Genomic DNA, 62,819 nt, shown 5'->3' on the forward strand with positions numbered 1-62,819 from the left:
GGTGATATTATACGGTGATATTATAGGGATGATATTATAGGGTGATATTATAGGGATGATATTATAGGGTGATATTATAGGGTGATATTATAGAGTGATATTATAGGATGATATTATAGGGTGATATTATAGGGTGATATTATAGGGATGATATTATAGGGGTGATATTATAGGGTGATATTATAGGGATGATATTATAGGGTGATATTATAGTGATGATATTATAGGATGATATTATAGGGTGATATTATAGGGATGATATTATAGGATGATATTATAGGATGATATTATAGGGTGATATTAGGGATGATATTATAGGGGTGATATTATAGGATGATATTATAGGGGTGATATTATAGGGTGATATTATAGGGGTGATATTATAGGATGATATTATAGGGATGATATTATAGGGGTGATATTATAGGGGTGATATTATAGGGATGATATTATAGGGTGATATTATAGGATGATATTATAGGATGATATTATAGGGTGATATTATAGAGTGATATTATAGGGGTGATATTATAGGGTGATATTATAGGGATGATATTATAGGGGTGATATTATAGGGGTGATATTATAGGGTAGTATTATAGGGTGATATTATAGGATGATATTATAGGATGATATTATAGGGTGATATTATAGGATGATATTATAGGGTGATATTATAGGGTGATATTATAGGGTGATATTATAGGATGATATTATAGGGTGATATTATAGGGATGATATTATAGGGTGATATTATAGGGTGATATTATAGAGTGATATTATAGGGGTGATATTATAGGGTGATATTATAGGGATGATATTATAGGGGTGATATTATAGGGGTGATATTATAGGGTTGTATTATAGGGTGATATTATAGGGATGATATTATAGGGTGATATTATAGGATGATATTATAGGGTGATATTATAGGGTGATATTATAGGGTGATATTATAGGGTGATATTATAGGGGTGATATTATAGGGGTGATATTATAGGGTGATATTATAGGGTGATATTATAGGGGTGATATTATAGGATGATATTATAGGATGATATTATAGGGTGATATTATGGATGATATTATAGGATGATATTATAGGGGTGATATTATAGGGTGATATTATAGAGATGATATTATAGGGTCATATTATAGGATGATATTATAGGGTGATATTATAGGGTGATATTATAGGATGATATTATAGGGTGATATTATAGGATGATATTATAGGGTGATATTATAGGGGTGATATTATAGGGTGATATTATAGGATGATATTATAGGATGATATTATAGGGTGATATTATAGGGTGATATTATAGGGTGATATTAGGGATGATATTATAGGATGATATTATAGGGGTGATATTATAGGGTGATATTTATAGAGATGATATTATAGGGTCATATTATAGGATGATATTATAGGGTGATATTATAGGGTGATATTATAGAATGATATTATAGGGTGATATTATAGGGATGATATTATAGGGTGATATTATAGGGGTGATATTATAGGGGTGATATTATAGGGTGAATTATAGGGTGATATTATAGGATGATATTATAGATGATATTATAGTGTGATATTATAGGGTGATATTATAGGGATGATATTATAGGGTGATATTAGGGATGATATTATAGGGTGATATTATAGTGTGATATTATAGGGTGATATTTATAGGGATGATATATAGGATGATATTATAGGGATGATATTATAGGATGATATTATAGGTGATATTATAGAATGATATTATAGGGTGATATTATAGAGATGATATTATAGGGTGATATATAGGTGATATTATAGGGTGATATTATAGAATGATATTATAGGGTGATATTATAGGGATGATATTATAGGGTGATATTATAGGGGTGATATTATAGGGTGATATTATAGGGATGATATTATAGGGTGATATTATAGGATGATATTACAGGGTGATATTATAGGGATGATATTATAGTGTGATATTATAGTGATGATATTATAGGGTGATATTATAGGGTGAATATTATAGGGTGATATTATAGGATGATATTATAGTGTGATATTATAGGGTGATATTATAGGGTGATATTATAGGATGATATTATAGGGTGATATTATAGGGTGATATTATAGGGTGATATTATAGGGGTGATATTATAGGATGATATTATAGGGGTGATATTATAGGGTGATATTATAGGGATGATATTATAGGATGATATTATAGGGGTGATATTATAGGGGTGATATTATAGGGGTGATATTATAGGGTGATATTATAGGGTGATATTTAGGGTGATATTATAGGGTGATATTATAGGGGTGATATTATAGGATGATATTATAGGGGTGATATTATAGGATGATATTATAGGGTGATATTATAGGATGATATTATAGGATGATATTATATGGTGATATTATAAGGGTGATATTATAGGGTGATATTATAGGGTGATATTATAGGGTGATATTATAGGGTGATATTATAGGGATGATATTATAGGGTGATATTATAGGATGATATTATAGGGTGATATTATAGAGGTGATATTATAGAGTGATATTATAGGGTGATATTATAGAGGTGATATTATAGGGATGATATTATAGGGGTGATATTATAGGATGATATTATAGGGTGATATTATAGGGGTGATATTATAGGATGATATTACAGGGTGATATTATAGGGATGATATTATAGTGTGATATTATAGTGATGATATTATAGGGGTGATATTATAGGGTGATATTATAGGATGATATTATAGGGGTGATATTATAGGGTGATATTATAGGATGATATTATAGGGGTGATATTATAGGGTGATATTATAGGGTGATATTATAGAATGATATTATAGGGTGATATTATAGAGATGATATTATAGGGTGATATTATAGGGTGATATTATAGGGTGATATTATAGGGTGATGATATTATAGGGATGATATTATAGGGTGATATTATAGGATGATATTATATGGTGATATTATAGGATGATATTATATGGTGATATTATAGGGTGATATTATAGGGATGATATTATAGGATGATATTATAGGGTGATATTATAGGATGATATTATAGGGTGATATTAGGGATGATATTATAGAGGTGATATTATAGGGTGATATTATAGGGTGATATTATAGGGGTGATATTATAGGGTGATATTATAGGGGTGATATTATAGGGGTGATATTATAGGGGTGATATTATAGGGTGATATTATAGGGTGATATTATAGGATGATATTAGGGATGATATTATAGAGGTGATATTATAGGGTGATATTATAGGGGTGATATTATAGGGTGATATTATAGGGGTGATATTATAGGGTGATATTATAGGGATGATATTATAGGGTGATATTATAGGGGTGATATTATAGGGTGATATTATAGGGATGATATTATAGGGATGATATTATAGGATGATATTATAGAATGATATTATAGGGTGATATTATAGAGATGATATTATAGGGGTGATATTATAGGGTGATATTATAGGGTGATATTATAGGGTGATATTATAGGGTGATATTATAGGGGTGATATTATAGGGTGATATTATAGGGATGATATTATAGGGTGATATTATAGGATGATATTATAGGGTGATATTATAGGGTGATATTATAGGGTGATATTATAGGGGTGATATTATAGGATGATATTATAGGATGATATTATAGGGTGATATTATAGGATGATATTATAGGGTGATATTATAGGATGATATTGTAGGGTGATATTATAGGGTGATATTATAGGGTGATATTATAGGGTGATATTATAGGGGTGATATTATAGGATGATATTATAGGATGATATTATAGGGTGATATTATAGGGGTGATATTATAGGGTGAGATTATAGGGTGATTATATTGGGCCCCCGTTTTCTATGTCAGGGTGCAGGCCCCCCGCCGTGTAAGTGAAGAACGCGGTCTCTAGGGGCGACGTTTCCAAGGAAATGACGTTGCACGTCACGTGTCCCCATGGTCTTGCCGCTATCGCCATCTTTGTTTAGGTTATTGGAGCATTTCAGGTCACAAGAGCCTGATTCGGGTGTAAGGTTGCCCGTTAGGGTGTGGTGTAAGCTGCTGCTGTCCCGGTGAGAGGCTGCTCGACGCCCGGGCTCAGATATCAGGTGCCCAGAGCCCGACAATCTGCCCATATCCAGCATGGCGGCCGGGTTAGTCTCTTCCGGTCACATGATACTCCGGCTCCTCTTGTCTCTGCCGCCACTTCCTTTTCCGTTCCGCTGGATTTTCCGGAGCCGCTGAGAGGCCGCACGTGTCCTGACATGGGAGCCTATCTGTCCCAGCCAAACACCGGCAAGAGCTCCGGCCGGGGCGGCAACCGCAGCCTCAACTATGGCTACTCCGCCATGCAGGGCTGGAGGGTGTCCATGGAGGTTAGTGGCCGCTGGTATCCGACGTACCCATAACTATACCTCCCCCCTCATCCCTGCACCCCATAACTATACCTCATCCCTGCACCCCATAACTATACCTCATCCCTGCACCCCATAACTATACCTCATCCCTGCACCCCATAACTATACCTCATCACTGCACCCCATAACTATACCTCATCCCTGCACCCCATAGCTATACCTCATCACTGCTCCCCATAACTATATAGCACCACTGCACCCCATAACTATACCTCATCACTGCACCCCATAACTATACCTCATCCCTGCACCCCATAACTATACCTCACCACTGCACCCCATAACTATACCTCATCCCTGCACCCCATAACTATACCTCATCACTGCACCCCATAACTATACCTCATCCCTGCACCCCATAGCTATACCTCATCACTGCTCCCCATAACTATATAGCACCACTGCACCCCATAACTATACCTCATCACTGCACCCCATAACTATACCTCATCCCTGCACCCCATAACTATACCTCACCACTGCACCCCATAACTATACCTCATCCCTGCACCCCATAACTATACCTCATCCCTGCACCCCATAACTATACCTCATCCCTGCACCCCATAACTATACCTCATCCCTGCACCCCATAACTATACCTCATCCCTGCACCCCATAACTATACCTCATCCCTGCACCCCATAACTATACCTCATCCCTGCACCCCATAACTATACCTCATCCCTGCACCCCATAACTATACCTCATCCCTGCACCCCATAACTATACCTCATCCCTGCACCCCATAACTATACCTCATCCCTGCACCCCATAACTATACCTCATCACTGCACCCCATAACTATACTGCACCCCTCATCCCTGCACCCCATAACTATACCTCATCCCTGCACCCCATAACTATACCTCATCCCTGCACCCCATAACTATACCTCATCCCTGCACCCCATAACTATACCTCATCACTGCACCCCATAACTATACCACACCCCATAACTATACCTCATCACTGCACCCCGTAACTATACCTCATCACTGCTCCCCGTAACTATACCTCATCACTGCACCCCATAACTATACCTCATCCCTGCACCCCATAACTATACCTCATCCCTGCACCCCATAACTATACCTCATCCCTGCACCCCGTAACTATACCTCATCCCTGCTCCCCGTAACTATACCTCATCACTGCACCCCATAACTATACCTCATCCCTGCTCCCCGTAACTATACCTCATCCCTGCACCCCATAACTATACCTCATCACTGCACCCCGTAACTATACCTCATCCCTGCACCCCATAACTATACCTCATCCCTGCACCCCATAACTATACCTCATCCCTGCACCCCATAACTATACCTCATCCCTGCTCCCCATAACTATACCTCATCCCTGCACCCCATAACTATACCTCATCCCTGCACCCCATAACTATACCTCATCCCTGCTCCCCGTAACTATACCTCATCCCTGCTCCCCGTAACTATACCTCATCACTGCACCCCATAGCTATACCTCCCCCTCATCCCTGCACCCCATAACTATACCTCATCACTGCTCCCCGTAACTATACCTCATCCCTGCACCCCGTAACTATACCTCATCCCTGCACCCCATAACTATACCTCATCACTGCACCCCGTAACTATACCTCATCACTGCACCCCATAACTATACCTCATCACTGCTCCCCATAACTATACCTCATCCCTGCTCCCCATAACTATACCTCATCACTGCTCCCCATAACTATACCTCATCCCTGCTCCCCATAACTATACCTCATCACTGCTCCCCATAACTATACCTCATCACTGCTCCCCATAACTATACCTCATCCCTGCTCCCCATAACTATACCTCATCCCTGCTCCCCATAACTATACCTCATCCCTGCTCCCCATAACTATACCTCATCCCTGCACCCCATAACTATACCTTATCCCTGCACCCCATAACTATACCTCCCCCTCATCCCTGCACCCCATAACTATACCTCATCCCTGCACCCCATAACTATACCTCATCCCTGCACCCCATAACTATACCTCATCCCTGCACCCCATAACTATACCTCATCCCTGCACCCCATAACTATACCTCATCCCTGCACCCCATAACTATACCTCATCCCTGCACCCCATAACTATACCTCATCCCTGCTCCCCATAACTATACCTCATCCCTGCACCCCATAACTATACCTTATCCCTGCACCCCATAACTATACCTCATCCCTGCACCCCATAACTATACCTCATCACTGCTCCCCATAACTATACCTCATCCCTGCTCCCCATAACTATACCTCATCACTGCTCCCCATAACTATACCTCATCACTGCTCCCCATAACTATACCTCATCACTGCTCCCCATAACTATACCGCATCACTGCACCCCATAACTATACCTCATCCCTGCTCCCCATAACTATACCTCATCCCTGCTCCCCATAACTATACCTCATCCCTGCACCCCATAACTATACCTTATCCCTGCACCCCATAACTATACCTCCCCCTCATCCCTGCACCCCATAACTATACCTCATCCCTGCACCCCATAACTATACCTCATCACTGCACCCCATAACTATACCTCATCACTGCTCCCCATAACTATACCTCATCCCTGCACCCCATAACTATACCTCATCCCTGCACCCCATAACTATACCTCATCCCTGCACCCCATAACTATACCTCATCCCTGCACCCCATAACTATACCGCATCACTGCTCCCCGTAACTATACCTCATCCCTGCACCCCATAACTATACCTCATCCCTGCACCCCATAACTATACCGCATCACTGCTCCCCGTAACTATACCTCATCCCTGCACCCCATAACTATACCTCATCCCTGCACCCCATAACTATACCTCATCCCTGCACCCCATAACTACACCTCATCACTGCACCCCATAACTACACCTCATCCCTGCACCCCGTAACTATACCTCATCACTGCTCCCCGTAACTATACCTCATCCCTGCACCCCGTAACTATACCTCATCACTGCACCCCATAACTATACCTCATCACTGCACCCCATAACTATACCTCATCACTGCTCCCCATAACTATACCTCATCACTGCTCCCCATAACTATACCTCATCACTGCTCCCCATAACTATACCTCATCACTGCTCCCCGTAACTATACCTCATCACTGCTCCCCGTAACTATACCTCATCACTGCACCCCATAACTATACCTCATCCCTGCACCCCGTAACTATACCTCATCCCTGCACCCCATAACTATACCTCATCCCTGCACCCCTCATCCCTGCACCCCATAACTATACCGCATCACTGCACCCCATAACTATACCTCATCACTGCACCCCATAACTATACCTCATCACTGCTCCCCGTAACTATACCTCATCCCTGCACCCCATAACTATACCTCATCCCTGCACCCCTCATCCCTGCACCCCATAACTATACCGCATCACTGCACCCCATAACTATACCTCATCACTGCTCCCCATAACTATACCTCATCACTGCACCCCATAACTATACCTCATCACTGCTCCCCGTAACTATACCTCATCCCTGCACCCCATAACTATACCTCATCCCTGCACCCCTCATCCCTGCACCCCATAACTATACCGCATCACTGCACCCCATAACTATACCTCATCCCTGCTCCCCATAACTATACCGCATCACTGCTCCCCATAACTATACCTCATCCCTGCACCCCATAACTATACCTCATCACTGCACCCCATAACTATACCTCATCACTGCTCCCCGTAACTATACCTCATCACTGCACCCCGTAACTATACCTCATCACTGCTCCCCGTAACTATACCTCATCCCTGCACCCCATAACTATACCTCATCCCTGCACCCCATAACTATACCGCATCACTGCACCCCATAACTATACCTCATCACTGCACCCCATAACTATACCTCATCCCTGCTCCCCATAACTATACCGCATCACTGCTCCCCATAACTATATAGCACCACTGCACCCCATAACTATACCTCATCCCTGCACCCCGTAACTATACCTCATCCCTGCACCCCATAACTATACCTCATCCCTGCACCCCATAACTATACCTCATCCCTGCACCCCATAACTATACCTCATCCCTGCACCCCATAACTATACCTCATCCCTGCACCCCATAACTATACCTCATCCCTGCACCCCATAACTATACCTCATCCCTGCACCCCATAACTATACCTCACCACTGCACCCCATAACTATACCTCATCTCTGCACCCCGTAACTATACCTCATCTCTGCACCCCGTAACTATACCTCATCCCTGCACCCCATAACTATACCTCACCACTGCACCCCATAACTATACCTCACCACTGCTCCCCATAACTATACCTCATCCCTGCACCCCTCATCCCTGCTCCCCGTAACTATACCTCATCCCTGCACCCCATAACTATACCTCATCCCTGCACCCCTCATCACTGCACCCCATAACTATACCTCATCACTGCACCCCATAACTATACCTCATCACTGCTCCCCATAACTATACCTCATCACTGCACCCCATAACTATACCTCATCACTGCTCCCCATAACTATACCTCATCACTGCTCCCCGTAACTATACCTCATCACTGCACCCCATAACTATACCTCATCACTGCTCCCCGTAACTATACCTCATCCCTGCACCCCATAACTATACCTCATCCCTGCACCCCTCATCCCTGCACCCCATAACTATACCGCATCACTGCACCCCATAACTATACCTCATCACTGCTCCCCATAACTATACCTCATCACTGCACCCCATAACTATACCTCATCACTGCTCCCCGTAACTATACCTCATCCCTGCACCCCATAACTATACCTCATCCCTGCACCCCTCATCCCTGCACCCCATAACTATACCTCATCACTGCACCCCATAACTATACCTCATCACTGCTCCCCATAACTATACCGCATCACTGCTCCCCATAACTATACCTCATCCCTGCACCCCATAACTATACCTCATCACTGCACCCCATAACTATACCTCATCACTGCTCCCCGTAACTATACCTCATCACTGCACCCCGTAACTATACCTCATCACTGCTCCCCGTAACTATACCTCATCCCTGCACCCCATAACTATACCTCATCCCTGCACCCCATAACTATACCGCATCACTGCACCCCATAACTATACCTCATCACTGCACCCCATAACTATACCTCATCCCTGCTCCCCATAACTATACCGCATCACTGCTCCCCATAACTATATAGCACCACTGCACCCCATAACTATACCTCATCCCTGCACCCCGTAACTATACCTCATCACTGCACCCCGTAACTATACCGCATCCCTGCACCCCATAACTATACCTCACCACTGCACCCCATAACTATACCTCATCTCTGCACCCCGTAACTATACCTCATCCCTGCACCCCGTAACTATACCTCATCCCTGCACCCCATAACTATACCTCACCACTGCACCCCATAACTATACCTCACCACTGCTCCCCATAACTATACCTCATCCCTGCACCCCTCATCCCTGCTCCCCGTAACTATACCTCATCCCTGCACCCCATAACTATACCTCATCCCTGCACCCCTCATCCCTGCACCCCATAACTATACCTCATCACTGCACCCCATAACTACCTCATCACTGCTCCCCATAACTATACCTCATCCCTGCACCCCTCATCCCTGCTCCCCATAACTATACCTCATCCCTGCACCCCATAACTATACCTCATCCCTGCACCCCTCATCCCTGCACCCCATAACTATACCTCATCCCTGCACCCCATAACTATACCTCATCCCTGCACCCTTCATCCCTGCACCCCATAACTATACCTCATCCCTGCACCCCATAACTATACCTCATCACTGCTCCCCATAACTATACCGCATCACTGCACCCCATAACTATACCGCATCACTGCACCCCATAACTATACCTCATCACTGCACCCCATAACTATACCTCATCACTGCTCCCCATAACTATACCTCATCACTGCTCCCCGTAACTATACCGCATCACTGCTCCCCATAACTATACCTCATCCCTGCACCCCATAACTACACCTCATCACTGCACCCCATAACTATACCGCATCACTGCTCCCCATAACTATACCTCATCCCTGCACCCCATAACTATACCTCACCACTGCACCCCATAACTATACCTCACCACTGCTCCCCATAACTATACCTCATCCCTGCACCCCATAACTATACCTCATCCCTGCACCCCATAACTATACCTCATCCCTGCACCCCATAACTATACCTCATCCCTGCACCCCATAACTATACCTCATCCCTGCACCCCATAACTATACTTCATCCCTGCACCCCATAACTATACCTCATCCCTGCACCCCATAACTATACCTCATCCCTGCACCCCATAACTATACCTCATCCCTGCACCCCGTAACTATACCTCATCCCTGCACCCCGTAACTATACCTCATCCCTGCACCCCTCATCCCTGCACCCCATAACTATACCTCATCACTGCACCCCATAACTATACCTCATCACTGCTCCCCATAACTATACCTCATCCCTGCACCCCATAACTATACCTCCCCCTCATCCCTGCACCCCACAACTATACCTCATCCCTGCACCCCTCATCCCTGCTCCCCATAACTATACCTCATCCCTGCTCCCCATAACTATACCTCATCCCTGCACCCCATAACTATACCTCATCCCTGCACCCCTCATCCCTGCACCCCATAACTATACCTCATCCCTGCACCCCATAACTATACCTCATCCCTGCACCCTTCATCCCTGCACCCCATAACTATACCTCATCCCTGCACCCCATAACTATACCTCATCCCTGCACCCTTCATCCCTGCACCCCATAACTATACCTCATCCCTGCACCCCATAACTATACCTCATCACTGCTCCCCATAACTATACCTCATCCCTGCACCCCGTAACTATACCTCATCCCTGCACCCCATAACTATACCTCATCCCTGCACCCCATAACTATACCTCATCACTGCTCCCCATAACTATACCTCATCACTGCACCCCATAACTATACCTCATCACTGCTCCCCATAACTATACCTCATCACTGCTCCCCATAACTATACCTCATCACTGCTCCCCATAACTATACCTCATCACTGCACCCCATAACTATACCTCATCCCTGCACCCCATAACTATACCTCCCCCTCATCCCTGCACCCCATAACTATACCTCATCCCTGCACCCCATAACTATACCTCATCCCTGCACCCCATAACTATACCTCATCCCTGCACCCCATAACTATACCTCATCCCTGCACCCCATAACTATACCTCATCCCTGCACCCCATAACTATACCTCATCCCTGCACCCCATAACTATACCTCATCCCTGCACCCCTCATCCCTGCACCCCATAACTATACCTCATCCCTGCACCCCATAACTATACCTCATCCCTGCACCCCTCATCCCTGCACCCCTTAACTATACCTCATCCCTGCTCCCCATAACTATACCTCATCCCTGCACCCCATAACTATACCTCATCCCTGCACCCCATAACTATACCTCATCCCTGCACCCTTCATCCCTGCACCCCATAACTATACCTCATCCCTGCACCCCTCATCCCTGCACCCCATAACTATACCTCATCCCTGCACCCCATAACTATACCTCATCGCTGCTCCCCATAACTATACCTCATCCCTGCACCCCGTAACTATACCTCATCCCTGCACCCCATAACTATACCTCATCCCTGCACCCCATAACTATACCTCATCACTGCTCCCCATAACTATACCTCATCCCTGCACCCTTCATCCCTGCACCCCATAACTATACCTCATCCCTGCACCCCTCATCCCTGCACCCCATAACTATACCTCATCCCTGCTCCCCATAACTATACCTCATCCCTGCACCCCATAACTATACCTCATCACTGCTCCCCATAACTATACCTCATCCCTGCACCCCATAACTATACCTCATCCCTGCACCCCATAACTATACCTCATCACTGCTCCCCATAACTATACCTCATCACTGCTCCCCATAACTATACCGCATCACTGCTCCCCATAACTATACCTCACCACTGCACCCCGTAACTATACCGCATCACTGCACCCCGTAACTATACCTCATCCCTGCACCCCATAACTATACCTCATCACTGCACCCCGTAACTATACCTCATCCCTGCACCCCATAACTATACCTCACCACTGCACCCCATAACTACACCTCATCACTGCACCCCGTAACTATACCTCATCCCTGCACCCCATAACTATACCTCATCACTGCACCCCGTAACTATACCTCATCCCTGCACCCCATAACTATACCTCACCACTGCACCCCATAACTATACCTCATCCCTGCTCCCCATAACTATACCTCATCACTGCTCCCCATAACTATACCTCATCACTGCTCCCCATAACTATACCTCATCACTGCTCCCCATAACTATACCTCATCCCTGCACCCCGTAACTATACCTCATCCCTGCACCCCGTAACTATACCTCATCACTGCTCTCCATAACTATACCTCATCACTGCACCCCATAACTATACCTCATCCCTGCACCCCATAACTATACCTCATCACTGCACCCCGTAACTATACCTCATCACTGCTCTCCATAACTATACCTCATCACTGCACCCCATAACTATACCTCATCACTGCTCCCCATAACTATACCTCATCCCTGCACCCCATAACTATACCTCATCCCTGCACCCCATAACTATACCTCATCCCTGCACCCCATAACTATACCTCATCACTGCACCCCGTAACTATACCTCATCACTGCTCTCCATAACTATACCTCATCACTGCACCCCATAACTATACCTCATCCCTGCACCCCGTAACTATACCGCATCACTGCACCCCGTAACTATACCTCATCACTGCTCCCCGTAACTATACCTCATCACTGCTCCCCGTAACTATACCTCATCACTGCACCCCGTAACTATACCTCATCACTGCACCCCGTAACTATACCTCATCCCTGCACCCCATAACTATACCTCATCACTGCACCCCATAACTATACCTCATCCCTGCACCCCATAACTATATAGCACCACTGCACCCCGTAACTATACCTCATCACTGCACCCCGTGACTATACCTCATCACTGCACCCCGTAACTATACCTCATCACTGCACCCCGTAACTATACCTCATCACTGCACCCCGTAACTATACCGCATCACTGCTCCCCATAACTATACCGCATCCCTGCTCCCCATAACTATACCTCACCACTGCTCCCCATAACTATACCTCATCCCTGCACCCCGTAACTATACCTCATCCCTGCACCCCGTAACTATACCTCATCCCTGCACCCCGTAACTATACCTCATCCCTGCACCCCATAACTATACCTCATCCCTGCACCCCTCATCCCTGCACCCCATAACTATACCTCATCACTGCTCCCCATAACTATACCTCATCCCTGCACCCCATAACTATACCTCCCCCTCATCCCTGCACCCCACAACTATACCTCATCCCTGCACCCCTCATCCCTGCTCCCCATAACTATACCTCATCCCTGCACCCCATAACTATACCTCATCCCTGCACCCCTCATCCCTGCACCCCATAACTATACCTCATCCCTGCACCCCATAACTATACCTCATCCCTGCACCCTTCATCCCTGCACCCCATAACTATACCTCATCCCTGCACCCCATAACTATACCTCATCCCTGCACCCTTCATCCCTGCACCCCATAACTATACCTCATCCCTGCACCCCTCATCCCTGCACCCCATAACTATACCTCATCACTGCTCCCCATAACTATACCTCATCACTGCTCCCCGTAACTATACCTCATCCCTGCACCCCGTAACTATACCTCATCCCTGCACCCCGTAACTATACCTCATCCCTGCACCCCATAACTATACCTCATCCCTGCACCCCATAACTATACCTCATCCCTGCACCCCATAACTATACCTCATCACTGCTCCCCATAACTATACCTCATCACTGCACCCCATAACTATACCTCATCACTGCACCCCATAACTATACCTCATCCCTGCACCCCATAACTATACCTCATCCCTGCACCCCATAACTATACCTCATCCCTGCACCCCATAACTATACCTCCCCCTCATCCCTGCACCCCATAACTATACCTCCCCCTCATCCCTGCACCCCATAACTATACCTCCCCCTCATCCCTGCACCCCATAACTATACCTCCCCCTCATCCCTGCACCCCATAACTATACCTCATCCCTGCACCCCATAACTATACCTCCCCCTCATCCCTGCACCCCATAACTATACCTCCCCCTCATCCCTGCACCCCATAACTATACCTCATCCCTGCACCCCATAGCTATACCTCATCCCTGCACCCCATAGCTATACCTCATCACTGCACCCCATAGCTATACCTCATCACTGCACCCCATAGCTATACCTCACCACTGCACCCCATAACTACACCTCATCCCTGCACCCCATAACTATACCTCATCACTGCACCCCATAACAATACCTCATCACTGCTCCCCATAACTATACCGCATCACTGCACCCCATAGCTATACCTCATCACTGCACCCCATAGCTATACCTCACCACTGCACCCCATAGCTATACCTCACCACTGCACCCCATAACTATACCTCCCCCTCATCACTGCACCCCATAACTATACCTCATCCCTGCTCCCCATAACTATACCTCATCACTGCACCCCATAGCTATACCTCATCACTGCTCCCCATAACTATACCTCATCCCTGCACCCCATAACTATACCTCATCACTGCACCCCATAGCTATACCTCATCACTGCACCCCATAGCTATACCTCATCACTGCACCCCGTAGCTATACCTCATCCCTGCACCCCGTAGCTATACCTCATCCCTGCACCCCGTAGCTATACCTCATCCCTGCACCCCGTAGCTATACCTCATCCCTGCACCCCGTAGCTATACCTCATCCCTGCACCCCGTAGCTATACCTCATCACTGCACCCCGTAGCTATACCTCATCACTGCACCCCGTAGCTATACCTCATCACTGCACCCCGTAGCTATACCTCATCACTGCACCCCGTAGCTATACCTCATCACTGCACCCCGTAGCTATACCTCATCACTGCACCCCGTAGCTATACCTCATCACTGCACCCCGTAGCTATACCTCATCACTGCACCCCATAACTATACCTCATCCCTGCACCCCATAACTATACCTCATCACTGCACCCCATAACTATACCTCATCCCTGCACCCCATAACTATACCTCACCACTGCACCCCATAACTACACCTCATCACTGCACCCCATAACTATACCTCATCACTGCACCCCATAACTATACCTCACCACTGCACCTCATAACTATACCTCATCACTGCACCCCGTAACTATACCTCACCACTGCACCCCATAACTACACCTCATCACTGCTCCCCGTAACTATACCTCATCACTGCTCCCCGTAACTATACCTCATCACTGCTCCCCGTAACTATACCTCATCACTGCTCCCCGTAACTATACCTCATCACTGCACCCCATAACTATACCTCATCCCTGCACCCCATAACTATACCGCATCACTGCACCCCATAACTATACCTCATCACTGCACCCCATAACTATACCTTATCCCTGCACCCCATAACTATACCTTATCCCTGCACCCCATAACTATACCTCATCCCTGCACCCCATAACTATACCTCATCCCTGCACCCCATAACTATACCGCATCACTGCACCCCATAACTATACCTCATCACTGCACCCCATAACTATACCTCATCACTGCTCCCCATAACTATATAGCACCACTGCACCCCATAACTATACCTTATCCCTGCACCCCATAACTATACCTTATCCCTGCACCCCATAACTATACCTCATCCCTGCACCCCATAACTATACCTCATCCCTGCACCCCATAACTATACCGCATCACTGCACCCCATAACTATACCTCATCACTGCACCCCATAACTATACCTCATCACTGCTCCCCATAACTATATAGCACCACTGCACCCCATAACTATACCTTATCCCTGCACCCCATAACTATACCTTATCCCTGCACCCCATAACTATACCTCATCCCTGCACCCCATAACTATACCTCATCACTGCACCCCATAACTACACCTCATCACTGCACCCAATAACAATACCTCTTCGCACCTTCTATGATAATGCTCCTCTGGTTCCGGTGGGGGTGATGGCTTCTGAGTCTTCTCCTCGGTAATTTGCCATTTCTCTCCTCCAGGACGCCCATAACTGCCTCCCTGAGCTGGACGGTGAGACGGCCATGTTCTCGGTGTATGACGGTCATGGAGGTGAGTACAAGCCCCATCCTAATGTGATAAGATGCGAATGTAACATAAACCGGCAGCATCGGGGACCCCTCTAATGTAAACCATTCTAGGGACTGTCCAATAGGAGCCCCGATAGATAAAGATGTTATACGTGACCCTCCTAGATAAATATCACCAGAGATACGACGTCCTCAGACATGTCCGGCACATACTGAGGAGATAGATGTTATATGTGACCCTCCTAGATAAATATTACCAGAGATACGACGTCCCCCGACATGTCCGGCACATACTGAGGAGATAGATGTTATATGTGACCCTCCTAGATAAATATTACCAGAGATACGACGTCCCCCGACATGTCCGGCACATACTGAGGAGATAGATGTTATATGTGACCCTCCTAGATAAATATCACCAGAGATACGACGTCCCCCGACATGTCCGGCACATACTGAGGAGATAGATGTTATATGTGACCCTCCTAGATAAATATCACCAGAGATACGACGTCCTCCGACATGTCCGGCACATACTGAGGAGATAGATGTTATATGTGACCCTCCTAGATAAATATCACCAGAGATACGACGTCCCCCGACATGTCCGGCACATACTGAGGAGATAGATGTTATATGTGACCCTCCTAGATAAATATTACCAGAGATACGACGTCCCCCGACATGTCCGGCACATACTGAGGAGATGTTATATGTGACCCTCCTAGATAAATATTACCAGAGATACGACGTCCTCCGACATGTCCGGCACATACTGAGGAGATAGATGTTATATGTGACCCTCCTAGATAAATATCACCAGAGATACGACGTCCCCCGACATGTCCGGCACATACTGAGGAGATAGATGTTATATGTGACCCTCCTAGATAAATATTACCAGAGATACGACGTCCTCCGACATGTCCGGCACATACTGAGGAGATAGATGTTATATGTGACCCTCCTAGATAAATATTACCAGAGATACGACGTCCCCCGACATGTCCGGCACATACTGAGGAGATAGATGTTATATGTGACCCTCCTAGATAAATATCACCAGAGATACGACGTCCCCCGACATGTCCGGCACATACTGAGGAGATGGATGTTATATGTGACCCTCCTAGATAAATATTACCAGAGATACGACGTCCTCCGACATGTCCGGCACATACTGAGGAGATAGTTGTTATATGTGACCCTCCTAGATAAATATTACCAGAGATACGACGTCCCCCGACATGTCCGGCACATACTGAGGAGATAGATGTTATATGTGACCCTCCTAGATAAATATCACCAGAGATACGACGTCCTCCGACATGTCCGGCACATACTGAGGAGATAGATGTTATATGTGACCGTCCTAGATAAATATCACCAGAGATACGACGTCCTCCGACATGTCCGGCACATACTGAGGAGATAGATGTTATATGTGACCCTCCTAGATAAATATTACCAGAGATACGACGTCCCCCGACATGTCCGGCACATACTGAGGAGATAGATGTTATATGTGACCCTCCTAGATAAATATTACCAGAGATACGACGTCCCCCGACATGTCCGGCACATACTGAGGAGATAGATGTTATATGTGACCCTCCTAGATAAATATTACCAGAGATACGACGTCCTCCGACATGTCCGGCACATACTGAGGAGATAGATGTTATATGTGATCCTCCTAGATAAATATTACCAGAGATACGACGTCCTCCGACATGTCCGGCACATACTGAGGAGATAGATGTTATATGTGACCCTCCTAGATAAATATTACCAGAGATACGACGTCCCCCGACATGCCCGGCACATACTGAGGAGATAGATGTTATATGTGACCCTCCTAGATAAATATTACCAGAGATACGACGTCCTCCGACATGTCCGGCACATACTGAGGAGATAGATGTTATATGTGACCCTCCTAGATAAATATTACCAGAGATACGACGTCCCCCGACATGTCCGGCACATACTGAGGAGATAGATGTTATGTGACCCTCCTAGATAAATATTACCAGAGATACGACGTCCTCCGACATGTCCGGCACATACTGAGGAGATGGATGTTATATGTGACCCTCCTAGATAAATATTACCAGAGATACGACGTCCTCCGACATGTCCGGCACATACTGAGGAGATAGATGTTATATGTGACCCTCCTAGATAAATATTACCAGAGATACGAAGTCCCCCGACATGTCCGGCACATACTGAGGAGATAGATGTTATATGTGACCCTCCTAGATAAATATTACCAGAGATACGACGTCCTCCGACATGTCCGGCACATACTGAGGAGATAGATGTTATATGTGACCCTCCTAGATAAATATTACCAGAGATACGACGTCCCCCGACATGTCCGGCACATACTGAGGAGATAGATGTTATGTGACCCTCCTAGATAAATATTACCAGAGATACGACGTCCTCCGACATGTCCGGCACATACTGAGGAGATAGATGTTATATGTGACCCTCCTAGATAAATATTACCAGAGATACGACGTCCCCCGACATGTCCGGCACATACCGAGGAGATAGATGTTATATGTGACCCTCCTAGATAAATATCACCAGAGATACGACGTCCTCCGACATGTCCGGCACATACTGAGGAGATGGATGTTATATGTGACCCTCCTAGATAAATATCACCAGAGATACGACGTCCCCCGACATGCCCGGCACATACTGAGGAGATAGATGTTATATGTGACCCTCCTAGATAAATATCACCAGAGATACGACGTCCTCCGACATGTCCGGCACATACTGAGGAGATAGATGTTATATGTGACCCTCCTAGATAAATATCACCAGAGATACGACGTCCCCCGACATGTCCGGCACATACTGAGGAGATAGATGTTATATGTGACCCTCCTAGATAAATATCACCAGAGATACGACGTCCTCCGACATGTCCGGCACATACTGAGGAGATGGATGTTATATGTGACCCTCCTAGATAAATATTACCAGAGATACGACGTCCCCCGACATGTCCGGCACATACTGAGGAGATAGATGTTATATGTGACCCTCCTAGATAAATAATACCAGAGATACGACGTCCCCCGACATGTCCGGCACATACTGAGGAGATAGATGTTATATGTGACCCTCCTAGATAAATATTACCAGAGATACGACGTCCCCCGACATGTCCGGCACATACTGAGGAGATAGATGTTATATGTGACCCTCCTAGATAAATATCACCAGAGATACGACGTCCCCCGACATGTCCGGCACATACTGAGGAGATAGATGTTATATGTGACCCTCCTAGATAAATATCACCAGAGATACGACGTCCTCCGACATGTCCGGCACATACTGAGGAGATAGATGTTATATGTGACCCTCCTAGATAAATATTACCAGAGATACGACGTCCTCCGACATGTCCGGCACATACTGAGGAGATAGATGTTATATGTGACCCTCCTAGATAAATATTACCAGAGATACGACGTCCCCCGACATGTCCGGCACATACTGAGGAGATGTTATATGTGACCCTCCTAGATAAATATTACCAGAGATACGACGTCCCCCGACATGTCCGGCACATACTGAGGAGATAGATGTTATATGTGACCCTCCTAGATAAATATCACCAGAGATACGACGTCCTCCGACATGTCCGGCACATACTGAGGAGATAGATGTTATATGTGACCGTCCTAGATAAATATCACCAGAGATACGACGTCCCCCGACATGTCCGGCACATACTGAGGAGATAGATGTTATATGTGACCCTCCTAGATAAATATTACCAGAGATACGACGTCCTCCGACATGTCCGGCACATACTGAGGAGATAGATGTTATATGTGACCCTCCTAGATAAATATCACCAGAGATACGACGTCCCCCGACATGTCCGGCACATACTGAGGAGATAGATGTTATATGTGACCCTCCTAGATAAATATTACCAGAGATACGACGTCCTCCGACATGTCCGGCACATACTGAGGAGATAGATGTTATATGTGACCCTCCTAGATAAATATTACCAGAGATACGACGTCCCCCGACATGTCCGGCACATACTGAGGAGATAGATGTTATATGTGACCCTCCTAGATAAATATTACCAGAGATACGACGTCCTCCGACATGTCCGGCACATACTGAGGAGATAGATGTTATATGTGACCCTCCTAGATAAATATTACCAGAGATACGACGTCCTCCGACATGTCCGGCACATACTGAGGAGATAGATGTTATATGTGACCCTCCTAGATAAATATTACCAGAGATACGACGTCCTCCGACATGCCCGGCACATACTGAGGAGATAGATGTTATATGTGACCCTCCTAGATAAATATTACCAGAGATACGCCGTCCCCCGACATGTCCGGCACATACTGAGGAGATAGATGTTATACGTGACCCTCCTAGATAAATATTACCAGAGATACGACGTCCTCCGACATGTCCGGCACATACTGAGGAGATAGATGTTATATGTGACCCTCCTAGATAAATATTACCAGAGATACGACGTCCTCCGACATGTCCGGCACATACTGAGGAGATAGATGTTATATGTGACCCTCCTAGATAAATATTACCAGAGATACCACGTCCTCCGACATGTCCGGCACATACTGAGGAGATGGATGTTATATGTGACCCTCCTAGATAAATATTACCAGAGATACGAGGTCCCCCGACATGTCCGGCACATACTGAGGAGATAGATGTTATATGTGACCCTCCTAGATAAATATTACCAGAGATACGACGTCCTCCGACATGTCCGGCACATACTGAGGAGATAGATGTTATATGTGACCCTCCTAGATAAATATTACCAGAGATACGACGTCCCCCCGACATGTCCGGCACATACTGAGGAGATAGATGTTATATGTGACCCTCCTAGATAAATATTACCAGAGATACGACGTCCCCGACATGTCCGGCACATACTGAGGAGATAGATGTTATATGTGACCCTCCTAGATAAATATTACCAGAGATACGACGTCCTCCGACATGTCCGGCACATACTGAGGAGATAGATGTTATATGTGACCCTCCTAGATAAATATCACCAGAGATACGACGTCCTCCGACATGTCCGGCACATACTGAGGAGATAGATGTTATATGTGACCCTCCTAGATAAATATTACCAGAGATACGACGTCCTCCGACATGTCCGGCACATACTGAGGAGATAGATGTTATCTGTGACCCTCCTAGATAAATATTACCAGAGATACGACGTCCTCCGACATGTCCGGCACATACTGAGGAGATAGATGTTATATGTGACCCTCCTAGATAAATATTACCAGAGATACGACGTCCCCCGACATGTCCGGCACATACTGAGGAGATACATGTTATATGTGACCCTCCTAGATAAATATTACCAGAGATACGACGTCCTCCGACATGTCCGGCACATACTGAGGAGATAGATGTTATATGTGACCCTCCTAGATAAATATCACCAGAGATACGACGTCCTCCGACATGTCCGGCACATACTGAGGAGATAGATGTTATATGTGACCGTCCTAGATAAATATTACCAGAGATACGACGTCCTCTGACATGTCCGGCACATACTGAGGAGATAGATGTTATATGTGACCCTCCTAGATAAATATTACCAGAGATACGACGTCCTCCGACATGTCCGGCACATACTGAGGAGATAGATGTTATATGTGACCCTCCTAGATAAATATTACCAGAGATACGACGTCCTCCGACATGTCCGGCACGTACTGAGGAGATAGATGTTATATGTGACCCTCCTAGATAAATATTACCAGAGATACGACGTCCCCCGACATGTCCGGCAAATACTGAGGAGATAGATGTTATATGTGACCGTCCTAGATAAATATTACCAGAGATACGACGTCCCCCGACATGTCCGGCAAATACTGAGGAGATAGATGTTATATGTGACCCTCCTAGATAAATATCACCAGAGATACGACGTCCTCCGACATGTCCGGCACATACTGAGGAGATAGATGTTATATGTGACCCTCCTAGATAAATATTACCAGAGATACGACGTCCCCCGACATGTCCGGCACATACTGAGGAGATAGATGTTATATGTGACCCTCCTAGATAAATATTACCAGAGATACGACGTCCCCCGACATGTCCGGCACATACTGAGGAGATAGATGTTATATGTGACCCTCCTAGATAAATATTACCAGAGATACGACGTCCTCCGACATGTCCGGCACATACTGAGGAGATAGATGTTATATGTGACCCTCCTAGATAAATATTACCAGAGATACGACGTCCCCCCGACATGTCCGGCACATACTGAGGAGATAGATGTTATATGTGACCCTCCTAGATAAATATCACCAGAGATACGAGGTCCCCCGACATGTCCGGCACATACTGAGGAGATAGATGTTATATGTGACCCTCCTTGATAAATATCACCAGAGATACGACGTCCCCCGACATGTCCGGCACATACTGAGGAGATAGATGTTATATGTGACCCTCCTAGATAAATATTACCAGAGATACGACGTCCTCCGACATGTCCGGCACATACTGAGGAGATAGATGTTATATGTGACCCTCCTAGATAAATATTACCAGAGATACGACGTCCCCCGACATGTCCGGCACATACTGAGGAGATAGATGTTATATGTGACCCTCCTAGATAAATATTACCAGAGATACGACGTCCCCCGACATGTCCGGCACATACTGAGGAGATAGATGTTATATGTGACCCTCCTAGATAAATATTACCAGAGATACGACGTCCCCCGACATGTCCGGCACATACTGAGGAGATAGATGTTATATGTGACCCTCCTAGATAAATATTACCAGAGATACGACGTCCCCCGACATGTCCGGCACATACTGAGGAGATGGATGTTATATGTGACCCTCCTAGATAAATATTACCAGAGATACGAAGTCCCCCGACATGTCCGGCACATACTGAGGAGATAGATGTTATATGTGACCGTCCTAGATAAATATTACCAGAGATACGAAGTCCCCCGACATGTCCGGCACATACTGAGGAGATAGATGTTATATGTGACCCTCCTAGATAAATATTACCAGAGATACGAAGTCCCCCGACATGTCCGGCACATACTGAGGAGATAGATGTTATATGTGACCCTCCTAGATAAATATTACCAGAGATACGACGTCCTCCGACATGTCCGGCACATACTGAGGAGATAGATGTTATATGTGACCCTCCTAGATAAATATCACCAGAGATACGACGTCCCCCGACATGTCCGGCACATACTGAGGAGATGGATGTTATATGTGACCCTCCTAGATAAATATTACCAGAGATACGACGTCCTCCGACATGTCCGGCACATACTGAGGAGATGGATGTTATATGTGACCCTCCTAGATAAATATCACCAGAGATACGACGTCCTCCGACATGTCCGGCACATACTGAGGAGATGGATGTTATATGTGACCCTCCTAGATAAATATTACCAGAGATACGACGTCCTCCGACATGTCCGGCACATACTGAGGAGATAGATGTTATATGTGACCCTCCTAGATAAATATCACCAGAGATACGACGTCCCCCGACATGTCCGGCACATACTGAGGAGATAGATGTTATATGTGACCCTCCTAGATAAATATTACCAGAGATACGACGTCCCCCGACATGTCCGGCACATACTGAGGAGATAGATGTTATATGTGACCCTCCTAGATAAATATTACCAGAGATACGACGTCCCCCGACATGTCCGGCACATACTGAGGAGATAGATGTTATATGTGACCCTCCTAGATAAATATTACCAGAGATACGACGTCCCCCGACATGTCCGGCACATACTGAGGAGATAGATGTTATATGTGACCCTCCTAGATAAATATTACCAGAGATACGATGTCCCCCGACATGTCCGGCACATACTGAGGAGATGGATGTTATATGTGACCCTCCTAGATAAATATTACCAGAGATACGACGTCCTCCGACATGTCCGGCACATACTGAGGAGATGGATGTTATATGTGACCCTCCTAGATAAATATTACCAGAGATACGACGTCCCCCGACATGTCCGGCACATACTGAGGAGATGGATGTTATATGTGACCCTCCTAGATAAATATCACCAGAGATACGACTTCCCCCGACATGTCCGGCACATACTGAGGAGATAGATGTTATATGTGACCGTCCTAGATAAATATTACCAGAGATACGACGTCCCCCGACATGTCCGGCACATACTGAGGAGATAGATGTTATATGTGACCCTCCTAGATAAATATTACCAGAGATACCACGTCCTCCGACATGTCCGGCACATACTGAGGAGATAGATGTTATATGTGACCCTCCTAGATAAATATTACCAGAGATACCACGTCCTCCGACATGTCCGGCACATACTGAGGAGATAGATGTTATATGTGACCCTCCTAGATAAATATCACCAGAGATACGACGTCCCCCGACATGTCCGGCACATACTGAGGAGATGTTATATGTGACCCTCCTAGATAAATATTACCAGAGATACGACGTCCCCCGACATGTCCGGCACATACTGAGGAGATGGATGTTATATGTGACCCTCCTAGATAAATATTACCAGAGATACGACGTCCTCCGACATGTCCGGCACATACTGAGGAGATAGATGTTATATGTGACCCTCCTAGATAAATATTACCAGAGATACGACGTCCCCCGACATGTCCGGCACATACTGAGGAGATAGATGTTATCTGTGACCCTCCTAGATAAATATTACCAGAGATACGCCGTCCCCCGACATGTCCGGCACATACTGAGGAGATAGATGTTATATGTGACCCTCCTAGATAAATATTACCAGAGATACGCCGTCCCCCGACATGTCCGGCACATACTGAGGAGATAGATGTTATATGTGACCCTCCTAGATAAATATTACCAGAGATACGACGTCCCCCGACATGTCCGGCACATACTGAGGAGATAGATGTTATATGTGACCCTCCTAGATAAATATCACCAGAGATACGACGTCCCCCGACATGTCCGGCACATACTGAGGAGATAGATGTTATATGTGACCCTCCTAGATAAATATCACCAGAGATACGACGTCCCCCGACATGTCCGGCACATACTGAGGAGATAGATGTTATATGTGACCCTCCTAGATAAATATTACCAGAGATACGACGTCCTCCGACATGTCCGGCACATACTGAGGAGATAGATGTTATATGTGACCCTCCTAGATAAATATTACCAGAGATACGACGTCCCCCGACATGTCCGGCACATACTGAGGAGATAGATGTTATATGTGACCCTCCTAGATAAATATTACCAGAGATACGACGTCCTCCGACATGTCCGGCACATACTGAGGAGATAGATGTTATATGTGACCCTCCTAGATAAATATCACCAGAGATACCACGTCCCCCGACATGTCCGGCACATACTGAGGAGATAGATGTTATATGTGACCCTCCTAGATAAATATTACCAGAGATACCACGTCCTCCGACATGTCCGGCACATACTGAGGAGATAGATGTTATATGTGACCCTCCTAGATAAATATTACCAGAGATACGACGTCCTCCGACATGTCCGGCACATACTGAGGAGATAGATGTTATATGTGACCCTCCTAGATAAATATCACCAGAGATACGACGTCCCCCGACATGTCCGGCACATACTGAGGAGATAGATGTTATATGTGACCCTCCTAGATAAATATCACCAGAGATACGACGTCCCCCGACATGTCCGGCACATACTGAGGAGATAGATGTTATATGTGACCGTCCTAGATAAATATCACCAGAGATACGACGTCCCCCGACATGTCCGGCACATACTGAGGAGATAGATGTTATATGTGACCCTCCTAGATAAATATTACCAGAGATACGACGTCCTCCGACATGTCCGGCACATACTGAGGAGATAGATGTTATATGTGACCCTCCTAGATAAATATTACCAGAGATACGACGTCCCCCGACATGTCCGGCACATACTGAGGAGATAGATGTTATATGTGACCCTCCTAGATAAATATTACCAGAGATACGCCGTCCCCCGACATGTCCGGCACATACTGAGGAGATAGATGTTATATGTGACCCTCCTAGATAAATATCACCAGAGATACGACGTCCCCCGACATGTCCGGCACATACTGAGGAGATAGATGTTATATGTGACCCTCCTAGATAAATATCACCAGAGATACGACGTCCCCCGACATGTCCGGCACATACTGAGGAGATAGATGTTATATGTGACCCTCCTAGATAAATATTACCAGAGATACGACGTCCTCCGACATGTCCGGCACATACTGAGGAGATGGATGTTATATGTGACCCTCCTAGATAAATATTACCAGAGATACGACGTCCTCCGACATGTCCGGCACATACTGAGGAGATGGATGTTATATGTGACCCTCCTAGATAAATATTACCAGAGATACGACGTCCCCCGACATGTCCGGCACATACTGAGGAGATAGATGTTATATGTGACCCTCCTAGATAAATATTACCAGAGATACGCCGTCCTCCGACATGTCCGGCACATACTGAGGAGATAGATGTTATATGTGACCGTCCTAGATAAATATTACCAGAGATACGACGTCCCCCGACATGTCCGGCACATACTGAGGAGATAGATGTTATATGTGACCGTCCTAGATAAATATTACCAGAGATACGACGTCCCCCGACATGTCCGGCACATACTGAGGAGATGGATGTTATATGTGACCCTCCTAGATAAATATTACCAGAGATACGACGTCCTCCGACATGTCCGGCACATACTGAGGAGATAGATGTTATATGTGACCGTCCTAGATAAATATTACCAGAGGTACGACGTCCCCCGACATGTCCGGCACATACTGAGGAGATAGATGTTATATGTGACCCTCCTAGATAAATATTACCAGAGATACGACGTCCCCCGACATGTCCGGCACATACTGAGGAGATAGATGTTATATGTGACCCTCCTAGATAAATATTACCAGAGATACGACGTCCTCCGACATGTCCGGCACATACTGAGGAGATAGATGTTATATGTGACCCTCCTAGATAAATATCACCAGAGATACGACGTCCCCCGACATGTCCGGCACATACTGAGGAGATAGATGTTATATGTGACCCTCCTAGATAAATATTACCAGAGATACGACGTCCTCCGACATGTCCGGCACATACTGAGGAGATAGATGTTATATGTGACCCTCCTAGATAAATATTACCAGAGATATGACGTCCCCCGACATGTCCGGCCCATACTGAGCAGATAGTGATCACATCACAGTGATCACGAATATCATGTATGACATCACTGCGGCCGCACAGTTTAGTATTGTATTACATGGGCTCAGGATATTGAATGGTCTGAGGGTGCAAGGCCTCTAGACAGTCGATACTTGATTCATGGTGCCAACCAACTCCATAGATGATCCGTCACAATGATTATAATAGTGACGACCTTTCAATGCGTCATGTGAGTGATTAGGAGGTGCAGTAGTTACGGATTCTTTAGTTTTGTGAGTGCAGCTCTGGATTTGTCTGGAAACCTGTTGTAACCGAGGGGTAGTTGTATGACTGGTTGAACGGGGGCGCTGTCGGGTCTGGGTGCATTAGTTATTTTTTACCCGTCTGCCCTGACTTGTTCTCACGTGTCGTCTTTGTTTTAGGTGAAGAAGTAGCTTTATATTGTTCCAAGTACCTGCCGGACGTTATAAAGGAGCAGAAGGCTTACAAGGAGGGCAAGCTGCAGAAGGTGAGAGGGGCGTCCTCTGTATTAAATACCCCGTAGGATTGATGTCAGTGGAGATGCTGCTCTAGTAGTTTCTTTTTGATCTGAGCTTCTCCAGTGTTTGTGTCTGCGGGGGTCGCTCTTGTTACACATGTGAGTGGTTAGAGGCGATCACTGGCAAGGCCCCCATCACTACCACCGACTATGGATCGTGTCCAGTGCAGCCACACGTGTAGAAACCCTTATAGTCTGCAGCTGGGGTAATCAGCCGGTGCCATAGATACCAACCTGTGCTCCACAACCGGCCACATGAGGGGTGATCAGCCGGTGCCACAGATACCAACCTGTGCTCCACAACCGGCCATATGAGGGGTGATCAGCCGGCGCCACAGATGCCAGCCTGGGCTCCACAACCGGCCATATGAGGGGTGATCAGCCGGTGCCACAGATACCAGCCTGGGCTCCACAACCGGCCATATGAGGGTTGATCAGCCGGCATCGCAGATATTAACGACCTTGTGGATGGAATTAATAGCATGGTGTCCGTTTTCGTTGTTACAAAACGCTGTCTGCTTCTTAAAACTCCGCTTGAATATAAAATATCACAGAAAGACCTAGATAAGCTGCAGCATGGCCGAAAACACGGCAGGTGAAATTTAATATACATTGAAAGGAATAAACCTGGGAATAACGGAATAAGAGAAGACCTGGGTATTCTGGTTACAAATAAGTTAAGCAGCACTCAATGTCAGGCAGCAGCTGCAAAAGCAAATAGGATCTTAGGGTGTATTAAAAGAAAACAACCTGTAATTTAAATGTAATATCACCCCCTCTATAATGTAACATCACCCCCTCTATAATGTAACATCACCCCCTCTATAATGTAACATCACCCCCTCTATAATGTAACATCACCTCCTCTATAATGTAATATCACCTCCTCTATAATGTAATATCACCTCCTCTATAATGTAATATCCCCTCCTCTATAATGTAATATCACCTCCTCTATAATGTAACATCACCTCCTCTATAATGTAACATCACCTCCTCTATAATGTAATATCACCTCCTCTATAATGTAATATCACCTCCTCTATAATGTAATATCACCTCCTCTATAATGTAACATCACCTCCTCTATAATGTAACATCACCCCCTCCTCTATAATGTAATATCACCTCCTCTATAATGTAATATCACCACCTCTATAATGTAATATCACCTCCTCTATAATGTAATATCACCTCCTCTATAATGTAATATCACCTCCTGTATAATGTAATATCACCTCCTCTATAATGTAATATCACCTCCTCTATAATGTAATATCACCTCCTCTATAATGTAATATCACCTCCTCTATAATGTAATATCACCTCCTCTATAATGTAATATCACCTCCTCTATAATGTAATATCACCTCCTCTATAATGTAATATCACCCCCTCTATAATGTAATATCTCCTCCTCTATAATGTAATATCACCTCCTCTATAATGTAATATCACCTCCTCTATAATGTAATATCACCTCCTCTATAATGTAATATCTCCTCCTCTATAATGTAATATCACCTCCTCTATAATGTAATATCACCTCCTCTATAATGTAATATCACCTCCTCTATAATGTAATATCTCCTCCTCTATAATGTAATATCACCCCTCTATAATATCACCTCCTCTATAATGTAATATCACCTCCTCTATAATGTAATGTCACCCCCTCTATAATGTAATATCACCTCCTCTATAATGTAATATCACCCCCTCTATAATGTAATATCACCTCCTCTATAATGTAATATCACCTCCTCTATAATGTAATATCACCTCCTCTATAATGTAATATCACCTCCTCTATAATGTAATATCACCTCCTCTATAATGTAATATCACCCCCTCTATAATGTAATATCACCCCCTCTATAATGTAATATCACCTCCTCTATAATGTAATATCACCTCCTCTATAATGTAATATCACCTCCTCTATAATGTAATATCACCTCCTCTATAATGTAATATCACCTCCTCTATAATGTAATATCACCTCCTCTATAATATCACCTCCTCTATAATATCACCTCCTCTATAATGTAATATCACCCCCTCTATAATGTAATATCTCCTCCTCTATAATGTAATATCACCTCCTCTATAATATCACCTCCTCTATAATATCACCTCCTCTATAATGTAATATCCCCCCTCTATAATGTAATATCCCCCCTCTATAATGTAATATCACCCCCTCTATAATGTAATATCACCTCCTCTATAATGTAATATCACCCCCTCTATAATGTAATATCACCTCCTCTATAATGTAATGTCACCTCCTCTATAATGTAATATCACCCCCTCTATAATGTAATATCACCCCCTCTATAATGTAATATCACCTCCTCTATAATGTAATATCCCCCCTCTATAATGTAATATCCCCCCTCTATAATGTAATATCACCCCCTCTATAATGTAATATCACCTCCTCTATAATGTAATATCCCCCCTCTATAATGTAATATCACCCCCTCTATAATGTAATATCACCTCCTCTATAATGTAATATCACCTCCTCTATAATGTAATATCACCCCTCTATAATGTAATATCTCCTCCTCTATAATGTAACATCACCTCCTCTATAATGTAATATCTCCTCCTCTATAATGTAATATCACCCCCTCTATAATGTAATATCTCCTCCTCTATAATGTAATATCACCCCTCTATAATGTAATATCTCCTCCTCTATAATGTAACATCACCTCCTCTATAATGTAATATCTCCTCCTCTATAATGTAATATCACCTCCTCTATAATGTAATATCTCCTCCTCTATAATGTAATATCTCCTCCTCTATAATGTAATATCACCCCCTCTATAATGTAATATCACCCCCTCTATAATGTAATATCACCTCCTCTATAATGTAACATCACCTCCTGTATAATGTAATATCACCCCCTCTATAATGTAATATCACCTCCTCTATAATGTAATATCACCCCCTCTATAATGTAATATCACCTCCTCTATAATGTAATATCACCTCCTCTATAATGTAACATCACCTCCTCCTCTATAATATCACCCCCTCTATAATGTAACATCACCTCCTGTATAATGTAATATCACCCCCTCTATAATGTAATATCACCTCCTCTATAATGTAATATCACCTCCTCTATAATGTAATATCACCTCCTCTATAATGTAATATCACCTCCTCTATAATGTAATATCACCTCCTCTATAATGTAATATCACCCCTCTATAATGTAATATCACCCCCTCTATAATGTAATATCACCCCCTCTATAATGTAATATCACCTCCTCTATAATGTAATATCCCCTCCTCCTCTATAATGTAATATCGCCTCCTCTATAATGTAATATCACCCCCTCTATAATGTAATATCTCCTCCTCTATAATGTAATATCACCTCCTCTATAATGTAATATCTCCTCCTCTATAATGTAATATCACCCCCTCTATAATGTAATATCACCTCCTCTATAATGTAATATCCCCTCCTCCTCTATAATGTAATATCGCCTCCTCTATAATGTAATATCACCCCCTCTATAATGTAATATCGCCTCCTCTATAATGTAATATCACCCCCTCTATAATGTAATATCACCTCCTCTATAATGTAATGTCACCCCCTCTATAATGTAATATCGCCTCCTCTATAATGTAATATCACACCCTCTATAATGTAATATCTCCTCCTCTATAATGTAATATCACCCCTCTATAATGTAATATCTCCTCCTCTATAATGTAACATCACCTCCTCTATAATGTAATATCTCCTCCTCTATAATGTAATATCACCCCCTCTATAATGTAATATCACCTCCTCTATAATGTAATATCCCCTCCTCCTCTATAATGTAATATCGCCTCCTCTATAATGTAATATCGCCTCCTCTATAATGTAATATCGCCTCCTCTATAATGTAATATCGCCTCCTCTATAATGTAACATCACCTCCTCTATAATGTAACATCACCTCCTCTATAATGTAACATCACCTCCTCTATAATGTAACATCACCTCCTCTATAATGTAACATCTCCTCCTCTATAATGTAACGTCACCTCCTCTATAATGTAACGTCACCTCCTCTATAATGTAACGTCACCTCCTCTATAATGTAACATCACCTCCTCTATAATGTAACATCACCTCCTCTATAATGTAATATCACCTCCTCTATAATGTAATATCACCTCCTCTATAATGTAATATCACCTCCTCTATAATGTAATATCACCTCCTCTATAATGTAATATCACCTCCTCTATAATGTAATATCACCCCCTCTATAATGTAATATCACCTCCTCTATAATGTAATATCACCTCCTCTATAATGTAATGTCACCTCCTCTATAATGTAATATCACCCCCTCTATAATGTAATATCACCTCCTCTATAATGTAATATCACCTCCTCTATAATGTAATATCACCTCCTCTATAATGTAATATCACCTCCTCTATAATGTAATATCACCTCCTCTATAATGTAATATCACCTCCTCTATAATGTAATATCACCTCCTCTATAATGTAATATCACCTCCTCTATAATGTAATATCACCTCCTCTATAATGTAATATCACCTCCTCTATAATGTAATATCACCTCCTCTATAATGTAACATCACCCCCTCTATAATGTAATATCACCTCCTCTATAATGTAATATCACCTCCTCTATAATGTAATATCACCTCCTCTATAATGTAATATTACCCCCTCTATAATGTAATATCACCCCCTCTATAATGTAATATCACCTCCTCTATAATGTAATATCCCCTCCTCTATAATGTAATATCACCCCCTCTATAATGTAATATCACCTCCTCTATAATGTAACATCACCTCCTCTATAATGTAACATCACCTCCTCTATAATGTAATATCACCTCCTCTATAATGTAATATCACCTCCTCTATAATGTAATATCACCTCCTCTATAATGTAATATCACCTCCTCTATAATATAATATCACCTCCTCTATAATATAATATCGCCTCCTCTATAATGTAATATCGCCTCCTGTATAATGTAATATCACCTCCTCTATAATGTAATATCTCCTCCTCTATAATGTAATATCTCCTCCTCTATAATATAATATCACCCCCTCTATAATGTAATATCTCCTCCTCTATAATGTAATATCACCCCCTCTATAATGTAATATCTCCTCCTCTATAATGTAATATCACCTCCTCTATAATGTAATATCACCCCCTCTATAATGTAATATCTCCTCCTCTATAATGTAATATCACCTCCTCTATAATGTAATATCACCTCCTCTATAATGTAATATCCCCTCCTCCTCTATAATGTAATATCGCCTCCTCTATAATGTAATATCGCCTCCTCTATAATGTAATATCGCCTCCTCTATAATGTAATATCGCCTCCTCTATAATGTAACATCACCTCCTCTATAATGTAACATCACCTCCTCTATAATGTAACATCACCTCCTCTATAATGTAACATCACCTCCTCTATAATGTAACATCTCCTCCTCTATAATGTAACGTCACCTCCTCTATAATGTAACGTCACCTCCTCTATAATGTAACGTCACCTCCTCTATAATGTAACGTCACCTCCTCTATAATGTAACATCACCTCCTCTATAATGTAACATCACCTCCTCTATAATGTAATATCACCTCCTCTATAATGTAATATCACCTCCTCTATAATGTAATATCACCTCCTCTATAATGTAATATCACCTCCTCTATAATGTAATATCACCTCCTCTATAATGTAATATCACCCCCTCTATAATGTAATATCACCTCCTCTATAATGTAATATCACCTCCTCTATAATGTAATGTCACCTCCTCTATAATGTAATATCACCCCCTCTATAATGTAATATCACCTCCTCTATAATGTAATATCACCTCCTCTATAATGTAATATCACCTCCTCTATAATGTAATATCACCTCCTCTATAATGTAATATCACCTCCTCTATAATGTAATATCACCTCCTCTATAATGTAATATCACCTCCTCTATAATGTAATATCACCTCCTCTATAATGTAATATCACCTCCTCTATAATGTAATATCACCTCCTCTATAATGTAATATCACCTCCTCTATAATGTAACATCACCCCCTCTATAATGTAATATCACCTCCTCTATAATGTAATATCACCTCCTCTATAATGTAATATCACCTCCTCTATAATGTAATATTACCCCCTCTATAATGTAATATCACCCCCTCTATAATGTAATATCACCTCCTCTATAATGTAATATCCCCTCCTCTATAATGTAATATCACCCCCTCTATAATGTAATATCACCTCCTCTATAATGTAACATCACCTCCTCTATAATGTAACATCACCTCCTCTATAATGTAATATCACCTCCTCTATAATGTAATATCACCTCCTCTATAATGTAATATCACCTCCTCTATAATGTAATATCACCTCCTCTATAATATAATATCACCTCCTCTATAATATAATATCGCCTCCTCTATAATGTAATATCGCCTCCTGTATAATGTAATATCACCCCCTCTATAATGTAATATCACCTCCTCTATAATATAATATCACCTCCTCTATAATATAATATCGCCTCCTCTATAATGTAATATCGCCTCCTGTATAATGTAATATTACCCCCTCTATAATGTAATATCACCCCCTCTATAATGTAATATCACCTCCTCTATAATGTAATATCCCCTCCTCTATAATGTAATATCACCCCCTCTATAATGTAATATCACCTCCTCTATAATGTAACATCACCTCCTCTATAATGTAACATCACCTCCTCTATAATGTAATATCACCTCCTCTATAATGTAATATCACCTCCTCTATAATGTAATATCACCTCCTCTATAATGTAATATCACCTCCTCTATAATATAATATCACCTCCTCTATAATGTAATATCACCCCCTCTATAATGTAATATCACCTCCTCTATAATGTAATATCACCTCCTCTATAATGTAATATCTCCTCCTCTATAATGTAATATCTCCTCCTCTATAATATAATATCACCCCCTCTATAATGTAATATCTCCTCCTCTATAATGTAATATCACCCCCTCTATAATGTAATATCTCCTCCTCTATAATGTAATATCACCTCCTCTATAATGTAATGTCACCTCCTCTATAATGTAATGTCACCTCCTCTATAATGTAATATCTCCTCCTCTATAATGTAATATCTCCTCCTCTATAATGTAATATCACCCCCTCTATAATGTAATATCACCTCCTCTATAATGTAACATCACCCCCTCTATAATGTAATATCTCCTCCTCTATAATGTAACATCACCTCCTCTATAATGTAACATCACCCCCTCTATAATGTAATATCACCTCCTCTATAATGTAATATCCCCTCCTCTATAATATCACCTCCTCTATAATGTAATATCACCTCCTCTATAATGTAATATCACCTCCTCTATAATGTAATATCGCCTCCTCTATAATGTAATATCGCCTCCTGTATAATGTAATATCTCCTCCTCTATAATGTAATATCGCCTCCTGTATAATATAATATCACCCCCTCTATAATGTAATATCTCCTCCTCTATAATGTAATATCACCTCCTCTATAATGTAACATCACCTCCTCTATAATGTAATATCACCTCCTCTATAATGTAATATCCCCTCCTCTATAATGTAATATCACCTCCTCTATAATGTAATATCACCTCCTCTATAATGTAACATCCCCTCCTCTATAATGTAATATCACCTCCTCTATAATATCACCTCCTCTATAATGTAATATCACCTCCTCTATAATGTAATATCACCTCCTCTATAATGTAATATCACCTCCTCTATAATGTAATATCACCTCCTCTATAATGTAATATCACCTCCTCTATAATGTAATATCTCCTCCTCTATAATGTAATATCCCCCCTCTATAATGTAATATCACCTCCTCTATAATGTAATATCACCTCCTCTATAATGTAATATCACCTCCTCTATAATGTAATATCACCTCCTCTATAATGTAACATCACCTCCTCTATAATGTAATATCACCTCCTCTATAATGTAATATCACCTCCTCTATAATGTAATATCACCTTCTCTATAATGTAATATCACCCCCTCTATAATATCACCTCCTCTATAATGTAATATCACCTCCTCTATAATGTAATATCTCCTCCTCTATAATGTAACATCACCTCCTCTATAATATCACCCCCTCTATAATGTAATATCACCTCCTCTATAATGTAATATCACCTTCTCTATAATGTAATATCACCCCCTCTATAATATCACCTCCTCTATAATGTAATATCACCTCCTCTATAATGTAATATCTCCTCCTCTATAATGTAATATCACCTCCTCTGTAATATCACCTCCTCTATAATGTAATATCTCCTCCTCTATAATGTAATATCTCCTCCTCTATAATGTAATATCACCCCCTCTATAATGTAATATCACCTCCTCTATAATGTAATATCACCTCCTCTATAATGTAATATCTCCTCCTCTATAATGTAATATCACCCCCTCTATAATGTAATATCCCCTCCTCTATAATGTAACATCACCCCCTCCTCTATAATGTAATATCACCCCCTCTATAATGTAATATCACCTCCTCTATAATGTAATATCACCTCCTCTATAATGTAATATCACCTCCTCTATAATGTAATATCACCCCCTCTATAATGTAATATCACCTCCTCTATAATGTAATATCACCTCCTCTATAATGTAATATCACCCCTCTATAATGTAATATCTCCTCCTCTATAATGTAACATCACCTCCTCTATAATGTAATATCACCTCCTCTATAATGTAATATCACCCCCTCTATAATGTAATATCACCTCCTCTATAATGTAATATCGCCCCCTCTATAATGTAACATCACCCCCTCTATAATGTAATATCACCTCCTCTATAATGTAATATCACCTCCTCTATAATGTAATATCTCCTCCTCTATAATGTAATATCACCTCCTCTATAATGTAATATCTCCTCCTCTATAATGTAATATCCCCTCCTCTATAATGTAACATCACCCCCTCCTCTATAATGTAATATCACCCCCTCTATAATGTAATATCACCTCCTCTATAATGTAACATCACCTCCTCTATAATGTAATATCACCTCCTCTATAATGTAATATCACCTCCTCTATAATGTAATATCACCCCTCTATAATGTAATATCCCCTCCTCTATAATGTAATATCACCTCCTCTATATACACGCTGAACTCCGCTACATATGTATGGGCAGGTGACAGGTTCTCTTTACAATGAGACTAGAGAAATTGGTCTTGTTCAGCTTGGAGTAAAACGTCTTAGAGAAGATCTTCTTATCATGTATAATTATATGTGGGGTCCATACAGAGAAGCAGCACACGATCTCTTCTCTCCAGGGACTCTACACAGGACCAGGAGACATTCACTGCGCATGGAAGAAAGACGTGTCAGTCATTAATATAGGAAAGGGTTCTTTACAGTTAGAGCAGTCAATGTATGGAATCCCGACCCCAAGAGGTAGTGATGGCAGATACTATGTCCGCATTAAAAAAAAGGCGAGATGATGATCTACTGAGGAATGACATTGAGGGTTATAACTAATCCAGAAATGAAGGAGGTGTAATTGACCTTGATCGACCTTTATCACCCGATGTAACTATGTAATGGAAGGGCGGCAGTACAGGACTCCAACCCCCCCCCCCCCCCCCCCCCTATATTCATCCAACACGTTTACCGGGAGGAAAGAGCCGAAATTCCCCTCCGCGCAGTGTAAATCTAGTGTGTTGGAGGTGATCGCTGATCAAGCAGATCTACAGGATGTTAACCTCAGGGGTTCACTTACTTTTGCACTGTAGATGTTTATTATGCTCCATAAAAGACATTAAGGGAACAATCGTGTGTTTGTTTAGTTTATCGAAGTCACAATTCTAGATCAAGATCATTAGATCGCTGCAGAAATCCTCTCATTCCAAAGGGTTCACTTACTTTTTCTTGGTGTGTGTATATAAGAATGGTATTTTCCAGTTGGTCTTCGCTGTATGACACTGTGACGGGGATCCTCTGTTCCTCATGGCCCTGTCTTGTGTTTTCGCTAGGCTCTGGAGGATGCGTTCCTCGCCATTGATGAGAAGCTGACGCAGGAGAGCGTAATAAAGGAGCTGTCACAGATGGCTGGGCGGCCGATCATTGACCATGAGGATAAGACTAAAGTAGCTGATGAGGATGATGGTGAGTAGAGTGCGACGGATAAGGTGAAGCTCTATCTTCTCGCCATCAGGGGGCTCTTGAGTTTGTGTCGTAATTTCCTATCTGAGCACCTCCATATTGACCCCGCTGCAGTAAGTCCATCACTGATGCATCTTGATTAAAAAAAAAATTAAGCGACTTTTGAAATTGATTTTTATTTAAAAAAAATAAATCCTATTTAGGTCTCAGTCTCCTTGGTAACAGACTACAAACAACCCCTGTGTAGTCTGATCCTGCAGTCATGCCATTCATGGTCTACTTTTTGGCTAATCTACCGATTGTACGTAGGGGAGAGATGGAAGGGAATGTGACTGCAGGAGAAAGCTCCACAGGGTTTGTTTATAGTCTGTTACCATGGATACACACAGACCTGCTTAGCAGCTGTCAACACAAAACGGGAGTTACTTTACTTTAGATGCATTTGAAACTTGTAAGATGGTTTGAGATGGTGGATGAAGGGTCTAGGGTTGATGCAGGAGATTCTTCTCATGTTCTCTAACCTCCTGTGTTTCAGTGGACAATGAAGAAGCAGTCCTCCTACATGAGGAGGCCACCATGACCATCGAGGAGCTGCTCACCCGCTACGGCCAGAACTGCGGGAAAGGGGCACGAAATAAGTCCTGTCCACACAATGCAGCTAAGACCGAGGTGGAAGACAAGGCTGCAAGTGTTAACGGGGACCTGGAGCCCGCCGTCAAGTGCAAGAACGGGGAGAAAGAACCCACTCCTGCTGCAGTCCCCTCATCCGAGGAAGGGGGCAGCAGCTCGGCAAGCTCCTCCCACAGCAAGGCCCTAAGGGGGGCCGTGTCCTCCACTGGTGAGGCTGGACCGTCCTGCTCCTCCTGCCCCACACAGCCGCCGGCTACAGACAAGTCCAAGTTTTTTGAAGACAGTGAAGAATCTGAGGCAGAAGATGAGGAGGAGGACAGTGAGGTGAGGACAGGAATACAAGGGGTGGTAAGAGGTTGGTGGGGGCACATTGAGTGGCCGCTTGGCGAATGATCGGTGTAGCTTCGAAGCTGCCCGGCTCTCTGGTCATGCTGCAGGACACGAGGATGTGGTTGATATTCCCTCTGTTTTGGGTTAGCGCCCTGAACCTTGTCCTAGGGCTGGGCGATTAATCTAATTAATTCGCCATTTCAAGTTGGCACGATTCGTGAAACCGTTAGAGGCCCCGCCCCCATAGCAGGAGAGGAAAAACAAGCTTTATTAACAAGCAGCCGCTGCACAGCATGAATGCCGACCCTGAACAGGAGCAGCAGCGAGAGGACGGGGTACTCTGTAATACTGTCAGTCCAGAGATTGATTGATTTATACGGAGTCCCGTTCTCCCGGGCAGCTTTTTAACCCATTCAGTTCCTGCCGCATTTCAAGGCTTAAAGGGAATGTGTTGCCAGAAAAACATGTTTTTTTTTAAAAAATTAAACATTTAGTGTGTGGGTGATTAAACATTGTTCAAATTTTTTTATTTTTTTTTGCACGAGCCAGGAAATATTACAAATTATTTCTAATTTATAATACTACCCATTTTTGGTCACTAGATGGAGCTGTTCCCAAAATTGCAGCATTGCAACATTGGGTTAAAAGCCCTCGCTCTAGTGAGCTCTCAGCAACCCCCCCTCCTTTATCCTGGCTAGTGCCGGGATAAACGAGGGGTTTGAACGGTGTAACCTCCTACACTGTGTGTCGCCATTTTTTGAGCTAACCCAGTGTAGTAGGTTTACATACAGTAGTAAACACACACAAACACGAACATACATTGAAATCTCTTACCTGCTCCTGCCGCCGCGGCTCCCTCCGGCCCGTCCGCTCCGTTTGCTGCCGCTGGTGCAAGTGCACAAATCCGGAAGCCGCGACCGGAAGTAGTAATATTACTGTCCGGCCGCGACTTCCGGTCCACAGGAAAATGGCGCCGGACGGCGCCAATTTCGAATAGGACTGTGTGGGAGCGGCGCATGCGCAGTTCCCACACAGACGCCGTACACTGCAGTCAATGGGACGGGAGCCGTTCGCAGTCCCTATGGGACTGTGGCTGCCGTATTCCATGTCTGTATGTGTCGTTAATCGACACACACAGAAATGGAACAAAAAATGGCAGCCCCCATAGGGAAGAAAAAGTGTAAAAATAAGAAAGTAAAACACAAACACACAAATGAATATAAACGTTTTTAATAAAGCACTAACATCTTTAACATATAAAAAAATTATTTGTGATGACACTGTTCCTTTAAGAAGCTACAGCCCCCCTACCGCCTCCCTACAGCCCTCCCTGCAGCCTCCCCTACAGCACCCCTACGGCTTCTAAAGCCTTGAAATGCAGCAGGAACCTAATGAGTAAATGAAGTGGTAAAAATCGTCCATGATATTCAAAAAAATCTAGGTTTTATTTTTTGGCAAAATCGCCCAGCCCTACCTTGTCCCTACACAATAAATTCTCAGTGTTCCCGTCACTTATGGAGGACCAGCAACCACGGCCTTCACTCTGTGTCCCCATAGACCGTTCACCTTGTCGTCATCATTAGAGGTGGGAGGCTGCACAATGGAGGCCGCTGTACCTTGGGTTCTAGTTCTCTGCTGACGTACAGCCTGGTGGGAGTCTTAGCCGGGGCCCGGGTGACTCCAGAGATGTAAGGCTCGCAGTGGCCACTAATGCCGCCGTTCCTCACCACTGAGTTGATATCCGTGTCCAGGTGGAGAGATCACGGTTTTGTCTCGGCCTTCTCACTGGTCTACACTCATCGGCTTCTGATAAGATAATGGAAGGGTCTTTCTGCACTGTGTGGTGTCTGGCTTCATTATCGTGTGGGGCCCCCTCACTAACGGACTCGGTCTTGTGTGGTCCCTCAGGAATGCAGTGAGGAGGAGTACAGCAGCGAGGATGCGGAGAATGAAGAGGAGGATGACAGTGAGGATGTGGAGGAAGAAGAAGAAGAAGAAGAGGAGGAGGAAGATGAAGAGGCGATGCTTCCAGGCATGGACGGGAAGGAGGAGGTCAGTTCACCTCATGTTTTATTATTCACACTTTGTGCCTGATGGTAAATATGGCGCAATCGCGCCCCTCGCGCATGTTTAATATGGTTCTCGCCATTAGTGGAGGTTCTGCATAGACCATAAAGATTAAGAGCGTGTCCAGGTGCCACCCGCTCACTGACCACTGCTTCATGACTTGTTTGGCGGTGTCTCTGTTGCCTCCGTTTCTTGTAAAGTAGGGTGGCAATCCAAGCAGCCATCATAACCGCTCTTAAGTGTCCCTCTCTTCTCAGCCCGGCTCTGACAGCGGCACCACAGCCGTCGTCGCTCTCATCAGGGGAAAGCAGCTGATTGTGGCCAATGCCGGTGACTCGCGATGTGTGGTGTCAGAGGGAGGAAAAGCTGTAGACATGTCCTACGACCACAAACCAGAGGATGAGGTGGAGCTTGCACGGATTAAGAACGCAGGCGGAAAAGTCACCATGGACGGCAGAGTAAATGGAGGCCTCAACCTGTCCCGGGCCATCGGTAGGAATCGTCCACTGCTATTTGTGTTTGTCTGCCATCCCACCCAGTCCAATGGATTTGTTGTTTGTAGGTGATCACTTCTATAAGAGGAACCGGAACCTCCCACCCGAGGAGCAGATGATCTCCGCTCTGCCGGACATCAAGGTGCTGACATTGAATGAGGAGAATGAGTTTATGGTCATCGCCTGTGATGGTATTTGGTAGGTGTAAAGATTCTAGGAGATGTTCTATCAGACATTGGACCAAACTAATATATTGTCCTCATTTCAGGAATGTCATGAGTAGCCAGGAAGTTGTGGACTTCATCCACGAGCGGATCAGTCAGCAGGATCAGACTGGCGAGCCAGCGAGCCTCTCGTCTATAGTGGAGGAGGTGAGGTTCTGTGTTTATGTGGTGACTGATGTCCGTTCATTGCCTTTCTTTACAATATGTTTGCGCTGACCAAGTCGGTTCATTGACTTAGCAGTACTGTCTGGACTTGATGATGATTGGTTGTTGCATGGAGTTGTCAGTACTGTTTGGATAATGGTTGGATCATGGAGTTTGTGGACTGGATGATGGTTGGTGACTGGTTGAATCGTGGAGTTGGTGTAGACTGGATGATGGTTGATTGGTCAGATCATGGATTTGGTGCACTGTGTGGACTGAATGATGGTTGATGACTGGTTGGATCATGGAGTTGATGTACTGTGTACTGAATGATGGTTGATGACTGGTCGTATCATGGAGTTTGTGTACTGTGTGGACTGGATGATGGTGGATAACTGGTCATATCATGGATTTGCTGTACTGTGTGGACTGGTTGATGACTGGTTGTATCATGGAGTTGGTGGACTGGATGATGGTTGATGACTGGTCATATCATGGATTTGGTGCACTGTGTGGACTGGATGATGGTTGACTGGTCGTATCATGGAGTTGGTGGACTGGATGATGGTCATATCATGGATTTGCTGTACTGTGTGGACTGGATGATGGTTGACTGGTTGTATCATGGAGTTGGTGGACTGGATGATGGTTGATGACTGGTCATATCATGGATTTGGTGCACTGTGTGGACTGGATGATGGTTGACTGGTCGTATCATGGAGTTGGTGGACTGGATGATGGTTGATGGCTGGTCGTATCATGGAGTTGGTGGACTGGATGATGGTTGGATCATGGAGTTGGTGGACTGGATGATGGTTGATGACTGGTCATATCATGGATTTGGTGTACTGTGTGGACTGGATGATGGTGGATGACTGGTCGTATCATGGAGTTGGTGGACTGGATGATGGTTGATGGCTGGTCGTATCATGACCTTGGCTGTACAGCATATTTGGGGTTATGTCTGGTCCATATCTCGGTGTGTTTGCTGATCCGAGTCTCTTCCACAGCTCTTGGACCAGTGCTTGGCTCCGGACACGTCTGGGGATGGGACAGGTTGCGACAACATGACCTGCATCATTGTCCGCTTTCAGCCGTGTTCTCACAGCAGTGCTGAGGCCAGCAAGCGGAAACTGGATGTTGTGGAGGCAGTGACGGAGAACTGCAGCGACAGCAGCAAGAAGGCAAAGACAGATTAGTGGCCGACCCACTGCTGCCCTCATTGGACTTTGACCTGCCGGTCTTCAGACTTTTACGAGTATTGTCCCCTTTTTTTTTTTTTTTAAATTGATGAACCGATGTACAAACATGTGGAGTTGTAGATGCCGGATGGCGCTCGTGTTGGGAGGGAGGCGGGAGCTGTCACTTTGTGTATAATTTTGTAATCATTCCATGACCTCTGTTCCCTTTGGCCCCTGGAACCTGTGTAAGAATTTTAACAAGGCTTTTTATAAATGAATGCGTGGCCTGGCTCACTGGTGCGGTGGAGCAGTCACTGGGGTTGGTTTGCACTATATGCTGTCCGCCTGATTTTGGGTGTGAGCTCCCGGGTTTGGACTGTAGCAGATATTAAATGGTTAATGAGACCTGTGTGTTTACAACCTTTCATGACTTAAAATCTGCAGGGGAGAGGGGCACCTCTAAAATCCAACTTCACCTGTATACTGGAGGGTACACGGTGCAGAGAGTTGTACTATCCACATGGAATAATTCATATAATCCTTCATTTTATAGTGTGACCACCCCCCTCTCCTGTCCGGACCTCTGTCGCGTGACTTTCCCCCCCTCTCTCCTGTCCGGACCTCTGTCGCGTGACCTCCCCCCCCACCCTCTCCTGTCCGGACCTCTGTCGCGTGACCTCCCCCCCCCCCCCCCCCACCCTCTCCTGTCGGGACCTCTGTCGCGTGACCTCCCCCCCCCCCCCACCCTCTCCTGTCCGGACCTCTGTCGCGTGACCTCCCCACCCTCTCCTGTCCGGACCTCTGTCGCGTGACCTCCCCCCCACCCTCTCCTGTCCGGACGTCTGGTGGGCATCTAGTGACTGGCACGGTGGAGGAATCTTGCTGCTCATATCGATCTCCTTTTATGAAAACGCTTTGGTTCCCACCATTGACTTAACGTTCACGTCCACCTCCGATTCTGTTAGTTTATGTAGAGAAGTAATCTCCATAAACAGAGAAAGTAAGTGAACCTTATGGAATGAGCTGGATTTCTGCAGTGATCACTAATACAATGTGGTCTGATTATTCTCTACGTCACTATGTAACGAACACCACACAACAGTCTGTTCATGTCTTATATTCAGCACGTTAAGAAAAAATACCCTGAGCAAAAGTAAGTGAACCCCTGAAGTTTATATCCTGTAGATCCTCCTTTATCAGTGATCGCCTCCACCCAATGTTTCCTGCAGCTGCAAATAAGATTTAGGCCAGATTCACACGAGTCGTGTCCGAGCAGTTTTCACGGATTCCTCATCTGCTTGAGTCTATTGGGGGGTCTGGGAAAATAGGATGTCGTATTTTATCATGGGCCCGTTACAGGGGCGTATAATATGTTCATGTGAAAAAGGCCTCATGCTCGCGCCGGCCGGGTCTTGCCAGTGATCCGAGGACAGATAGGACGTGTGCGATCTTTCCACGGATCGGAGAATCGGGACAGTGTTCATGGACCTGATGTACCCGCTAATGTGAATGGGTCTGTGAAAATGATCGGGTGCTGTGGAAATTGCCCTGCGTGGCTCTCTGTCGCGTGCAACTTCGCTGAGGAGGTTTTGGATCTTTGCTCCCGATGAGTCCTGAGCGATTTCCATGGTCGATCACTTGTCTGTCCGTTGATTGATGTGCACCTGGGAAATCATCGATGCTCCGCAGCCTCTTCCAGCTTAATGTTTCTCTTTTAGGCCTTATTCCCATGAGTGTATTTCACGTCTGTGCTGTCCGAATAAATAACAGATACCACGCTGACCAATACAATTCAATGCCTCTATTCACACACAGGTGTTTTTTCACAGGATGTGTCTCTGTTGCGTAAAACTCGCCGCTCGTCCTATTCTGGTCGGTATGTGTGGATCAGAGTCGCACACGAATGGCAAATATGTGTCGGGCATTTTTCACATATCAGTTGCTAAAGAAATGCAGAGAAAAAATAAAATTGGGAAGAGCTCGCAGAGGAGAATAATGTATGACAAGAGAACTCATGCGTGAAAAAACTACCCGTTTATGCGGGCGCAAATTGAATGTGCTAAAAAGAATAACGCCTAACACGGCTTCTGGAAGTTGTTTGCCTCAAGGGCCTGATGCACACCTACCGATATTTCTGGAGAATGGATTTGGCAGTAACCGGGCTTTGTGCGCCTTTATTTATCACACTTCCAACCTAATCTCTGTAATCTGAAATGCCTTTTGCCAATTCGCTCTTGAAAAACTCAACAAAGAGGTTCACTTACTTTTCTCTGTACATTGTGGATATTTCCTTCATTTAAAACACGGACAGTCCAACTATGTGTTATATGTTTATTTACATTCTTCTTTATCATAATTATAGACAAACACAATCAGACCACATTTTATAAGTAATCAATGCAGAAATCCCGGGCATTCCAAAGATTTCACTTTTTCATTTAAACATTACATTACTTATCCTGTACTGATCCTGAGTTATATCCTGTATTATACTCCAGAGCTGCACTCACGATTCTGCTGGTGGAGTCACTGTGTACATACATTACATTACTTATCCTGTACTGATCCTGAGTTACATCCTGTATCTCTTTATTTTATGTAAAAGTACAAAACATATCTTACTCCACAATAACAAAAATAAATTTCAACCACTATTCACGTTACTATACACATTCGTGAACGCAAGTTTTGTAAAATAGTTGGGATCTATGTTGGCGCTGCTGCGTGATGAAGACGGGATACAGATACAGAAGCCAGTTCTCATAAAAGTGTATTTATTGCTTATTGCAACGCGTTTCAACGCCGAACTGACGAAGACGCCAGTTTGGCGTTGAAACGCGTTGCAATAAGCAATAAATACACTTTAATGTGAACCGGCTTCTGTATCCCGTCTTCATCACGCAGCAGCGCCAACATAGATCCCAACTATTTTACAAAACTTGCGTTCACTATACCTAAGCGGTTACTTCGGTAACCGGCTCGGATCTGGCAGCAGCTATTCGTGGACCTCACTGCTCAACTCTTCTAACCTCACGGTGAGCATATATTTATTTATTCCTCACCTCCATCCTCATTGATCCACACCAAGTGGCGCCGTGGTTTTTTGCTCTCTTCTCTACACATTACTATGTACAGAAACAAGCCAGACTTGGCCACACACAACCCACGCGTCAGATATTCCCTCACCAACATACCATATTATAACAAGAAATAAAACATATACCGACCTTATCAACCAGGGGCCAATCACTGATACACAAGAAAGAAATAATAACAACAACATTACTGATAATAAACTAATAATAGTATAATAGACAATTATATATAGAATATTCCCCACCACCACAACTACTACCTAACTCTCCCTACCCATCCTTATCTACACCTCACCACCCCAGCCAGCATCTCGCCTCATGTCCGCATAGTCCAGATGCTGGCCCCTCCACCACACCCGACACCCCAGCCCAACCTCTCGCCCCATGTCTTCCTCATGTCCGCATTGTCTAGGGTTGGGCTAACCACACCCCCCCCTCCTCCCAACCTATATTTTCCCCCATCTAACCCTAATCTAACAGTTTTTATTATATACAAAACTACAATCACCACAAATATATACAATTTACCACAGCAATCCAATCCAATCCATACACGAAAGCTCCAAGTTCGGCCACTTGTAAACCTTTCTTCCTGTCAACTCAAAACAAAAATTCTACTGTTTCATGCCAGCCCACCACCAGAGAGAGAGAGGGGGAGAGCCCCCCAGAGGCCGAGGTCCATGCCCACCGACACACCATCACTATCGCTTGCCCTACTGCTAGCCCTCCATCTTGCCTTGCAGAAAAAAACTATGCTGACCCTCCCTTTCCCTATACAGACCCTATTGCTTACTTTAAGATGCCCCGAAGGAACGCAGACCCCTACCACCAGCGGAGCACCGGCGACGACCCCCCCCTCCCCCTCATGGAAACCGACACATTAGGGCACCCTAAAGGAGAAGCCCCTCCACAGGCGAGAGGCTCTAGATGCACCCAATCTGCCGACCTCCAAAGATTTAACCTTCACCAGGTCACCCGGGATGTTGCTAACGACCTCTTCCTTGAGAAGGATTTTCTTCTGCGTAGACACTAAGCACCGTGCGTTCCATATAATGTGCCTAACTACTATGCTAACTAAAAATATAGTGCACCGGTCCCTTCCACCAAGGTCTCTGAACACCCCATAGGCCCATCCAGCATAAGAGAGGCTGGTTAGGCCAGGCCAAACTATGGAGGCCCCTACCCTTTTGTGTACCTCTGTATTAAAGGGGCAATAAAGCAGAAAATGCTCCATGTTTTCTAGCATTCCGCCGCACTCCTCCCGGGGGCAACCCCTATCATCAGAGTTCCTGCACTTTAGATTGCCCCTCACATACAGTCTCCCATGGCCAAGCCAGATCCCAAAACTTCTGGGGAATCCTCTTCGAATTCAAAAGTCTTAATCCCACCCCAAGGTCACTACTTGGGCAGTCTTTGAGCGCCAGGGGCTTCTGGAAGTGGGTCATCAGGACCCTGCTGCCAAGAAATTTTCTCGACATGGTCCTGATCTCCCACACTCCCAGACCCCACCGACGAACAACCTTCAGAACCAAGGTGGCATAAGCCGGGAGATGTCCATGGGGTGTGCGCAGGTCTTTCACTTGCCCTCCTGTCTCCCATTCCTGGAAGAAGGGCCGAAACCACCCCCTGCAGGAGGCTATCCACCAAGGAGGCCTCTCTTGCCAGAGGTTAGCCAGGTTGATCTTAATAAAGGTTCTTCACTAGGAACACCACCGGGTTAACCATACCTAACCTGCCTAGTGTCCTTGGTAGGTAAGTAACCTCCCTCTTGATTAGGTTAAGCCTGCTCCCCATAACAGCTGGAAGAACAGGCTGTAGACCCGAGTCCAGAGAGGTTCTGGCAGAACGCACACACTGCCCAGGTAAAGCAACATGGGCACCAGGTAGGCCTTGGCCAAGTGAACCCTTTCCCTCAGGGTTAAGGACCAACCCTTCCATTGGTCGACCTTCTGGGCAACTAGAGTCAGCCTACCCTCCCAGTTTTTCTTGGGGTAATCACCTGGGCCAAATTCCACTCCTAAAATTTAAAGCAGACCCTTGAGGCTCTGGAAGGGTGTCCAGGAGGCCAAAACCAGGACCTCCTCCTTCCAGCCAGGGACTTTTGCACTTATCCCGGTTCATCATGGACCCAGATGCCAACGAGTAACGTTCCACTTCCGACATCACCCATTCCCCTTTCGAGGAGACAAAGATGGAGACGTCGTCCGCGTACGCAACCACCCTCTGAGCGGCCTCTGGCCCTACCAGGTTAGCCCTGACTCCCGCCAATGGTCTACAATCAATCCTTCTGAGAAAAGGATCGATAGCGAACACATAAAGCAAAGGGCTCAAGGGACAACCCTGGCGGACACCAGACCCAACCGTTCACTAGCGCAAAAGTCTCTGCCCCAGCATATAGGGTCTGGAGCCAATTTACAAACCCTTCCGGTAGGACGTACCTCAGAAGGACCGACCAGAGGTACTCATGATTCACCCGGTCAAAAGCCTTGGCCTGGTCCAAGGACAGGATGTACCCCTCCCACCGACCAGAATTTCCCTGCTCCACTGCCTCTCTGACACTGAGGACAGCACTAAATGTGCTGCGGCCTGGAACAGAGCAATGCTGGACCAGCGAAAGGAGCCGGGATGCAAACTTCACCAGCCGATTAAACAGAACTTTCGCAAGAACCTTTCTGTCTGTATTGAGAAGCGCTATGGGACACCAATTCTCAATACAGGTCGAGTCTTTAACCTTTGATAAAATGATCAAGGCCGACCTCCTCATTGACATTGGCAAAGTACCAGAGGAAAGGCACACATTAAACACCTCAGTCAAGAGGGGAACTAGGGTTCCCTTGAAGGTTTTATAGAACTCGGATGTTAAGCCATCCGGCCCTGACGATTTTTTGAGGGCAAGCCCATCAATCGCCAGTCCCACTTCCTCCTCGTTGATCGAATCCATCAAAACACCAAGAGAGGGGTATACCCCTGGCTCAGGGATGGTTTCAGCCAGGAAAGCCGACATCTGATCTCGGTTTGGATCCTGCTTCCCCAAGAGGTGCGAGTAGAAGGATCTGACGACCTCCAGGATCCCTGATTTGGATCTCTTCAGAGATCCTGTACTATCAATCAGTTCGGTCAAAACCTTACGACTCACTGACATCTTACAGTTCCTGTAGGGGTCGGGCGAGCGGTACCTCCCGAAATCCCTCTCAAGAACTAAAGATGCGTGCCTATCATACTGACACCTCCTGAGCAAAGCTTTCACCACGGAGATCTCCTCCCCAATACCCCCGGATGACACCAGATGTTCGAGTTTCCTCCTCAGTTCCTGATATAGGCGGTACCTACTCATGGACCTGAGGCTCGAGAGCCTGCGGAAAAATCCTGCCACCCGGCCTTTAAACAACTCCCACCACTCAGACTTAGTACCACTGAGATCCAACAAAGGTACCTGGCTCTGAAAAAAATCCTCAAAGGCCTGTCTTATCTCCGCTTCTTCCAAGAGAGTAGAATTCAGCCTCCATATACCTCTTCCCCTCTGGAGGGACTCTGCAATGTTCAAAGAGAAAATAATCATACAGTGATTGGAGAACTCCACCTCAACAACGGACACTGGTGAAGAGATGGCTTCCTCCTTCAAAAAAAAAAACCTGTCTATCCTAGACCTACAGCTACCTCTACGATAGGTGAAACCCGAGTGGCCTGGGGTATGCCTGATGTGGATATCCACCAGGCGAGCATCGCTAACTATACTTTTTAATGCTACACTATCATAGGTCAATTTTTTATCTCCAGAACCTCCTCTATCTCGGGGCCTCACGACAGTATTGAAGTCCCCTCCAAAGATAACTTGTCGACCTGAAAAAAGGAATTTGCTCTGGGGTCCGTATATATTGATTAATCTTAATTCGTGTCCCCTCATGAGGACATCTAAGATCAAGCACCTCCCCATTTCTAACTCAATCATCCGTCGGCATGTTACCGGTGCGCTGAAAAGGACCGCCACTCCGCTATAGGGCTCAGCCGCAAGAGACCAGTAGGAGGGCCCGCGTCGCCACTCCCTCCTAGATTTAACGACGTCTGTTAAAAGTGACAGCCTGGTCTCCTGCAAAAACAAAATGTCGGCTTCAACTCGGCCAAGAAAATCAAAGGCTGCAAATCTCGCCCTATCTGACTTAATGCTGGCAACGTTAATTGATGCCAGCGTCAACGGAGTGGGTGCCGCCATCATGGATGTTTGAGTTAGACGGCTTTCTTTTTCCCACCCCCCCCCCCTCTATTTGATAAGGACCCCCCTTCTTTGCCTCGCTTCTTGCAAATTGAGGAGTCCATACTCACCACCCTATTCCCATCTTCACCCCCAAGTTCTGGGCCAACCTCCCCTTCTGGGGACAACGGCCCCTGCAGCAGGGGAGGCTCAAAGACTCTAGGGCGCCATACCATGCCCTCCCTCTTAATATGAGAGGCTGGAATGTCCATGGGAGCATGGTATCGATCAGTAGAGCGCACCAGGGGGGTACAGGATTTACCTTCCTGGGCCAGGGCGGGGCCAGATGTATTTGGCCCTTGGGTTTTGCCCGGTGTCCCTTTTGCTGTAGGCTGAGTCCTCTCCTCCTCCCCCACACTTTCATAGTGGGAGGATTGAGAGTCCCCAGCCCTCTGCTCCCTTTGGATCCTCCTCATCTCCTCGTTCAATTCGGCCTCCCCAGGGGCATCAGCTTCAGGGGGGCATCCAGATCCGAATCAGAGGTCGTCCCAGTTTCCTGGAGCGCCCTCTGCTCCCTCTCCTTCCTTCGCTTCTCCGCCCTTCTCTGGCGAGAAGGGGGACCCCTCTTCGTGTTCTTCCTCTGACCCTGCCCCATCATCTCTGCCCGCACCCTCACCCACGGAGGCCTCCCTCCTTTCATCCTCCGCAGGTGTGGAAGAAGCATTGACGACAGAGCGAGGATACAGACTGAACGGGTGACCTAAGTCACCACACAGGTTGCAGCGACTCCGGTCACACGATGCGGCTAGATGACCAATCCTCCCACAATGAGCACACTTCTGCACCTTGCAGCCTGCACTCAAATGTGAGGGGTCGCCACAGCGGTGACACAGCTTCGGCTGCCCCTGGTAGAAGACAAGGATCCGATCTCTTCCCAGGAAAGCAGACGATGGTATGTGGGACACCGTCTGTCCCAGACCCCTTAGTTTAACCATGAACGTCCAGGCCCCTGACCAGATGCCAAACTCGTCCAAGTTCTTTCGTGGCATCTCTACTACCTCTCCGTACCTTACCAACCAGGTCATGATATCAATACAAGAGAGTGACTTGTTACGGGTAAGAACGGTCACTCTCTTGGGACCATTTTGGTGAGAAATTGTTTGTGCAACAAAGTCTCGCCAGCCGGGCTCGTCCTTCACCAGCTCGTAGTTCCCCCAGAAGACCTCAAGGCCCCCTAGGTGAACAAAGCTGATGTCGAACTCGACCGAGCCATGAGGATGTATCAAGGCAAAGATGTCACTCACCTTGAAGCCCATCCCCAGCATTAGCTCCACCACCCTCTTTCTGGGAGGGCACGCATCATTGCCACGCCACCGGAGACGGACCACATTCCTCCTGGCTACAGCCTGCCCGGCTGTTGGGAGAGACCACTGATCTCCTCGTTGCTCTCGGAAGGCATTTAGACCATATCTGTCTATCCAGAAAGACAGGTCCTTCTGCACTCCCCCTGTGGTTAGGGTTTGCTTTCCCTCTCTTAAAGCGTCCAAGAGACGTTGTTGCAAGTTACCGTCCCCGGACCTTGAGGATGAAGATGGGTGGGCCCGCTGTCCCCCCGCTGCGACACCAGCATAAGACCTACCGGATGTCACAGCAAGAGGATTGCCAAGCCCATTGCCCCTAGTTGACACCCCATCCTCACCACCTACAGACACGGAACTCAACACCCCATTACCAGCAGACACTCCAGCAACTTTATTTACAGACACCTGCATACCCCCAGCACTTTCCACATCCACAACTTTTTTATTTAACCCACCAGGTCCCGCTGCAGTCATCCTTCCGGCCAGGCCTGGTTCTATATTATGCATTTTTTCTTTACATTTTGTGTGGGTAGACATCAGGCACCTTTGCAGGGACGCCACCAGGTGTTATAAGCGGTGTCCCTGCAGTGCCCTCCGCCTCATTAACTTCCATCTGTTCTGTGTAAGGAACATTTTTGGGAGAGGGGCCACCGTCATCCCCGACGCCAGCAGCTCCCTTTTTGCCTACACCACTTTTCAGAGATGCGGACAAAGGAGCCAATGACGTAACTGGAGCCGCCTCTGGCGCCGGATCACACTCCCCCCTCCCACAGAGGAGAGGCCAACAGAGCCGGGCCTCCTTTGTGACCGCTCTTGTCCGGAACGTCTGCCGGCTTTACGGCGACACCGACAGACTTCCGGCTTTCAGACACCACATCCGGTTTCTGGTTTACCCGTTCTCCCGACCCCTGACTCGCATCAGAGACCAGTTTCCCGGGCTCGCCATCCACCGGGCACGGGGACACACCCCCTGGCGTCACCAGGCCACCATTACCGCCCCATTTGCAGGGGTTGGCGTCCGGCGCCATTTTGACCACCACGTGTTATACTGCCGGACCCGTAACACTCTCCCCGCATTCCCGCTCCAGCCACACTGCAGAGGCTGGAGCTGGGGGTCTTGCGGGACCTGTGCCCTGATCCTGACTTTCATCTGGCTCGGAGCACAGGAAGGACCTTGCTGTGTACACCAGTTTTTTTTTAACTTTTCCTCTCTTTTCTTCTTCAATTTTCTTTTCTTTTCCTTCTCCTCCTGTACGGGTAACTCCGCACCAAAACAGAATCCCTGGAAGGATACCGGCGACTCCACATTACGGATCAGAGTAAGTAATCCTGGAGGCCGCTCACTGTTAGGTTAAACTGTATACACAATTATTTACAGTGTAACACAGTAATCACATATATATGTACAGCACAATTATATGGGCACTGTATGTGGGTATTTTATGTGCACTGTATGGGGGTATTATACGAGCAGTGTATGGGGGTATTATATGAGCACTGTATGGAGGTATTATATGGGCAGTGTATGGGGGTATTATATGAGCACTGTATTTGGGTATTATATGGGCACTGTATGGGGGTATTATAAGAGCACTGTATAGGGGTATTATATGTTCCCTGTATGGAGGTATTAAATGAGCAGTGTATGGAGGTATTATATGGGCACTGTATGGCGGTATTAAATGGGGACTGTATGGGGGTATTATATGAGAACTGTATGGGGGTATTATATGGGCACTGTATGGAGGTATTATATGGGCACTGTATGGGGTATTATATGGGCACTGTATGGGGTATTATATGGGCACTGTATGGGGGTATTATATAGGCAGTGTATAGGGGGTATTATATGGCACTGTATGGGGGTATTATACGAGCAGTGTATGGGGGTATTATATGAGCAGTGTATGGAGGTATTATATGGGCACTGTATGGGGGTATTATATGGGCACTGTATGGAGGTATTAAATGGGGACTGTATGGGGGTATTATATGAGAACTGTATGGGGGTATTATATGGGCACTGTATGGAGGTATTATATGGGCACTGTATGGGGTATTATATGGGCACTGTATGGGGTATTATATGGGCATTGTATGGGGGTATTATACGAGCAGTGTATGGGGGTATTATACGAGCAGTGTATGGAGGTATTATATGGGCACTGTATGGGGGTATTATATGGGCACTGTATGGAGGTATTAAATGGGGACTGTATGGGGGTATTATATGAGAACTGTATGGGGGTATTATATGGGCACTGTATGGAGGTATTATATGGGCACTGTATGGGGTATTATATGGGCACTGTATGGGGTATTATATGGGCACTGTGTGGGGTATTATATGGGCACTGTATGGGGGTATTATATGGGCAGTGTATAGGGGGTATTATATGGCACTGTATGGGGGTATTATACAAGCAGTGTATGGGGGTATTATATGAGCACTGTATGGAGGTATTATATGGGCAGTGTATGGGGGTATTATATGAGCACTGTATGTGGATATTATATGGGCACTGTATGGGGGTATTATATGAGCAGTGTATGTGTAATGATGGGGGTAAGGAAACAGACAAGTGAGCCCTAATCTAGCCGCCACTCAGTCCCTGCCTACTTCCAACGACCCGCCCTAGGCGACGGGGTACAACTGGGCGACAGTCCCTACGCTCAATAAGTGCACGACAGACAAACAGACAAGGGTACACAGAAGCATGGGGAAAAGGGGCAGTTGCCCACGGCAACACCGAGAGCAACAAGAGTGGTGAACGAGCCGAGTCAAACCAGGAGTGTACGAGGTACCAAACGCAGAGCAGGAGAGTAGTGAACAAGCCGAGTCAAACCAGGAGTGTACGAGGTACTAAACGCAGAGCAGGAGAGTAGTCAGTAAGCCAGGGTCAATATGAAGCAGGGTCAAATAGTACAGAAGCTGCAGCAGGGCCAGGAAACCAAACGAGAAGAATCACAAGCAAAGGAGGAACAGGAAAGGCAGGTATAAATAGACAGAGGGCGGGAGCTAGCTCCGTCTGGCCAGGCTGCGATAGGCTCTCCCCCTCCTAAGCCTGCCATCCTGAGTGGTGGAAGATGGAGTCAGTCTCACAGACATAGAAGCAGGTGCAGACTGATTACCCATGGGCGTGGATACAGAAGCTGTGCCTGGCAGATCCTTAACAGTACCCCCCTTTTATGAGGGGCCACCGGACCCTTTCTAGATGGACCTGGTTTATTGGGGAAACGAAGGTGGAACCTCCTGACCAATACCCCAGCGTGAACATCCCGGGCGGGTACCCAAGTCCTATGGGGGTATTATGTGGGCAGTGTATGGGGGTATTATATGGGCAGTGTATGGGGGTATTATATGGGCACTGTATGGAGGTATTATATGGGGACTGTATGGGGGTATTATATGGGCAGTGTATGGGGGTATTATATGGGCACTGTATGGGGTATTATATGGGCACTGTATAGGGTATTATATAGGCAGTGTATGGGGTCTTATATGGGCACTGTATGTGGGTATTATATGTGCACTGTATGGGGGTATTATATGGGCAGTGTATGGGGGTATTATATGAGCACTGTATGGAGGTATTATATGGGCAGTGTATGGGGGTATTATATGGGCACTGTATGGGGTATTATATGGGCACTGTATGGGGGTATTATATGGGCACTGTATGGGGGTATTATATGGGCACTGTATGGGGGTATTATATGGGCAGTGTATGGGGGTATTATATGGGCACTGTATGGGGGTATTATATGGGCAGTGTATGGGGGTATTATATGGGCACTGTATGGGGTATTATATGAGCAGTGTATGGAGGTATTATATGGGCACTGTATGGGGTATTATATGGGCACTGTATGGGGGTATTATATGGGCAGTGTATGGGGGTATTATATGGGCACTGTATGGAGGTATTAAATGAGCAGTGTATGGAGGTATTATATGGGCACTGTATGGGGTATTATATGGGCACTGTATGGGGGTATTATATGGGCACTGTATGGGGGTATTATATGGGCACTGTATGGGGGTATTATATGGGCAGTGTATGGGGGTATTATATGGGCACTGTATGGGGGTATTATATGGGCAGTGTATGGGGGTATTATATGGGCACTGTATGGGGTATGTCGAAGAAACCCCTTCCAGGTAGCACCTTTTGGGATGGGTGCTCTAATGGGCTCCCTCTGCTTTGTCAGGTGGTATTCAAATATGGTAATTGAAGTATCAGCAGTGCACCGAGAGATCAATAAAGACAATAGCAATCTGTCGTCTCAATCAATATTCTCATTTATTATCAAGATACATAGGTTAATATACCCTCAGGGCGTACCCTCTAACCAGGGTGTTACCTCTCATGGAACAACCAATCATAACATTTTACACGTAGACTGAAAATACGTCATAGGGTACCTTCCCACTGAGGTCACGTGATCTTTCTAACATCTGCAAATCCTGGCCTACAAACAATAGAAATGTAGGAGGTCTCCACAAGGCCATGCGATGATTTCACATATGTGTATGAAATACTGAGATAAAGAATTAATTGGAAATATAATGATTATTTTAGGTCTAGGCGTTTTGCCAGACTCCTATCTACCAGTATTGAAGGCCATGAAAAAGAACACAAAGTAATAACTTATTCCCTTGTGATTTAAGCAGTAACAGAAAGAGATCATAACTGAATGGAGAATACATATCTTCATAATCCGGCATCCTGCTTGATAATTCATAGTGTAATTTAATACAGAGAACATAAGCAATTTGACCATCCATCACAGGTATTATATGAGCACTGTATGTGGGTATATGGCACTGTATGGGGGTATTATATGGGCACTGTATGGGGGTATTATATGGGCAGTGTATGGGGGTATTATATCGGCAGTGTATGGGGGTATTATATGGGCACTGTATGGGGGTATTATATGGGCAGTGTATGGGGGTATTATATGGGCACTGTATGGGGGTATTATATGGGCACTGTATGGGGGTATTATATGGGCAGTGTATGGGGGTATTATATGGGCACTGTATGGGGATATTATATGGGCACTGTATGGGGTATTATATGGGCAGTGTATGGGGGTATTATATGGGCACTGTATGGGGATATTATATGGGCACTGTATGGGGTATTATATGAGCACTGTATGGGGTATTATATGGGCAGTGTATGGGGGTATTATATGGGCAGTGTATGGGGGTATTATATGGGCAGTGTATGGGGGTATTATATGGGCACTGTATGGGGGTATTATATGGGCACTGTATGGGGGTCTTATATGGGCACTGTATGGGGGTATTATATGGGCAGTGTATGGGGGTATTATATGGGCACTGTATGGGGGTATTATATGGGCAGTGTATGGGGGTATTATATGGGCAGTGTATGGGGGTATTATATGGGCACTGTATGGGGATATTATATGGGCACTGTATGGGGTATTATATGAGCACTGTATGGGGTATTATATGGGCAGTGTATGGGGGTATTATATGGGCAGTGTATGGGGGTATTATATGGGCAGTGTATGGGGGTATTATATGGGCACTGTATGGGGGTATTATATGGGCACTGTATGGGGGTATTATATGGGCACTGTATGGGGGTATTATATGGGCACTGTATGGGGGTATTATATGGGCAGTGTATGGGGGTATTATATGGGCAGTGTATGGGGGTATTATATGGGCACTGTATGGGGGTATTATGTGGGCAGTGTATGGGGGTATTATATGGGCACTGTATGGGGTATTATATGGGCACTGTATGGGGGTATTATATGGGCAGTATATGGGGTATTATATGGGCACTGTATGGGGGTATTATATGGGCAGTGTATGGGGGTATTATATGGGCACTGTATGGGGGTATTATATGGGCACTGTATGGGGGTATTATATGAGCACTGTAGGGGGGTATTATATGGGCAGTGTATGGGGGTATTATATGGGCACTGTATGGGGGTATTATATGGGCACTGTATGGGGGTATTATATGGGCACTGTATGGGGGTATTATATGGGCACTGTATGGGGGTATTATATGGGCAGTGTATGGGGGTATTATATGGGCAGTGTATGGGGGTATTATATGGGCACTGTATGGGGGTATTATGTGGGCAGTGTATGGGGGTATTATATGGGCACTGTATGGGGTATTATATGGGCACTGTATGGGGGTATTATATGGGCAGTATATGGGGTATTATATGGGCACTGTATGGGGGTATTATATGGGCAGTGTATGGGGGTATTATATGGGCACTGTATGGGGGTATTATATGGGCACTGTATGGGGGTATTATATGAGCACTGTAGGGGGGTATTATATGGGCAGTGTATGGGGGTATTATATGGGCACTGTATGGGGGTATTATATGGGCAGTGTATGGGGGTATTATATGGGCAGTGTATGGGGGTATTATATGGGCAGTGTATGGGGGTATTATGTGGGCAGTGTATGGGGGTATTATATGGGCTGTGTATGGGGTATTATATGGGCAGTGTATGGGGGTAATATATGGGCAGTGTATGGGGGTATCATATGGGCTGTGTATGGGGTATTATATGGGCAGTGTATGGGGGTAATATATGGGCAGTGTATGGGGGTATCATATGGGCAGTGTATGGGGGTATTATATGGGCAGTGTATGGGGGTATTATGTGGGCAGTGTATGGGGGTATTATATGGGCACTGTATGGGGGTATTATATGGGCAGTGTATGGGGGTATTATATGGGCAGTGTATGGGGGTATTATATGGGCACTGTATGGGGGTATTATATGGGCAGTGTATGGGGGTATTATGTGGGCAGTGTATGGGGGTATCATGTGGGCAGTGTATGGGGGTATTATATGGGCAGTGTATGGGGGTATTATATGGGCAGTGTATGGGGGTATTATATGGGCACTGTATGGGGGTATTATATGGGCAGTGTATGGGGGTATTATATGGGCAGTGTATGGGGGTATTATATGGGCAGTGTATGGGGGTATTATGTGGGCAGTGTATGGGGGTATTATATGGGCAGTGTATGGGGGTATTATATGGGCAGTGTATGGGGGTATTATGTGGGCAGTGTATGGGGGTATTATGTGGGCAGTGTATGTGGGTATTATATGGGCAGTGTATGGGGGTATTATATGGGCACTGTATGGGGGTATTATATGGGCAGTGTATGGGGGTATTATATGGGCACTGTATGGGGGTATTATATGGGCAGTGTATGGGGGTATTATGTGGGCAGTGTATGGGGGTATCATGTGGGCAGTGTATGGGGGTATTATATGGGCAGTGTATGGGGGTATTATATGGGCAGTGTATGGGGGTATTATGTGGGCAGTGTATGGGGGTATTATATGGGCACTGTATGGGGTATTATATGGGCACTGTATGGGGGTATTATATGGGCAGTATATGGGGTATTATATGGGCAGTGTATGGGGGTATTATATGGGCAGTGTATGGGGGTATTATATGGGCACTGTATGGGGGTATTATATTGGCACTGTATGGGGGTATTATATGAGCACTGTAGGGGGGTATTATATGGGCAGTGTATGGGGGTATTATATGGGCAGTGTATGGGGGTATTATATGGGCACTGTATGGGGGTATTATATTGGCACTGTATGGGGGTATTATATGAGCACTGTAGGGGGGTATTATATGGGCAGTGTATGGGGGTATTATATGGGCACTGTATGGGGGTATTATATGGGCAGTGTATGGGGGTATTATATGGGCAGTGTATGGGGGTATTATATGGGCAGTGTATGGGGGTATTATGTGGGCAGTGTATGGGGGTATTATATAGGCTGTGTATGGGGTATTATATGGGCAGTGTATGGAGGTATTATATGGGCAGTGTATGGGGGTATCATATGGGCAGTGTATGGGGGTATTATATGGGCAGTGTATGGGGGTATTATGTGGGCAGTGTATGGGGGTATTATATGGGCACTGTATGGGGGTATTATATGGGCAGTGTATGGGGGTATTATATGGGCACTGTATGGGGGTATTATATGGGCACTGTATGGGGGTATTATATGGGCACTGTATGGGGGTATTATATGAGCACTGTAGGGGGTATTATATGGGCAGTGTATGGGGGTATTATATGGGCACTGTATGGGGGTATTATATGGGCAGTGTATGGGGGTATTATATGGGCAGTGTATGGGGGTATTATGTGGGCAGTGTATGGGGGTATTATATGGGCAGTGTATGGGGGTATTATATGAGCACTGTAGGGGGTATTATATGGGCAGTGTATGGGGGTATTATATGGGCACTGTATGGGGGTATTATATGGGCAGTGTATGGAGGTATTATATGGGCAGTGTATGGGGGTATTATGTGGGCAGTGTATGGGGGTATTATATAGGCTGTGTATGGGGTATTATATGGGCACTGTATGGGGTATTATATGGGCACTGTATGGGGGTATTATATGGGCAGTGTATGGGGGTATTATATGGGCACTGTATGGGGGTATTATATGGGCAGTGTATGGGGGTATTATATGGGCAGTGTATGGGGGTATTATATGGGCAGTGTATGGGGGTATTATATGGGCACTGTATGGGGGTATTATATGGGCAGTGTATGGGGGTATTATATGGGCAGTGTATGGGGGTATTATATGGGCAGTGTATGGGGGTATTATATGGGCAGTGTATGGGGTTATTATGTGGGCAGTGTATGGGGGTATTATATGGGCACTGTATGGGGGTATTATATGGGCAGTGTATGGGGGTATTATATGGGCACTGTATGGGGGTATTATATGGGCAGTGTATGGGGGTATTATATGAGCACTCTAGGGGGTATTATATGGGCAGTGTATGGGGGTATTATATGGGCACTGTATGGGGGTATTATATGGGCAGTGTATGGGGGTATTATATGGGCAGTGTATGGGGGTATTATATGGGCAGTGTATGGAGGTATTATGTGGGCAGTGTATGGGGGTATTATATGAGCACTGTAGGGGGGTATTATGTGGGCAGTGTATGGGGGTATTATATGGGCAGTGTATGGGGGTATTATATGGGCAGTGTATGGGGGTATTATGTGGGCAGTGTATGGGGGTATTATATGGGCAGTGTATGGGGGTATTATATGGGCAGTGTATGGGGGTATTATATGGGCAGTGTATGGGGGTATTATATGGGCAGTGTATGGGGGTATTATATGGGCAGTGTATGGGGGTATTATGTGGGCAGTGTATGGGGGTATTATATGGGCAGTGTATGGGGGTATTATATGGGCAGTGTATGGGGGTATTATATGGGCAGTGTATGGGGGTATTATGTGGGCAGTGTATGGGGGTATTATGTGGGCAGTGTATGGGGGTATTATATGGGCACTGTATGGGGGCATTATATAGGCAGTGTATGGGGGTATTATATAGGCTGTGTATGGGGGTATTATATGGGCACTGTAGGGGGGTATTATGTGGGCAGTGTATGGGGGTATTATATGGGCAGTGTATGGGGGTATTATATGGGCAGTGTATGGGGGTATTATGTGGGCAGTGTATGGGGGTATTATATGGGCAGTGTATGGGGGTATTATATGGGCAGTGTATGGGGGTATTATATGGGCAGTGTATGGGGGTATTATATGGGCAGTGTATGGGGGTATTATATGGGCAGTGTATGGGGGTATTATGTGGGCAGTGTATGGGGGTATTATATGGGCAGTGTATGGGGGTATTATATGGGCAGTGTATGGGGGTATTATATGGGCAGTGTATGGGGGTATTATGTGGGCAGTGTATGGGGGTATTATATGGGCACTGTATGGGGGTATTATGTGGGCAGTGTATGGGGGTATTATATGGGCACTGTATGGGGGTATTATATGGGCACTGTATGGGGGTATTATATAGGCAGTGTATGGGGGTATTATATAGGCTGTGTATGGTAGTATTATATGGGCACTGTATGGGGGTATTATGTGGGCAGTGTATGGGGGTATTATATGGGCAGTGTATGGGGGTATTATATGGGCAG

The 62,819-nt window shown here is 45.2% G+C and overlaps 1 protein-coding gene across 1 annotated transcript; it reads left to right on the plus strand.

The window, feature by feature from the left end:
* Nucleotides 1–4,128: 4,128 nt before the first annotated feature.
* On the plus strand, nucleotides 4,129–44,537 carry PPM1G (protein phosphatase, Mg2+/Mn2+ dependent 1G). The gene is made up of 10 exons (XM_075848980.1): nucleotides 4,129–4,441; nucleotides 16,819–16,888; nucleotides 28,650–28,735; nucleotides 38,933–39,065; nucleotides 39,598–40,016; nucleotides 41,931–42,074; nucleotides 42,347–42,581; nucleotides 42,652–42,781; nucleotides 42,852–42,954; nucleotides 43,962–44,537. The coding sequence occupies exons 1-10, from the start codon at nucleotides 4,331–4,333 to the stop codon at nucleotides 44,148–44,150; spliced, it is 1,620 nt and encodes a 539-aa protein (XP_075705095.1). The 5' UTR covers nucleotides 4,129–4,330; the 3' UTR covers nucleotides 44,151–44,537.
* Nucleotides 44,538–62,819: the final 18,282 nt, after the last annotated feature.

The sequence above is a fragment of the Rhinoderma darwinii genome, unplaced genomic scaffold (assembly GCF_050947455.1).
Source record: "Rhinoderma darwinii isolate aRhiDar2 unplaced genomic scaffold, aRhiDar2.hap1 Scaffold_600, whole genome shotgun sequence".
NCBI classification, from domain to species: domain Eukaryota; kingdom Metazoa; phylum Chordata; class Amphibia; order Anura; family Rhinodermatidae; genus Rhinoderma; species Rhinoderma darwinii.

Bases quoted from the DNA above. Each gene is read 5' to 3' on its own strand.
- PPM1G (XM_075848980.1), top strand. From the start codon at position 4,331: ATGGGAGCCTATCTGTCCCAGCCAAACACCGGCAAGAGCTCCGGCCGG. The intron at 4,442-16,818 runs GTTAGTGGCCGC...TCTCTCCTCCAG, and splicing joins GCTGGAGGGTGTCCATGGAG to GACGCCCATAACTGCCTCCC. The intron at 42,582-42,651 runs GTAGGAATCGTC...TGTTGTTTGTAG, and splicing joins CAACCTGTCCCGGGCCATCG to GTGATCACTTCTATAAGAGG.